The 58,408-nt window shown below is 42.2% G+C and overlaps 2 protein-coding genes and 1 long non-coding RNA gene across 4 annotated transcripts; 2 read left to right on the top strand and 1 right to left on the bottom strand.

The window, feature by feature from the left end:
- Window positions 1-289: 289 nt before the first annotated feature.
- On the bottom strand, window positions 290-3,261 carry LOC139658290 (uncharacterized). The gene is made up of 3 exons (XR_011696210.1): window positions 3,134-3,261; window positions 538-636; window positions 290-358 (listed from the first exon to the last, which is right to left on the bottom strand). It is a non-coding gene; the product is annotated as an uncharacterized lncRNA (long non-coding RNA).
- A 14,182-nt stretch (window positions 3,262-17,443) lies between these two features.
- On the top strand, window positions 17,444-28,239 carry LOC139658292 (sortilin). The gene is made up of 21 exons (XM_071536380.1): window positions 17,444-17,707; window positions 18,354-18,416; window positions 18,815-18,891; window positions 19,131-19,233; window positions 19,919-20,086; window positions 20,337-20,410; window positions 20,823-20,869; window positions 21,132-21,268; window positions 21,547-21,630; window positions 22,303-22,363; window positions 23,881-24,033; window positions 24,294-24,391; window positions 24,509-24,608; window positions 24,775-24,949; window positions 25,922-26,115; window positions 26,365-26,557; window positions 26,817-26,933; window positions 27,062-27,206; window positions 27,339-27,445; window positions 27,631-27,748; window positions 27,884-28,239. Exons 1-21 carry the CDS (start codon window positions 17,444-17,446, stop codon window positions 27,896-27,898), a joined length of 2,493 nt encoding a protein of 830 aa, XP_071392481.1. The 3' UTR covers window positions 27,899-28,239.
- A 632-nt stretch (window positions 28,240-28,871) lies between these two features.
- On the top strand, window positions 28,872-35,685 carry fam3c (FAM3 metabolism regulating signaling molecule C). Of its 2 annotated transcripts, none has more exons than XM_071536379.1 (10): window positions 28,872-28,941; window positions 29,432-29,485; window positions 29,708-29,812; window positions 30,268-30,291; window positions 30,702-30,825; window positions 31,501-31,559; window positions 31,864-31,914; window positions 32,029-32,113; window positions 32,286-32,412; window positions 33,484-35,685. In XM_071536379.1, the coding sequence occupies exons 2-10, from the start codon at window positions 29,470-29,472 to the stop codon at window positions 33,571-33,573; spliced, it is 681 nt and encodes a 226-aa protein (XP_071392480.1). In that variant the 5' UTR covers window positions 28,872-28,941; window positions 29,432-29,469; the 3' UTR covers window positions 33,574-35,685. The 2 variants fall into 2 exon arrangements, with proteins under 2 accessions (XP_071392480.1, XP_071392479.1); XM_071536378.1 differs by having other exon boundaries at window positions 30,265-30,291.
- Window positions 35,686-58,408: the final 22,723 nt, after the last annotated feature.

Below are 58,408 nucleotides of genomic sequence, written 5' to 3'. Positions count from 1 at the left end.
ATCACCACTGGAAGCAAATATCATCCCCATGACCAAGATTAGGTTTAGCAGTCAAACATGCCCTCACTTTACCTTCATCATTCATACATATTCATGAAACCACCATATTCAGGTTAAGATTTTGGCATGGCTCATAAATGTTGTCTTTTGTCAAATTCAAGCAGCTTTAGTGGGACAAACATTTGCTTCCCCTTCCCCTGTATGAACTCATCATTTGGAAAGACAGAGGATTTTTAACAGCACAGTTTCAAAATTGTTAGAAGACGACCGTGTTACTCACTTGTAAGTCAACCCATCTCCTTTAGAGCATAGCTCTTCAGCCGTTTGACCATCGGAGACAACACACTGTTGGTCAGATCTGCTGGTTCAAAACGTGTTGGCCGTTACAAAGCGCCGGGGCGCACACTTCACCCACCACTGCGCGCAGGTGAGGTTTTTGAAATCAGGAGACCTTACTTTGAATGATTTTGATTTCTTTAGTGAGATTGTCTGAACAAAAAACAAAGTCCATGGCATTTGTAATGCAGGTTAACTTACTTGTAAGTGAGGCCATCTCCAACAGAGAAGAGCTGCTGAGCTGAGAGTCCATCCTCAGGAACGTAGCCTGTACCACCACTGATCAAGTAATCCGCCATGCTGTCAAATGATAAGGAGGATCAAATTAAAGAAACTGCACAGCCCAAGGCTGGAATGAAGACGTTTAGCTACAGCCGGCCAAATGATGCCTTGCAAGAAAACCAGACAGCCTGTTTTACAGGCAGAGCTTTGGTGACCTTCTCAGAGGAAGACATAACCATGGCAACATCAACATCCCCCCAGTCAGCCTCAGGTCAGTGCGCCTGCGTAGCAGCTGCAAGATGCAACTGCTTCTTCCCCTTACCAAAAAAGAGCCATACTAATCCTATAATAACATTTAGAATACTGTACAAATATCACAGCAAATGAGTTCATATAGGGATATTATAGCGATATAATGGCAGAGAAAATGATACAATTAATTACACAAACGTCACTCTAAATTCATTACCTAGTACCACAGACACTACGTCTCTGTGGGAACACTGCCGTGATTTTTCGTTAGGGCGAGAGATGGAAAGAGTGATTTTTGTATCGGCGTCGAAAACAAAAGGTTAATTTCTTCAAATCGTACACATCAAGACATTACCACAGCACACAAACGGAAACGGTTAACGTCAAAAGCGCGTACTTACCAGGCCGCGCGTGAATAAAATATAGGTGACCCACTAACATTTAACTTAAACAGTGTGTATAGAGACACACTTTCTATTTTAAGGGCAGGGGACTCAGGTTAAAGATAAAAGGTTCGCAAAATAAACAGCCATTATCATTTAAAATAAAAACACGGGTGAAAGAACAGCACACGATTCTTGAAAATGTCGCATTTGTCTCGGCTTGATAACGTCTACTGGCCTGGTGACCTACATTGTCTCAGCAGTAACGTTAGCTATCTGCTTTCACTGCGCGCACACAGATAAAAAAAGGAACTACTCACTATTTCATGGCTGTCATACAACGGAGAAAATAACATCCGCAACACATTCTCAGCAGCGGCTCCTATCATGTTACAGAATCACTCATTCTAGACTTGTGCTACTATCCCTTCAAAAGGAACACAATTTAATATAGCCTTGCTTATCTGAAAAAGTTAATGCATGGTTAAACATGTCTTAGCACATTTTACTAACTAATAGGGTGTTTTGGGAAATTCGGCACGTAGTTTATCCACCAAGCAGCACTTTATTTCAATCAAATCTCATTTTAAGAATTGGTTTACATTGCACGCCACCGCCCACCACGGTGTATTTTGGTGGAAGAATATTGTGGGTATAACAGGCGAACCAATAGTAAAAGTTGCAATTGTATTAAGTAAGCGGTGCTTGGTGTGTTGAATGCATGCCGAAATGAAGAGTGGCTCCTAATGATTAGCAAATGGTCTTAAGTCATGTTATACCTGGTAAGTACCTTTGCCGAGAAACGAAGGCAACATTAAATTACGAGAGTTTTGAATGGAGTTTGGTGTCCAGTCCTCTCCATAAAAGACAGCGCGACATGTGTCGGGGCTACATCTATGCCACAACAGCCTGGGTGTGATCTACTATAAAACCTCTTTGGTGTGCATGCGGATTAATAACGTTACATCTGGCATTTGCGGAGAAGTAGGCTACAAGCTGCCACGATGAGCAGATACTCTCAGCTAACGTTAGCCAGCAATCGGTAAATGGAATAATGCCTCGGCAAGCAAATCACGAGGCGTGAAACGTTATCATCCATGAGAAAAAAAGACATAAATGTCTGCTCACATAATAGCAACCACAAATACTAACTTATCCATTATGTTGATATTAACAGTAACCGTTAGCCAGCCAGAGGGATGAATCACCTCTGGCAATATAACGTTAGGCATGTTACGTTACCTACAACCAGTGATGTCTAGTGCTACATAACGTTAGAAAGTGAGTAAACTATGACCTCGTGTAATCATGAGGCAAACACCTACTTACACAATGAATTATATTTTCAGAAAAAGTGTGCTTTGTACCCCACCCAACAGATCATGTTCATAACTTACCTACGTCAGTCAGATAGTACTCAGATGTACACTATAACTTTAACGTTAACGCTACCTCAATCAAACGCATGTCAGCCAGGTTGGTAAACTATTTGACAAATAATAAGCTGTGTGAGTTGGGTTTAGATGGGTTTACCATCCACTACATCCAAGTGAAATGCTTCATTCACTGCCTTGCATTGCAGCAGATAAACCCGACATGAATTGTGTCTAGGCTAACGTTACACTTGCAGACATGTGGTAGCTAACGTTAGCATATAGCATTAGCGGCTAGATTAACCGCTAGCTCGACCAACTAAAAAACATTTATGATACTTTTTAGGCAAGCAGTTCCACTTTTAAACAAGATACTTCCCATATCGTAAGTGTTTAAAACTAGGTAGCTTTCTGGCTATAGTCCAACATCTTTTCCTAGACTGGCTAGCTAGCTACCTCTTGAAGCAGATGCCCACGTTGACCACGTTCACAGGAAAAGCAACTTTCCAGCTGTGAATGTGGAGAAGTCAGTCTAAAGATGAACGATGGGCACAAATATCCATTTACCTTGAAGAACAAACCAGACCGAAAGACTGATCGCTAGTTGCTCCAAGATGTAAAAGTGATGGTCGGTCGTAAAGTGAAGCGAAATTGATTGCCTGTCGCTGTCTGCAGACAGTGTGTGTTGGTGTTATGTACTGGCAGCAGCGTCACATCCCCTCGCTCCCCCGTTCACACAGAGAGGCGTGTTTAACCCGCTGCATCCCGCTACTGCGAAATCAGAACCACAGTACAAAAAAACAGGGTTCAACGAAATGCCATCACCCTGTGAAAGTGCAGAGACATTCTTCACTTTTGATAGGCCTAGCTACCAGCGGCAAGGCCAGGGAAGGGCTATTATGGTTTGGGATTATAGTATGTTTGTCTTATTTCAATTTCAGTTTAGTTTTAGTTGGTTTTCAATGTGGCTTTGGTAGTTTTAGTTTAGCTGTTAGTTTTTACAAGTGTTTAGTTTTAGTTTTGTCCATATTTATTTCTTACTTAGTTTCAGTTCTTGATTCAATATGAACAGGGTTGAATGACATGTATGTCCTGCTGCCTATAGAGGAATAATCATGGGTAACAGTTTAATAATCAGTAAAATATTTTTTTTTAAGATTTGAAATTTTAAATCATATGGCCAACCAACCTGGTCAGATCTATTTTCAAATGTACGTGGGTGCATTGATTGTCTACACAGAAAAATATGACCAGCCTGCATACTTCCTGTGCATTATGCTTTCATTTTGCCACAATATACTGACTTCCAGAAACCTCATACTGAAACTAGGCTGCACAATCTGACTTCTGTCACATGTAAATTATCCTGACTTGATTAGGTGGCCTGAACAGCCAGCCAAACATTTTATTTGTACAAGACAATCAATGGCCACATGTAGAGGAGACTGTGGCCCAGGATGGCTACTACTGACTGTAAGCCCTATATTTTCTCACTGATTAATGGTAAGAGCATGATATTGAGTTTTCCCCTCCACACAAAAGCCGATTTACATTGAAGTGAATCAAATGTATTGTGTTATCCTGTGGTAAGCCTACTGCAGCCTGCATACATAACAGATACTGTAATGTAAAATACATTAGTGGACATAATACTTGATAGTCCATGCAATAATACAGTACAAGCGGACACAATGAATGGTATATACAGTACAACATCATACATAGGGCACCACTGCTTTAAGTATGGTGGATTGTTTAAGAGGGTGTGTTAGAATGACCAACAGCAAGCTCAACCAGTATTAGAGACAGGGGTTCTGTATTGTGCAAGGAGTGTGTTGGGTCACTGAGGAGAATGAGATGGGTTTCAGTGAGAATACAGATTTTAAGGCTTGGGTTTCGTTAGTTCCTGTTGAATTTTCTCCGTTGACCACATGGTCCTTCTCAGGATTGGTTCTAATTACCCCTTTATGCTTCCAATAGGTGAGTGTTGGACAATGACATGCCTTACTGGCAAAGAGTAGCAACATGAACACACACACACACCCATACACACCCAACCTCCATCCAACATGCAGTGCACACACTTGCACACTCACATCCTTACTTGACAGAATGTCAGCGTGCTGCTCTTGTCACCAAGCTGTCAGCACCATAAGTGGCTGACTAGAGTCGCTGGCAGAAATCCACAGTGTCTGTCCCACAACCACAAATAGGACTGTCAACAGGTATCTATTATCACCCATTCTGCAGCACCATGAATTATAAAGCACGGATCAAAATGAAATGTTTTTCAGTCCATGAAGTATCTGGGGTTTTGTCCCTGCATGGACGGTGCTATGTGCTGTCAAAAAAGAGACACATCATTTGTTACACATATGTGATTATAACATTATCAGAAGGTTTTTTCACGTCAATCCCAGACGCCCACAATCCCAGTAGACTGTTTTCTGCCAGCGCTGCTCACCTCAAGCAATTTGGCATCTGTACAATCTCAACCACTGGCAATTTGGCATAGATGCTCCATGCAACAAGGGTCAACCAATGATGATATTAAATGGGATTAAGGCTGCCAAAGACAATGTTAAAAAAACAAGCATTTAACTGTGTCAAATGTTGGGGATTATGATTTAGTGTTGGGATTGTGGAGTCAGTGCTGGGGTGTGTTCCTTTGTACTGCGCTCACTAACACCTTTATTTAGAGTTTCTAAAGCTTTGGGATGAAATACATTGTTGGTCAGCCATGTTTGTGTGACATAACAGAATTAGGTAACACATACCACCCAGAATAAACAAATTTCTGGAGTAAGTGTGGAAACGTGTGGGTGTTGCCTAGATGCTACAGATACACAAAATATCTCCAAATCCAAGGTGCTGACTGCTCTGTCATATTACATAATGAGTAGCACCATGATCATTTCCTCTAGAGAGGATTTTACTGGCATTACATCTCAAGCATGAAATATCCTTCCCCCTTGCTCCATATTAATCTTAAGAGAGGGTCACCGGATATGCTTCCCAAGGTGACTGAGGAGGATCTTATTTCCACTCTGTGTTTGTGTCAAATTAAATGTAGGTCATCGCAAATATGGGTCACTGGATCCTTTATTCATCGTAGCTATTTTGAGCAGTTGATTCAGCCTTGTTTGCCCTCCCCGTAGCATGTTGCTCACTGCCTTGATAGAGCATCACAAGTGTGTTAGTGTGTATGGGTGACAGAAGAGGCAAGCTAATAATAGCACCTGACGACTTAAGATAAACCATTTCTGTTGTTTTAGCATCCGACCATAAGCCATCAGTATTTGCTGTGGGGCCTTTAAACAACTTACAAATGAAGCATGTGGACCCAAACAGGGGATTTACCTCTAAGGGGATTTGCAAACTGGTCAAAATACAAGTGTGTCTGTGGACATGTAAACTGATCCAACTCCATGAGTGCACATTTACATGTGCAGCCTTTTGAAGGCAGGAAAATAAGAGAAACAAGCTTGCATCAGTGTTTCATTTTGCCTGGATATTGCTACTGGTTTGAAGTTATGGCATTCTTCTCTTTGTTTACAAAGACAGTGTTGCTTTCTAACATGGACATGTATTTTTTTTGTCCCATGGTTGACCTCTTATCTGGAATTTCTGGAATTTCTGGAAGCAGTTTGATCTCTTATCCCATCTGCTTTGCAGAACCTCATGACACTTGCTGGCATCATACAGTCAGCTATTAATTCTGGCTGAACAAATAGTTACTCAAATCTTTGTCTAGCACATTCTGTCAAGAGGATCAAATACATGGATCTATTTGCTCCCAAGTTAACTCATCCTAGTATTGCTTCAGTTATACCCTGGTACACTAATGGCAGCTCATCCGTCCTTTTAGCAGTAACTCACCTCTCTGGGCCGAGGCCGGCCTGGATGCGTGTGGCGCTGTATCGCTGGGCTGCAGTCTCATGCCCATGGCCGTGTCCATGTGGGCATTGCCAGACACAGTGTTCTCCTTCCCGGGGTGAAAGGTTGGTACGTGGGGGCTGAGTATCCCCCACAATCCTCCGATAGTCCACCTGGTGGCTCTCATACCCATATCCCTCCATCGCTGGTCCAAGGTAAATCTCTGAACCCGGCGGTCTCACTGTTGCCCTTTAACCTCCTTTTTAGTCACCAAGTAACTGGAGATATCAGCAAGATGAATGCTGCATGTAGGTCAAAACAGAAAAGATAGATTCTTCAAACCCTGTACACCAACGGATTTAAATGAAATTCATAACCCGAGGGTGAGTCAAATAAGTTAAGGAGATTGCAAAACGTAAAGTAAACTTGGAGGCGCGACACAAACTATCCTCCTGTTTCAAAACATTCTTATCTGTAATCCAGTATCTGCTCTGTTGTTGACTTTCCTGCTGCCTTCCAGACCAGATATGAAGCATAGGTGTTCCCACAGAGAGAAAGAGGAGAAAACAGAAGGCGGTCGTGTTAGGCTACTCCGTCTGTCCCTGCACAGGGTGCACCTGCCTACAAAAAGGCACCAGCCACCTCTAGGCGTGTCAGCAGAGGGCGTCACCTAGGAGATTCTCCCACTGAGAGGGTGTCACCGTGGAAATCATGCCAGCAGCAGAGGGTTGTCGTTGTTGTGGAGAGGTTGTTGTCCTGATGGCTTCCCAACCTTTGAGGAGGTTTTTTGCCATGAAGGCAAAAGGTAATGGAAATGGGAGGAGAGAGGCCACATAGAAAGGGAGAGAAAGGGCCCTAGACTTATATACGGATAAAAGGAGTCAGTGCCTTGAGCGCTTCTCTAGAAGTTGAATGGAGTGAGTGCTATTGTCCTGCTGAGTGCTCCATGAAGCTCCCTCTCTCTCTATTTCTCTTTCTCTCTCTGCACCTCTCTCTATGTACGGCTTAATCCTGCTTTCTACCAGTGGCACCACGTCACTTTCACAAAGAGGATTTCAGAATTAGAATGAAGAGGACTGGAGACAGGCTCTGGGAGAGAGCAACACATTTACACAGTGTAAACAGCAAGATCATCATCACTGTGGTGTGTGTATGTGTTATTTTTGTTTGTCTCTATGTACCATACTAAAACCAAATAAATATCGGGAAATGTGGCATAGTAAGGTGTATTTGGCATAGAGCAGTGTTTTTTTTTTTTTTTTTTTACATTGGACTCAAATGATAAATTTAGCCCCTCACACTGGGACACATATTGCTTCTCATCCTATGTGGACGCCTGTCAGATATAGGACCATTTTTGGTTCTAATCTAGAAACCTGGGATTAGACATGGTGTGACCAGGCCACTTCCTGAAGAAAGTCTGGGGTCTAGGTTAGATCCACACACTGACACAACATGTACTTGTACCCTGACACAGCAGAGTGAAGCTTGCACCAAAGTGTGAGGCTGTTACATAATCAGCCTCAGTGGTTTCAAAAGAATTTTGTTTTCAAAAGGAATACTTATGTACAGTATGTACAAGCGTTTCCAATACCAAACGCCAAGATGGGTTTCATTTTGACAAGGGAGTAGGGGCAGAAAAGACAACGCCTGAGGTTGTAGGCTCTCACCCCACATGGGCTGAGAAATGTTTGTGGCATATAGGCCTTGGGAAGGATTCCACTTGTGCTCCTAGACACACACACACACACGCACACACGTATATGTATACTGTCACTCTTCTCTCCGGGATCACCTCCAGGTGACTGTTTGTGACAGTTGCTCAGACGTTAAGATGGAAAATCCTCTTAGCCTGTCGTTGGAGGCTCTAGTAACTTCCCCACTTACAACTGTATCCAACCCTAACACATGGCAGCCCCCTTGGCCACACAACACAGGTACCACATGAGAAAAGTGACTCTTAGTATCACAGGCGTATGCTGAATATATGATTTGTAATCTGCAAAAAAGGAATTGGCACAATTTGGTGATGCTGCTATCTGCGCTCAGTGTGGACCAGTGGTTTTGTTGCACCTTTGCATTGTGCTAGTTGTGGGACTAAAAGGTTAGTGTCACATGGAGGAGGGAGGGGAAGACTCCCATTCATCATCTCACATGTGCTTGTGCATGTCCACATGTACTGTCTCATTCAATTACATTTACCGTAATGACTCTCATGTGCACAGTGTGTGGTCACTCATTGACTGACTGAGACAAACGTGAGTCATAAGATTCAACACAAGGGTAACCATTCTCAACAAAAGAGCCCTCTGTGTGTGTGTGTGTGTCAATGAGGACATCATCTATCAGATGATGTGAATCTTGAGTTGCCTAATTCACCTCACACTGGACCACTTTGATAGAGCACAGGCCTCTTTTCATTGATTACCCCTGGAATACATTTGTTACCTCATGTTCATCGGTCAGTGTTTTAAAAAGGCAGGTAATTACGTCCTTTAAAATTTACATTCTGTAATAGGCTTAAGATCAATTAGATCCTCAGTCATTTTCACTGGTGGATATTATTTTCATTACAGCAGTGATTTTCACTGCAAACATCTCCATCTTAATAAGTCATTTAGTCTATTATTGAGTCCTAAAATCATAATTTTCTTAAAATAAGTGAAAAAATCTGGGTTAGATCATTTCACTTGTTTACATTGCAAATCAACTTTTGTTATTATTACAACTACTGTGCCTATTATTACCATTATTCTGTTTATTTTATTATTATTATTATTATTTTATGCCAATAAAGCTCATTGAATTGAATTGAATTGAATTGAATTGAATTGAGAGAGAGGGAGAAAGAGAGGAAGAGAGAGAGGGAGAGCGAGAGGGGAAGATGATATGTTGCACCCTACCTGAACAACTTCCCCCTATCATATGATTCAGGTTTGACAGTCATTACAGTGAAGACAGTGGCTACTGTATCCAGTGCCAAGAAAAAAACTGAGCTGGCATGACCGGAGTCTAAATCCAACTATTGTTAAAGAACATTTGACAAGCAAGGCAGTACAGCAGGCACATAACACATAACCAACCACTGTTATTATGCTACAAGCAAGAGGGTCCTAATATTATTTATGTATTATTGATGACAAATGTACATCAACAATAATGAATTTATATACACATTCTAACCACAGTACATTAGATCTTCAGCGTTACAGTACAGCTCGTATGATGATATGATATGATATGATATGATATGATATGATATGATACATTGCTCTGTAGCCCTGGTTTTGTGGTGTCAGATATTGAATTTTACTCTCCAGAGCCATGTGGGATCTTCCACTGTATTCTGCCTTCTTCACTATCAAGCACTGCCATCTAGTGGATGCAATGTTTCACTGCCCCAAACAACCCAATGATCTTGTCCTGTCCTAGTCTGCCTTAGCCAGCCCGTTCTCCACACGTGGTTTGGTCATTTGTATAGGTGCAACATCATCGTATCCTTCATCACAAGCTGTTAGTATCGTCATGTTTTGTCTCTTCCTTGCAGGAAAGGAAAGTAGAATCTGTTTTCAGTCTCTGGACAATATCTGTGAAGTCCTCTTCTAAGAATATCAAAGTGATTACTCCATTACTTTTACTGTGTTATTTATTCATGCCGAATCAATCATGGTAATCATCTCAATCTTATGTATTTTTTTTGCCTATTTTAGTGTTCACTTGGCAGTGATTAGACAAAATGACACTGCCTCCAGATATCCAACATCAGTCTCTTGGAGTCTTGCACCTCTCTGTCTCATTTCCTGTTTGCCTGTGTCTGCTGACTGTCAGCCAACCTTTCAATGTATATGGTGTTGTCAAGTTTGGTTAAGTGACCGGAAGCTCGGTTCCTCCTCGGGAGTCGGCTGTTTCAAGATCATGCAGTGAAAAGAAAAAAAATGTTTTGATTCCCTTTGTGTGTTTGAGTATTTTGAATTGGTGGTTTTGAAAGGCATTGGCTCTCCTTCAGTTGCTGCTGGGGTTATGTGGGAAGGATAGGGGATCGTTTGCAAGTCACAGACTCACCAAGGGCAGGTTGCATAACTTGCATGCGTCTGTGTGAGGAAAAAAAAAATCAACCTCAAGCAAATTATCATCACGCTAAACTCTTAAAATGAAATTCCTTCATGAATCAGACAAACATTAGCAGTCTGTTTCTTTTCCTTTTTTGTGATGAAATGTGATGCCATGTATAATAACTAGCGTGTCCTTTGTGTCATTGTTTGGATTTAATATGTGAATAGTGGTTCTGATAATTTGTAATGATTAAATGTTACGATATCCTCAATAGTTTAGTCTGTTTGCGTCTTTTATTGACTCATTTACTTACAGTAACATTGCCTAATCTCATGTTTTTCTGTTTTTGAGAAAGTATAAATCATACAGTACCTGAGGACAGTAGGCAATCTTTATTCGCCTAATTTGCCCACTGGAGAATAAAATAACATTGATTTTGCACCATTCCTGTTTTCTAGGGTTTAGGCACCACCTCTACACTGATCCAAGACCAGTTTCAAATACTCCTGCTACTCTCATGTTTGGTGTTGATTTAAGAGCTAGTCACAGTGTCTTCTCAATGAACAGCACTAGTGTCCACTCATTGAATTAGTAGCTCTTCTGTGTATTTCCAAACCAGACCAACCAGTAGACTGTGCCAAGTCCTTCAAGGGGAAGTGAGAGCATGAATGTGACTCAGGAAGATACCCAGAAACAACAAAGCAGCCAATTGCTTTGCCTAATCCACAGAAAGGGGAAATTTCCAGTGTGAAAGTTCAGAATGTCCCTTCGGGCGATGCTAGGCAAATGAATGAAAGTGGAAATCCCTGGGTTTTTGTCTGGTGAAAGGCTGCAGGCATTTGTGAAAGTCTATAAACAACTTCACCTTCATGGTGTGTGTGTGTGTGTGTGTGTGTGTGTGATGAAAGTCTTCGGGAAAGCTGACCAAGTTGAATTCCTCCTATATGCTCAAGCATGCCAGCATGAGTCAGTGAGACCAGACTCCTTGAGAATGACAAGGATGTTGCCCAATACCTTTTTTCTATCCAATCGCTAATGACTCTCACACAAACATGTTGATACGAAAACAAAGAGTTCACTATCTTACGGCCCAAGCCAAGCATCAGATCCGAACGAGGAAGTGCGTTTCGTATGAGGAACAATGCCCCAGTTAGGCGGTGATATGTGTGAGTATAGCCTGACCTTTCCTTGGCCAATTACTGGGAAGAAGTGACTGTGTGTCTTCAACCCACGCGCAAATATCAGTGATCAAATCCACCTTGTTTAACCTCTTTCTGACTTTGATCTTCTCTCTCACACACTTCTCAGCTGGCACCCTCATCCTTATAACATCTGTATCTCTGTAGCAGGGCGGTCAAGTGTTGAGAAAGACTGGAGGGAGGACAAGTGAAAAGAGAATTTCCCTATAGGGGATGAATTAGCTATCTTCTTATTAATATTAGAACAAATCCCTATGCTCCAACACGGGAACAGCTGCACATGTGCAGGTTGATGGCAAAGTGTTGTAATCACCCAATTCTCCACGGGGATCATTTGACTTCTTATGCAATCTAAGCAGAACTTGTCTAAAGACTTGGCACATTGTCTGGGAAAAGTTCTGAACCAGTAAACCATCTGTGACAAATGTCAGCCACAGAAGCATAAAGAGGAATAAATTGGAGGGACAATGAATGATTTTTACTCTGTATACGTCAATAACTTTCCCATATAAGACAAGATGCTGAGCCGGATCTGTTGAGGTCAACGTGTCCTCACTTGTCTGACATGGCAGCTTACACACATACACACAGACATATAGGCCCAGAATAAAACATCAATATTCTACTCACTGAATTCATTAGTTACTTCAAACAATTATTTCATGGTGTGCCTTTTAAAGTTAATGAAAGAGATGCGGCTGATAATCACTCATTATTTTTGTTTTTCAAAGGCACAATATACATTTTCCTTGGGAATGTGTTTCTTCTGAGCTTATTTTAGTTTACCAAGTCTAAGACTAAAACTAAGCATGAGAAAAACATTTTATTAGACTGGAAATCTGGAGATGAGTAAGAGCCACATTTACGAGCATTGCATTGGCACATACTGTGAAACAAAGGTAATTCTCCAACTATGTTTTTGAATAGTCACTGAGGGACACATTTTCCTTATCCATGCCAGTCAAAAAAAACTGAAATACTGAAACTCCATTTATAAATAAAAAAAAAAACCATACAATAAACAGTGCAAATATAAACTAGTATAACCCTGGTTTCCTCGGATGCCTTGAAGTCAGCTGCGGAGTGTCAGGAAATTCCCATCACTGGATTCAACGTGATGTCATCATTACGCACGGCTGGCGTTTCAGCTGAGGTCTTATTGGAGCGGAGACACAGGCAGGCAGACGGTCCGTGATTTCAACCGAGCAGGTCTAGCATTTCAAAGACGTTCACGAAGATACAGAGAGAATCGCGTCTAATATACAACAAGGACAAAAACCAGCGGCATCTCTTCCTGAAGCTGTCCTGTTTGCTGCCGGGAACTGAACAATAAAGACAGCAGAACCGCCGAGCCTCTGCCTGGTAGGCTTCCATAGCAATTAAAGTTGTGACTGACTTTTTTAGTAGGCCTATTGGTAAAGTGTGAAAATACTATGCTTAACGCGTAGGCCTATTCTTAATAGACTGTACTACCCAGTGCTGTCTTTTATCATTTTCAAAACCATGCGGTCTGTTTTCTTCTGTGCGCTCTCTCTCATGTTGCCTTCATGTTCTCCTCGTAAGCTCATAATTCCGATTTTTCAAAAGTCGTAAATAGGACTTACCGGCGCAATCAATTGTTTTTGGTCGTAGATAATACCAACATTGATCCTATAACGAAAGTAGTGTTGTAGTGGCTATTGTTAAACTTAAATCAAGAGTCACAGAGCTACGTTGTGCTGCAGTGTCAGAATCAAGAGGAAAAACACGCACAATGCATGGACTTTATGGTTGAATTAATGTGTTATTCAGAAGCTGTTGTATAGCCTACATCAATTTTGCTAAATAATATTGACACGACTTCGATACTCCTTACCCCCTAAACGCCACGTCGCGGGCCCAGGGGGTATCATAGAAAATCCCATATGAAGTGCTACTCCTAATTCAGATATTTACAACAGCACTTGAATGCACCACTAGAGACCGTCTTAAGACGCCGTTCTTCCGGTTAATTCATGTCTGTTATGTCAAACTACCTTGCTGACCTATAAAGTGCTTCATTCAAATGTAGGTTATAGTAAAGTAAAAGTAATCCCATACCGCAGAAATGCATTTCACTTATAGTCTACGTTGTAATGTCATAGGCTTGATAAGTTTAAAATTATACAAACATGTATTGGAGTTAAAAACGTGCCTATAACATTCCCTAAAATCGAAAATAATCAATTAAAATATAATTAACCTTGCTGTGTGAAGCTAATTTGTTACTATCCCCTTCTGAAACTGGCCATGTTGTTTTCCCCCTACAGGACACAGCTTGCTCTCATCTCCTGGAGCCATGGTGTCAGCCATTCTGAAGATGTATTTCATTGGAACAGCGATGACTGTCTTTGCGGTCATTTTTGGAATAGTGGACTCCTTTGGCGGTCTGATGTACGTCCAAGAGGAGCACTACACAACAGATCTGGGCCGCCACACTCAGCGGCAGCTCTCCTCCGGCAGCCAGCACAGAAGATCAACTATGACTAAGCGCATTGGCTCATGAGGGAGACGTGTGGACATGTCGAGGGACAAGTCAGACGAATATTTAACGTGCTGGATGGACATTTTGCCTGGGCAAAGCACAGTTGACTGCTACTGTGGCAGTGAATCAAAAGACATTCCAGACCTCTTGATCATTGTAGGTGCTGTGTCTGTACTGGTTGTGCTGGTCCTATTGTTGAACATCTAGGTCACTGTAATGGCCAATGTGTTGAACATGTTGTGCATATTCCACAAGCAAAACACTGTACAGTTTGTTTACTTTATGTTTATGCAGTCTCTAGTCTGGGCTGTCTAATACTGTAGCAGCTAGTTTGCACAAATGATGACTACAAATCTGAAGTCAACCATGATTTGAGCGTTACTGACCACTTATTTGCACTAAGGAAGAGAATGCTTTGGGTCTTTTGGGTTTTCAATATGCATATTTAGTTTAATAAAATGAATTAAGGCCGATCATGTGCCTTTTTCTCTTTTTAATTTGAAGCTTTGTACACTGTAGCCTTCTGTTACGTAAGACACCGCAGCACTGGAAGGCTTGTGGTTTCACTCCTGGCACTGACTCAGTAGTATACACTTTAGACCTAAAATGCATTCTCTTTTCTAAGTAATTTTTCCATCATGGATTATTCCAGGAATTCATTAAGGATGTTGTTGTTTTTTTATTGTGTTTGTTCCCATATATTTCCTATGGAATTCAATGCATTGCACTAGTCAAGTGGGGGGTGTACAGGGAGTGTGTGGGATGGTGGTGAAGGGGTTGGGGTCAACTTTACTGTAGACAACTTTTCATCACTGGAATGTAAAATGCATGTAAAATCTTAACACGCTGTTCTGTACAGATTTTTACCATTTTGTTCAGTATTTTTTGTTATATGTTATCAGTGATTTTTTTATTAAATCGTGTAAAAGTGATTAAAAACATATTTCAAACATCAAAGACTTCTTGAAGGGTCCCAATCACTGCTGAAAATAATTGTTTCGACAAAATGAATAGGATGATTTGCCTTTTCTTGCTGAGATATATTCCAATGGGATGTAAAGGACCAGTCTGAATGAAAATTACTTATAGGTTCAAAGGTTACAGCCATTTTTGGGGATGTTGTGTGTCTGTTTTCATCATAGGGAATTCCCTAAATGGACACTGTCACATATATTTTATAAGTGCAACCTTGAAGGATAAACTTACCCCAGGGTACCAATTTGGGGCAGTGGATGCAGGCCTATGATGGGTGCTGAAGGGTGCTCCTCACCTCCTCTTGGCACCTCAGTCCTCATTTCCTTCTACAGGTGTGTGGTGGAGAGCATCCTCACTTTCCTGCATCACCGTGTGGTACGGCAACTGCTCTGCTGCAGACAGACGGGCACTGCAGCGGGTGCTTAAGACCCACCATCAGTGATATTTACAACAGCAGGTGCAGGAAAAAGGTAGTAGGTGCAGGTAGGAGGTTACGCAACATCAAGGCCAGAACCACCAGGCTGAGGAACAGCTTCTCCCCTGATGCTGTGAGATTGATAAATGCATCACACTGAATAACTGCTGCATCACACTGAATAATTGCTGCTATTATTACTATTTCTGCATCACACCGATCTGAATAATTGCTGCTATTATTACTATTACTCCATATCAGGGCATTGCTGCAATTTGAGACCGAGAAATTCTGCACTTTAAGACTGAAAATCCTGCAAATCACAATGAACAATTGCTGCTTCTCACTGAACAATTTGCTGCTATTATTACTATTGTTTCATATCAGGGCATGTTGCAATTTGGGCCCACTTGGCACCTTTGTTTCCTATCCTCACACTTTGCTCACTTTATATTTATATTTATAGGCTATATTTATTTACTTATTTTTATAATGGTGTTTTTATTGTGTCTTTCTTCTTGATTTTATTATTGCTATTACCTGAACCGGGACCTGAGTACCTCATTTCGTTCCCTTTCATGTACATGTTCTGGAATGTCAATAAACATCCTTATCCTTATCCTTATCTTCATATTTCAAGTGGGTGCTCTTTTATAGTGTAACAAGGCTACTTAGGCTATTTAACTGTTTCACACCAAGCCTGTCAAATAAACAATACGAAGGTACTTGTACCATGAGGGCAATTGTTTCCAAAGACTGCAAATTGAGACTTTCCAAATGCCATGAAAATGGAAAACCCCTTCAGAAATTTGGTGTTTGTCTTCGAGAAATGCCTCCCAAATAGCCTCCATTTCAAAATTGCCTGAGCCAATTGTCAGCAGCTGTACCAAAACCTCTATACTAGATTTGAAAGTGTCTCCAATCCGTTTATTTAGTTTCAGCCTCATTTTGATAGACTTTGATAGGCTCTTCACAAAACTCTCTACCACCGGATGCCATTCTTTTCTGGGAAATTGCTCTGTTTCAGATTATTGCACCTCAGAGTCTGGGCATGTCACCCAGCTGCAACTATTGTAGGCTGCCAAATGAGCAAACGGCGTCCTCTTCCGTTCAGATATGCGCACTACAAATCAAATCCACTAGAATTACTACTAAGCAGCCTCTAATATTGCTACATTCAAGCCTCCTCGCAAACTCCTAAAAACAACTTATTGCTCATTTATTGGTCACTAACAATAACGGAATGAACCTTGTTAAATTGTTTTTTAGACTCATACAACATTTATTATTCACACAGCATGCCAAACAACAACAATATCACATTTACTATCCGTTGTTGACCTGGTTTATGCTCTCCGACCCCAAACCTCACATGTCGGCAAGTCGGGTAGATTACAGAAAACTCCCACTTTCTAGGTCATATTTACGACTGTGCCTCTTCATGTACGGACATCTCGTAATTCCAACTTTTTTGACAGCACATGAACGCAGCATAAATTAAGTAGCCTACTTAGAGAATAAACTTTGTTAAAACGGTCACACTCCCAGCGCGTTAAATCGTCTTTACTGCCATTGGCGGCTTTGATAGCAAATAGCCATGAAGTGCACAGACTTGAAATGCAAATCTGCCATCAGCTCAGGTCACCTGGATGCGGGCAGAAACACCTGTTAGCGGGAGACACACCGCTTCACACAGCACTTTTTATGTTAATGACCCGTCCAGGCACGTCCCACCCCCCACTGCCTTTAGAGCGAGACACCAGCTGTAGGCTACTCTGTGTCAGGAACGGTATAGGCATCACGGTCACTGGTACTCGTATTTTTTTGGGGCCCCCCTCACTGTTATCGCACCGGACATGATCTGGAGACTTATGGTCCTCGGCGGGGCGTGCGTCCTTTTTCTGGGCGCCGGGGCTCAGGATGGCAGAAGCCTCCGGAGGACGGTGACTTTCCACCGGACTCAGCAGGATGAGAGCCAGCGCCAAGTGCGCACACGCCCCAGGAGGGACAGCAGCAGCTCTAGCAGCTCCAGGGATTCTTCTCACGGTCCTCCCTTCACCTCCTGCCGGATCCCCCTGACCTCGGCCGAGCACAAGGTTCTGGATGACAATACGCACGAGGTGAGATGGGGTTCAATTATGTCTGGGCGTGGAAAGGTTTGGTGCGTGCACTTCAAAACAATATCCATCTTAGCAAGTCATTTAATTTGTTGTTGAATGTTAAAATCTTATTTTTTTTCTGCCAAAGGTGTTGAGATGATTTCACATTGATTTCCCAACACAAATGAACTTCAAGTGTCCTTTTTCTTGATACTAGTGTCATGATCTGCCTTATAGGCTACTGCCTTGTTTCAAGATATTGTCACTTATTTCTAGCAAAAAGTCTGAAACACGATTAACTGCATTGGAAACAAATGAAATTATTTCACCAAATAGAAAAATAGGATTATCAGCATGATCAATATGAGACTAGATGACTTGTTAAGATGGACATTTTTGCAAAATAATGGACAAATAACCGCTGTGGTGATCAACCAAAGTGAAAGTTCTTGATTATTTTTATAGGCCAGTAAACTTAATTTAATAAAGAATGTTATCTGATGATAATTAAGTTTCTTATTCATCAGCCGATATGGACAGTTTAATACTGGTGCTTTATTCCTCTAAACCTGAGAGGTGATGTGGTCATATGTGTGAGTCTCTCTCTCTCTCTCTCTCTCTCTCTCTCTCTCTCTCTCTCTCTCTCTCTCTCTCTCTCTCTCTCTAGACAGGGTTTAATGGTGATGATGGCTCCAGTTTTACTCTGACATGGGTGGGCGATGGAACAGGGGTGAGTATGCTAGTGCTACCCTCATCATCATCATCATCATCATCATTATCCTTGTCATCATCATAAACACGACACGGCTTGTTTACTTGGAGACACACTCATACACTGACTCTGAAAATATATATTAATGTACCATTATTGGCCTATTTAAGGACAAGTAGTTCACTATATGAACTTCCATTTTGTGGCATCTTATATTCACAACATTTAAACCTCTAATACATTACAACATAACATATCTGACCTCACTACATTAAATCTCTGAGAGAGAGAGAGAGAGAGAGGCAACTGCTGATGAATTTAGATGAGTTCCTCAATCCAAATTACACTCCACCATAACTGAATTCAGGCACCACAGGGTGATGGTGAAGGTTTAACCATATTACTGCATTACCTAGGTAATCCTGGTGTTGTCAACAATCAGCGCTCCAATTGATTCTTTCCTAGAAGGAGGCTCCTCACGACTTTACCGGAGGTGAGTTAGCATCTGATATAAAACATCTGATATAAAACATAAGCAGTATATCAATCCCACCCTCTGTAGAACTGATACACTCAGAGCTTGATTTGGCTAAATAGCTGTGTGAGTTTTTATCCACGAGAGTGAACACGGGTTATGGGAATGTGTATGAGAGAGAGTGTGTGTGTGTGTGTGTGTGTGTGTGTGTGTCTATTTGGATGTAACTGGTCAGACTTTATGTCCTCTCTCATCAGTACGGACTATGGCAAGTCCTTCCATGACATCTCCTACCGCATCAACAACACCTTCATAAGGAAGGAGTTTGGAGTCACCGGTGGACCTGGGAACTCTCTGCATGTGAGTTATCAGTAGCTGCGCTCCCCCAGTCCGTGTGTGTGTGTGTGTGTATGCGTGCACACTGCTAGCAATTGAGTTTGGGCTGGGGAACGGTGTTGTGGCCTTCCCATGCACGTGGGGAGGAGTGTGTGATGTTTCCTCACAAACCAAGTGTGAAGACATGTTGCACATCTCCAGGCCGTCCAATCTCTTTATGCCACGTCTTCGCTGTCAAACCACTGTCTTTTCCTCACTCTGCTGCGGTTGACAAGCTCAAAAAACATAAAACACACACAGACTCACAAGTAACAGCAACATGAAACAACCATTAAAGTTAAGCAGAGTCGAAATTCCAAGTTAGTATTTTCCATTTTGAAGCAGGATGCCAGCCTTCAAATGTGCATGACCAGAATGGCAGCATGATATTGATTATTGTGATTATGATATGAGTTGCAATACTTGTGGATACAGCATTTTCCTCATCATTTATTTTGGAGTGTTTATAAAATGTATGCATATGTGTGTTTGTGTAATGAAAGATTTTCTCATGCAGGTTGATTTAAAATCCAGAATACCTTATTAATAAAGCCTCAAACACCTTCTCCCAGATAAAAAATGGCGATCCTCTTGCAATAGTCAACTTTGCGATTTCAATATTTTTTATCTCCCACTCGCCCATCTCAATTCTGATCGTTTCGATTGACAGGTGATACTGACAGCCGACACACCGGTGGTGGACAACCCGGGCGGAGTCATCTTCACCTCCACGGATGCCGGTGTGACCTTTAATTCCGTCCAGCTGCCCTTCCACCTGGCTCAGCCAATCACATTCCACTTCCTCAACCCCGACTACCTCGTGGTCATCAGCATCGATGTGAGTCACGCCGCTGACCGCTCGCCTTCTGCCTTTTAGTTTCTCTTTCTCTGCCTGTTTCTCCTTCTCTCTTTCTTTATTCCAATTTTGAAGGTGTCTCGATGTTGCTCTGTGTTATATTCTGGGCTTGCAGGTGGCACACACAAACACACACACATACACACACACACACATACACGCCCACACACACACCAAGCACACACCTTAAAGTTAAAGGGTAAACATTCCTCTGTGGCTTTTTGCCTTGCAGGCCGGTCTCTGGCTCTCTCTGGACTTTGGCGCCAAGTGGACAAAAGTTCACGATGGAGCACATTCTTTCATGTGGTGAGAATAAACAGGAAGCAGAGACACACACCCACACACCCACACACACACACACACACACACACACACACACACACAAGCACAGTGTGTCTGAAGGAAAGCACATGTTTGATGAGCCATACACTAATGTAATAGCTGCGCCAGTGCTATTGCAGAAATTAGAAACACACCATGACACACACTGTCTTCTCAGCATCAATATGTAGGACATTTTCCTTGAATGTTTGGCAAATTGCTTTGAATGAATGAATGAATATGATATGATTCAATACAGTATTATGCTGTTATCTACAGAGTTTTGGAAGACACAATAAATGTCATCTACGAGACAGACCTCAAACTCAGTTTGTCTGTGTGGACATAGTTGTGGTGTGTTTGTGAAATGTTTTTGTCTCCTTCCTCTTTCCATCAGGGGGGCTGGTGTTACTCTGTTCTTCAGCTACAGTCCCATAGGAACAGGTGAGAAGCTGCATGAGATGCACACTTTCAACGTACCAAAGAGGGTTAAAAAGTTGACACCTGTCACTCCTGTATATCCTTAAATTATGGGTATTTGTATGCAGATTTGTTCCTTTTTCATGAGAGCGCACCCCACAACACGCATTTATCTTGAGTGTCATATTAGCGCATTCTCACTTTCTCGTCATCCTAGACAGGTTCAGACAATCCCGGTGCGTACTGTAATACTCTTGTCACCAAGTCTTGTTTCTTGTCACTGCAGTGGAGGCAGACAGGAGGGGAGAGCTGCTGCTGAAGAGGACGGAGGATCTGGGGAAGACCTTCACCACGATCGCTGAGAACATCTTCTCTTTTGGCTACATAGGGGGCTTTCTCTTCACCTCTGTAATGGAGGAAATGGTGAGATGCATGGACACACACACACACATACATGTATCAGTGTATCTGAGCATGTCCTTTTTAGACAAAATTGCACCTGTAATATTTTGATGTGAAACTACCCGATGTGACACCAATACACAAATAATGGAATTGTAAGGACTGAGAAGACAATTGCTCATTCTGTTGCATACTTATGTACACATTGCCACAAGTAACTGCTAATAAATATAAACGTATTAACTACATACTAAACAATAATTATGCAATGATGTTAAGAGTATTATTTCTGCCTCCAGAGATCTCCTCGTGTCATCTATGTATCATCAGACCAAGGAAACAACTTCAATCGAGCACAGCTGCCCTCTGCCTCCACTGAACAGGTGAGAGAGACACTGAGAAACTGTCACACACACAAAACCACATCACAAAAAAAGTGGTTCACCATTATTAAACTTTGCAGACTGCTCCATTTTACTAATTCGAAGGTCCCATATCATTTTAAACTTGCCTCACTCTCCTCTTAAGATACAAGTCCTTAAAGTCTCTTACACCGAAAATCAGAACGAAACTTTCAGACGTTACCCTCTGTTAATTATCTCTTTCGTCACATGGTGAATTCACACTTTCAGACGTAGGGTATGGTAAGTTTCAAACTTTCCTGCAGTAGTTGGGGTACACACACACAGACATATACACACACACAAACATATGCAAACACAGACACACACACATGCATTCAGATGTGGTTGGGGGGTTGGAGCGGACCGTTTTGCAACATTTTGTTTTTTAAAAACCAACTGAACACACATCTGGTCTTGCCAAACGCACACACACACACACACACACACACACAACACACACACACCATCTTGCTGACAACACAGAAACACACATTCTCTCTCACGACGATTAGACAAGGCTTATGGCAAAGAAGCCGGTTGTCACAAGGTCTTATGCCATAATTCCACATTTTCTCACCCGCATGTGTGTGTGTCTCTCTCTCTCTCTCCCCCTCTGTGTGTGTGTGTGTGTGTGTGTGTGTGTGTCTGCAGTTCTACTCTGTCCTGGACGGAGATGAGGATATGATCTTCATGCATGTGGACAATCCGGGAGGTAACACAGATTCTGTACTGTGCACCACACATACACACACAAACACACACACACAAAGGGACACGCACACACACATACGCACAGTTAATCCCACTCCTTTTGTCCACATTTTCCATTCAGAACCTAAAAACAGACGTGTACACTCATGTTCTCAAGCTCTCTTTCTCTCTCTTTCTCTTTTTCTCTCTTTCTCTTTCTCTCTCTCGCGCCTCATGAAAGCCGTTTTAAAAACACGCTTGACACATATTCACACATATCCGCATGTTGTGGACACAGTTGACACACTTTATAGCTCTCTCAGCCCCTTTTTGTTGTAATGGAAAAGCTCAACTGTATTGGCCGGACTGGTTTCACAAGTTCTTAGTGTTGCTGACAAATCATTCCATCATACTCATAGTGTGTGTTTGGCCTGCGCCTGTTTGTGCATTTAAGTCCAGTCGCTCTGTCTTTGTTCCTCTCTCTCTTTCTCTCTCTCTTTTTCTCTTTCTCTCTTCCCAGTCTCTCTCTCTCTCATTCCCTCTTTCTGTTTTTAATGTTCGCGTCCATTTCTGTTTCCTCTCGCATGTGTTTGTCTTGTGTCAGGCCGCTCCAGTTAGTCCTCTGTGGGTAGGGTGTTGGGACTTTTGTGCTGCTGCTGAGATAAATAGGGGAGAGGGATTTTTATCTTTTGCAGGCTGGAGGGAGGTAGACTTAGGTTACACTGCAAAAGCTGACACACATATCTTGGGATCAGGGTGCAGCACACACACGCACACACACACACACACACACACAATGTACACACACAGCCCTTATACTTATCGTGTCCATCGCCTTCCTTAGCTAAGCTCTTCGTCCATGGCTGAGCTGACACGTGTGTGAGCTTCACACAGTTAACATATGATTGATGATGACTTGCCTCTATCATGCAGATGAATAAAGGATTGTGTCAGCGTGGAATCACCTGTTCCCATGTGCAGTATATGTGTGTGTGTATGTGTGTGTTAAACAACCCTGATCACCTTTAAAGGTGCTATGTGTAGCGTTTTCAAGTCAATAAATCATTACCACATTCATTTTGGTGTATAAATACCATAAACAAACAAGACCATCAGTGAGAAGATTGGAAACACTGCATTTTACACTGTGTGCCACTAGGTCAGATTTCACGCTGTTCTTCCAATGCAAACAGAGCTAAAGCTTTCAGACTTTCTGGCAATAGTGGATGGTGGAAAGAGTGAATGGCTGATGGAAAAATCACTGCCATCATGTTCATCCTCTTCAGTAAAACCAAAGAGAAAACCAATAACCAAAAACCATATGAGCGTAGAGCTTTTTAATTGGATCTATTTTTTTTTATTTCCCATTGTATTTTCATATCATTGTATGTCACCACCCATAGTGAGTTACTGGCCAAATTTGACCCTTGACCCTTGACATGGCAAGAGTTATAAAGTGTTCAATTACAGACTAAAATTCTCCCTTTGGCCTAATTCCGTCTCCTCTGTTATTTTCTATTGCCTTCTATTGTACAACAGACACCTTCTTTGGGACCATGTACACATCAGACGACCGTGGGATCCTGTACTCCAAGTCACTGGAGCGCCACCTGTTTGGTGGGCAGAGGAAGAGTGATTTTACCAACATCACTTCACTGAGAGGAGCCTACCTCACTAATAAACTAGAGGAGGGTACGGGTTTCCATATATACATCTATCCATCCATATATCTGTACATACATACAGTATATATATATATGTACCTAGCCTCACTAGTGGAGGAGTGTGTGTCTATCCATCCATTCATCCATCCATAAATCCATCTATTAATCTAGGCATTGTTTAACTACCTTCCTTACATTTCACTAATTTCTGCCATCCAGCCATTCAGTCACCAATTTAATTTGATAGAATTTTGCATTATGCCCTTAATATTCTGTGTTTTATTGCAGATGGCCGTATAAGATCTGTCATCTCCTTTGACAGAGGAGGGGAGTGGAGATTACTGAACAAGCCTGAGAATGTGGAATGTGGAGAGAAAGTCACAAACGTGTGTGATACCATAACTAATCCCTATTCATATATGCATATACACACATATGGGCATGATATTCTTCAGGTTAATTGTTGCTGACTGACATGTTATTTGTGTGTGTGTTTCATCCAGTGTAACCTCCACATTCACGGAGAACACAGTCGCTACAACCGCATCATTCCCATGCTGGCTCTCTCCGAGCCCACCGCCATCGGCCTGGTCATCGCCCATGGTAACTAAACTGCCACTTACAATTTTTTTTTAGCACAGTACTTTTCGTAATGCTGAAACATAAAGTCAAAATTTAACATACATTACCCATTTACCATTTTAAACATGCTATCTTCCTCTCCTCTCCTCTCCTCTCCTCTCCTCTCCTCTCCTCTCCTCTCCTCTAGGTGGCGTGGGTGACTCTCTGTCGTCGTCGCAGCACCCAGATGTGTTTGTTTCAGCAGATGGGGGTTATAACTGGAGGGGGACTCTGCGGGGTCCGCACCACTACAGCATACTGGACTCTGGAGGTCTCATTGTAGCTGTGGAGGCCCAGCATGAAGGACAAGTCAAGACTATCAAGTACTGAGCACACTTGTTTACTTCAAGCATATGCATTGAAACTAAAGTATTAGTAGGCAAAGGGGCAATATCTACTTCATCATTATACTGGTAGTTTCTTTGGATATGTATTGCTTTGAATAATACTATTGTCACTGTCACTACTACTACTACTATACAATACAATACAATACAATGCAATACAATACAGTATACTTTATTATCCCCGTGGGGAAATTTGTCTTGGACTCAAATGCTGCACACATATAACTGCCTCCATAGTAGTAATAGTAAAAAACAACAACATATAACAAAGCAACACATACTGTAGCAAATCACAACCACAAATTACACATATTACACATTACGCATATTGCACATTACACAACCAGTGATAAGAACACCATGAAGCTATACTACCACTATTACTGCTACTACTAGTGCTATGACTATTAGCCTACTACTACTAATACTACTACCTCTAATACTACTGCTAGTACTACTACTACTACCGCTACTACCATAATTAGGCCTACTATTACTACTACCATTACCACCACCACTGCTACTACTACTACTACTACTACTGCTACTACAACTTCTACTACTACTATTTCTACAACTACTACTACTAATACACTACTACTGCTGCTATAACAGCTAACTCGGCCCACTCCTAGTTCTAAAACTACTACTGTTACTACCACTGCTAGTTCTACTACTACTATTACTACTAATACTGCTACTACTACTAATACTGCTACTACTACTACTACTGCTACTACTATTATTTTCTACTGGCACTGCTATTTCTAGAACTACTGCTATTACTAGTGGCCCTACTACTAGTACTACTACTAATAACAATAACTGTATTTGTTGCACTTTTCTTAAGAAACTTACAAAGTGCATAGTAGACAGACAGTACATGTCTGCACACAGTATTTCCCCTCTGCAAAAGCAGTTAAGACGCATACTCTTCCTCGTCTCCAGGTTCTCCACAGATGAAGGCCAGTGCTGGAAGGCGTATAACTTCACCGAGCAGCCCTTCTTCTTCGCCGGCCTGGCGTCTGAGCCGGGGACCAAGGCCATGAACATCAGCGTGTGGGGCTACCGGCCCGAAGACGACGGGCAGCCCATGTGGGTGGCCGTCACCATCGACTTCCAGAGCCTGCTCACCAGAGAGTGTGAGTCTAGACGCTGCAGTGCTAGCTCACACTGCGGTATCCAGTGTTTCTCTGGAGATCACTGTCAGCATGTCAGCCTCATAACAGCCTCTGTTACCGACAGTTAGACAGTTGCATGACAAAACTCACACTTGAAGTGGCGTATTGATTGAGACATGGCACTGAACCTTTTTTTTCTTTACTTATTCTGGGAAGATTGACTGAGCACAATGACATCATTTTCTTTTTGGTCCACATCTGATTCGCCAGGTGACGACCAGGACTATGAAGAGTGGCTGGCTCATTCCACAGGGGACGGGGACCCGGAGACCGATGGCTGTGTCCTGGGTTACAAGGAGACGTTCAGGAGGCTGAAGAAGCTGTCCATCTGCAGGAATGGGCGGGACTATGTGGTGAGCAGGAAGCAAAGCCCCTGCCTCTGCACCAGAGAAGACTACTTATGGTAAGGCCATTTGTTTACTGGCAAGTGGATATGTCACATGTATCAGTCAGTCACATGCAGCAATCTGAGGAAAATGATAAATAAGCTGTTCTTCAACTTTACCAGTCAGGGACCCACATGAAAAATTAAGTCTTTCCCTTTTGAGAAACTTGGTCTCTGAAAACCAGTTTCATGAGAACATATAAGTTTGTGTGGAAAACCATTTTGGCTCCAGCAGCTAATGTCCCCTAGTCACAATACTTACTGCCCTTCTCAACAGTGACTATGGTTACTATCGCCATGAGAACAGCTCAGAGTGTGTGAGACAACCCAACACTGCAGATCAAACCCTGGAGGTCTGTCTAAATGGAGAAGAGGAGGAGCTTCTGACATCGGGGTAATGGTCTCTCTCTCTCTCTCTCTCTCTCTCTCTCTCTCTCTCTCTCTCTCTCTCTCACACACACACACACACACACACACACACACACACACACACACACGGCTCACTGTGTACTCTGTGTGCAGGTACCGTAAGGTCCCCAGTGATCGGTGTGAGGGAGGCTTCACTCCTCAGCCTAGAGTGGAGACAGTCATCAGACCCTGTGGTGTGAAGCCCAGCCTCAGTCCGCCTGCCAGCCAGTCGTCCACAAGCGCACACTTTGACACACCGGTCAGTGGGACTGTCTTCTTATCTCTGTGTGTGTGTGTGTGTGTGTGTGTGTGTGTGTGTCTGTGTACCTTCCAATATGTTCATAGTGATGAGGTTTATAGCTCTGTGACAGCTGCTGCATGTATTTTCCAGCGAGAGAGGATGGTGTTGATATTGGTGTGTACTGGAGCGGGAATTATTGTCCTGGTGGCGATCGGTTCCGCTGTCCTTACTGTCAGGAGAGTGGTATATAGAAACAGGTAAGACAGACACACACACACACACACACACACACACACAGGACTACAGTTTCCACTTGGGGTGATTCTCTCTTCTGCAGACAAGATTAGGAGTTTGACCTCCTCAACTCAGGCACACACAGTTACACACACACCTATGCACCGTCTATGAACTGAAAATTATTGCCATGCACCGCCCCCTGCAGGACACCTGTGTATCGCTTCTCCAACCTGCGGATCCAGGATGATGACAACTGCGTGACGGCCGATCTGGAGAGCGGCACCAGCAGCAACGGCACGGCCTTCCAGCAGGACTCAGACGATGTAAGAGGCACTCACTCACTCACATCATTTTTTTTTACACTTTGTTATTGATGTTTTGAGCTCACTAAATGTCTGTCTGCCTGTTGTGAAATTTTCATAATGCACACTGATATTTTTCTTTTCTTTTTTTGACAGGATCTTATTGAATGAAACAGGCTGGAGGATGTGATCAGTATTCCAGATTGAGACCAATTCTGATGCTGTACTGAAAAAGACTGTCAATTGCATTTCATTGGACTTACCGCTGATATTTCGATGGGAACACCCTACTTGTCAAGTTTGGAGTTTTTTTTGCTTTTTTGTTTTTTTTAATGAAATGCATGAAAATGTTAAATTCTCTATTTATTGAGCTTCATATACTTCGCATACTCCACATTTCATTGCTTTGTTTTTCATGTGTACAGTATTTTTTTTATTTTAATTGTGTAATACAGTGAACACAGTGTGTTTTGATCGCTTTTGCACTGCCTTTTTACCTCTGTTCACTGTGACAAAAAAAAAAACATGTCAAATCTGAAAATGTACATTCCTAATGAATATACTGCATATTATTAAGTGTTCATTCTGTGGAGTATTTTACTGTTTGGAATATGTCATGGTCAGTTCAAATGCACAATAAACTTTAGACAATAAATTGGTGATTGGTGGTTCAGTTGTCAAGTGGTATTGCAGCCGCTAAAAACTTCTGTACCGCAGGTGGCGCCAGTCATAACCTCTTCCGTCTGTTTCCACCTGAATACAGAAGAAGAAAAAGAAGGAAGAGGGCGTGACCCAAACAAAGATGGTATATTAAGAAGATAAGTCACTCGGAAAAAGTGCCCAATTTTTCCGATCTGGAAAAGTGGACTCAATTATTATTATTATTATTTTTTATATATATTATTGTTTTTGAAAAGGCAATCGTGTACAATATAATCACTATAGTGAGGAATTGCTGGTGGAAGGTAGATGATTTGATAGGGAGTTCAGAAATTAAAAATAGTCAGGAAACGAGGAAATGTAAACCACCAATCGGCAGAGTGAAGTCTCTTCTCTCCGCTTCTTCTTCCTCCTCTGACGAGCTGCTCCGTTCTTCTTCTTCGTGGTTATTTCCTGCAGACAAATAGCTTAGTAGCTGGCTGTCATCACATCGAAACCAGTAGTTTCCGTCATCATCAGCCAGAGGACGGTCCTGTTACAGTGGCATTTGACAGGTAAGCACTGTGCCACGATGCATTCAAGGCATACCATTTACTTTTAATTCTTATTCAGTAGCTATTGTGCAACAGTTATTTTGGCGTCAGGTAAAACTGTTTGAAAGCTACGGCAGACACTGAAGTTACGGGCGAATCGGTAGCTGATTTGTTTAAACGTTACAGTAACGTTAACCGCTAGCTTTTAAAGTTAGCTTTCAAGCTAAACTGCTGTCTGAAATAATCAACTAACGCTAAATGTATCATAACGGGCTGAAAACAAAAGTAACGTTAAGGTTACAATGTCCGACAAACTGTCAGTTTTCTGTAGTAGCTGCTTAGTTCAGCTATGTAACGTTAGCCATGACATGTAGCTAAAGCCAATTTACCTTCTATTAATCACTAACGTTATAGCTAAACTGCCCCTCTCTACCTTCCAGATATAGAATGACGAGGGTGCAAATCAGTAAACTGTAAACTAGCAGATTATAATGCATTTATGTCACTGCAGGTTGTGAGTTGTGGACAACTGATTGAAGGCTCCCTAAGATGTTCAGAGCTGGAGGTAAATAGATCCCCTTGTTGCTAAACAATAGTATTATGTATGATACACCACAGTTTTGGATAAACATCTTTTCTGGTGTTTGAAATATCTTTGTTGACTAAGCAACACGTTGATATGTGCTGTGAGGTTTTTTTTGTTTTTTTTTAACAGTGTCATCTATCTATCTATCTATCTATCTATCTATCTATCTATAACTTGCTCTTCCTTCTCTAACTTTCTCAGGCATTTTGAAGTTGGCAGCGCTCATCTCTGCCTTCCTCCTAGCTGTCTTTCTGGCCTTTGAATTACTAGAGATTAATATGGATTTTAAACTGGGGAACATGTTTGGTGAGTAATTCTTGTCTGTTAGACAGAAGATGAAACTCTTGAAGACTAGATATACCCCTCAAGCAAGTTTTAGGAGGCTGGAAGGTATCAATTTGGAGGGAAACGTGACACTTTTTGTCTGGTATTAGTGAGGGAGTAATACTTTGCCTTGCCTTTTTGTGGCTTACAGGTTATGCTCAGTTTAGAAACCAAATACTCTGTTCTTGAAACGTGCAGCACCTCTCATTGTGCCACAATTCCTGAGCAACAGTATGCTCTTCCTTAAGGGAGGGGAGGTTTCCTACAGAGCAGCTTTAGGTCCTTTTTACATTCTCATGCAGAATGAGGAACCCATGAGTTGAGTCCTTGTATGTATCTAAGTAAAGTAAATATTATGTTGTATTTCAATGTATCATATTATATTTGAAGAAATACTTTAATAAAGTGATCATCCAGTTTATCTCGCTTTTCAGCAGGATCTATGCCAGTGGATGAAGGCCGTAAGTATACTCTCAAATTATTTCATCTTCTTGCTTAATTTTTTTTAGTGAATTGTCTCTTTAGATTCACATTGTTCCCATGTTTCATCTTTCTTTTCCTGTCACAACACAAGCATGCTTGAGAGCTTGTGTCACACAGCATAGTGATCATGGCTAAATCCTGCTGTATGTAACTAGATAATAGAAAGGCACTGTGTGACTTACAGTGTGTATTTAGCTAAGCGTTTCGCAACCAGTAGTATGAATAGAGCCTTGCTGATAGATTTCACATTCACCCATTGATTGTTTCTGCGTGTGCACCTGTGTGTGGATAGTCTTATGTGGCTGGTCCATGGTGTTATGCTACCTCAAACTAGGTGTGTGAGAAGTGTGTTAAAGGCAATAGTGTGATTTTGTAATTCTGTTCACAGCGACCAAGCCAGTCAGGTACAAGTGTGGGCTGTCCAAGGCGTGTCCAGCCGGACACTTCTCCTTCAAGATGGCCAGCGGAGCAGCCAGTGTGGTGGGGCCCAAAGTCTGCCTGGAAGACAACATGTAAGAGAAGTGACATCTTGATTTATTCAATATGTGAAACAAGCACATGTCTGCTCTGTGTGATTGGATGCCCTATTGTAGCTGGTAATTGATAGACCTCTCATAAACTTACCTTTTGATTTTGGGTGTTAAGTTCAATTCAGTAAAACAGACATGTCCTGGCAAACCAAGGCATTTACTGCACCAGCCCATTTTGCAGGGGTCTATATAGTCATTTTACACACTGGAAGTAATTTTTCACTTTTGTCAGAAAAGCAACCTCAGCTGGTGCAAGTTCACATGCAATTTTTTTGTGTAGTTTCTACAGTTAAAAACATACAGATGCCAAAGTTCTCCATAGAGGGAGTCTAAAACCTTGCAAAACGGTGGAAGGCTAAGTGCAATACACCACAAAAGGATTCTAGTGTCGGAAAGTATGGGAAATTTCAACATGGAAGACCTTGAACAGCCAGATTAGCTTTTAACAATGCAGCTTGACGTCATACTGTTTGGGAAAGGTGGGAAAATCATATGTATATCTCCTATACCAGGTGCTAATGTTGTCATATGATAAACATTTCAAAATTATTATGTGTCTTGATTCTAGGGTGTGTCTTTTTCCACAAATCCAAGTGCTGGATATGCCATAAAATCAATATGGCCTCTAATCTCATTGTCTTCCTTTGCTTCTTTTAGACTGATGAGTGGCGTGAAGAACAATGTGGGGAGAGGAATCAACATTGCGCTGGTTAATGGTAATGTCAACAGCTATATAATTTCACACCTTGTATTCAAATAGCTTTGCAGATGAGTAACAGCTGATAGTAAGATAATATTCTGGCAGTGCAACAATAAATAGATCAGTTTAAAAAGCCTATTTTGCAATCCAAAACAAGAATTACTCATTCCGAGTGGTAAACCTACATTACAGTGAACCACTGCCAAGACTATGTGCTATATGTAATACATTAGTATAAATTAAGTGATATAAAATTCCCTCTGTTCATAGTGAACATTAGCTTGAAGGTGGTCTAACATGGGATCTTATTGCCCCTATAGGGGCAAAGGGGGAGCTGATCAAGACCGACTACTTTGATATGTGGGCAGGAGGTGAGTTCATTTACATACCTCTTATTTCAGACATGATTAGTTGAGAAACGTGTATTGTGTTTAACCATGTGTATCCCTGTGGCATGTGTAATGGTTATCTGTGATCTCTGGCAGATGTCGTTCCCTTCATTAAGTTCCTGAAGGAAATTGAAGATGGAACAATCGTGATGATGGCCACCTTTGATGATCCTGCAACAAAGTAAGGACTTTTTCAAAAAAGTCGGAAAAAATCCTCCACTCCGCGATACAATTTAGATTTACGTGACCTAATTTAGCTTTACCTGACCTCAAATGCTTTAGTTGTCTCTAATATTGGTCAGTGTTAAACCACATTTGGGCATGAAATGACTTCTGGCTTCTTTGTTCTGTAGACTCAACGATGAAGCCAGGAAGCTGATCGCTGATCTGGGCAGCTCAAGCGTCAGCAACCTGGGCTTCAGGGATAACTGGATCTTTGTAGGAGGCAAAGGCATCAAGACCAAGAGTCCCTTTGAACAGGTAACAAGACCCCGAAAGCTCATACTTGCATCTACTCACTCAAATTAACTCTTGGACAGTTTCTACTGAATGATAGAAATAGTAAGCAGCAGTAACTACAATAGCAAACCTGCATGCACTGTGTAATATAAGGAACAGTTAATCCCAAAATGGACAGTTCTGTCATCTCCTCACCCTAATGTCAGTTGAAACTCCACTGTATGTACAACCAGCAAATACAGACCGGGTTAGCATTTGGCCTTCTCCCTAACAACTGAGTTAGGAGTTCCAGAGAGAGCATAAAATGTCCATCAATTTTCTCTGAAGAACTCTTGCAGCATAATCCAATTGTTTCCAAGAGTCTAAAAGGCCTATACTAACCTGATGACCTCCTCTGACAGTTCCATGTTTTTGAAAGCATGAACACAAGCACACCTTGCACCTCCATTACAGGAGGTTGGGGCGATGTGCACAGCGGGCGAGCGGAGCTCTCTGGCAGAACGCTGTAGGGCGCGTGCCCTTCACGCTTTTAAAAACAATGTACTGTCAGTGAGGTAAATATAGAGGTAATGAGGTAAATGTAGGCCTGTTGCATCCACAGTGCAGTCGTTTAGCTACACAACACTTGGATCCTGCTTCACAACCTCTTTAGAGAAGTTTTACGGTCATTTTATGGCCATAATGGAACTGTAAACAGCCAGACCCTGTTTACTAAAGTTGTTAAGAAGGGAGTTTAGAGTTATGGGGGTGAGCACATAATGACTCATAATTAATTTTTATTTTGGGATGAACTGTTCCTTTTTAAAATTTTTGATTTCCTTTTGTACTGGTAAATTTGAAATGACAGGTAAAACATAAGCTGTAATGTATTCTATCATATACTTTTCATCCGTTCATTTCCCAGAATATCACACTGCACTTACCTCAGCTTCTGTTTGCGTAGTAAACTTCCTGGTGTACAGGACAGGGGCTTGATAGCCCTGGCTGTGGTCATATCCACAGGCTTATCATGGCAATAAGGCCTGCTACTCAAACCGTGTGTGTGTGTGTGTGTGCGTGTGCGTGTGCGTGTGTGCGTGTTTACCTCCCCAGCACATAAAGAACAGCGCAGATACCAACAAGTACGAGGGCTGGCCCGAGGTCCTGGAGATGGAAGGCTGCATACCCCAGAGACAGGGTTGATCTCAGAGCTCTTCACCCTGCACCTCCCTCTTCTCTGCCTGCCCACCTCTCCTGTCCTTGTGAGACTATTGTGAGACCGGTTACACCTCCACGGGCTGAGAAAGTTCCTTGTTTTCCAGTCTTCAGCCCCCAAGCCTTTTATTCCTCTTTGCCTACCAGGAAATGCTTCCAGCAACAACCTCTTTTCAGAGGGGATTAGAAAGAAAGACAAACTGCTGACAGACTCTTTCTCCAGTAGGCCCTAATCAATAAGGTGAAGCTAGTGCTGCTCAGAGCTGCCTGCTCTTCTCCATTCCTTTTGGACGCTGTTCCACAGTTGCTGACTGGGGCTAGTTGATTGGCGCTAGTGGGAGACTGAACTGATTTGAAGGAAGTTATCAGTGGTTTTTGGCAAACTGTCACACATACCATCTCTAAGGCCGCCTGACTGTGCTGTGATAGTGTTGCACTATTGATGATGGAAATTACTCTCATAGCCCAGATTTATTTGGGGTTTATGCCGTCCTACATTTCTATCGCCTATACCTAGCCTTAATCTCATTGTCCTTTTTTACACTTTTTATCAACATGATTTTCTGTAATTCCTTTCAATCCTTTAAAACTTGTTTGATTTTCTGTAATTCCTTTTCAATTATGTTTTTTTCTATACCAAAATGAGACTCAAAGGCTTTTAAAATCTAACTCAGTATGTGCAGCATGAGAGGAATCCATGCTTACTGTTCAGTTTGATGTGAGAAAATGATTATTTATAGGGTCTGAAGTCACTTATTTTGGTTGATTACAACCAAGTGTACCAAATTCACTGTGAAATTTGTAAATACTTGTTTAGAGAAGGATCCAAATTTGAAAGATCCCATTTTAATGACCATTGTAATAATATTAATATAATTTCTTAAAATAAATGATTGTCAGTGATGTCTTTGTGAATTAAAAGTGCTTTGTTATTGGTAGTAGTAAGTAGTTTCTTCTGTTATGTATGCTAATGAGCGTTTGTACTGGTATGCAGTATAAAGACCTAATACTCAGAACCATTAAGGCCTGTGGATGGGCTGAACTTTATTTTGTTTACTGAAGAATCAATACAACCCAACAGCTATGGCAATTTCATGGCATTTTATAACCACATTCAAAGCAGTTGAAAGCTTTTCTATGTAATTGAAATGGAGATGTTCAGTTGTAATGCATTTCAATCAGACCTGTTAGAGTATATCCTGATATAGATGTTTGGTTGATTGTCAAAAACTACTAATGTACACACATAACTCTCTATATCATGTTATCTACTCATCTACTTTTGCTGGGATAGGTGAATTTACCTATGTTCATCTTTTTGTGTGTGTGTGTGTGTGTTAAACATTTTGAACTATAGCTTAATGTATCAGCCTTTTGCAGTATGCTCCTACTAACTATGGTAACACACAGGTAAAAATGGTACAAACCATAATTTCAAGTGATGCAGTCTGTTGTTGCCTTACCCATCCTTCACTGGTTAAAAGCACAATACACAACACACCTCCTGCTAAGTCAGTGTGAAATTCAAGCTTGAGAACTCGGGCAAAGTTGTGCATTTTCAGTGTGGATCCATTTACTCATACAGTATCTAAGCAACATGTATTCTCCCTCTACGTACGTCCTTCAGTAGAGGATCCACTGTTTTATTTTGAAAACTGTGACTGCACATTTCTCTTTCCATTGGAGTAAGACAGGATGCCATTCTGAAAACATCCACCCTGCTCTCCTCTCTTGATGCCTCCCGCTTGTGCAGATTTGAAATGGTGTCATGGTACTGTTCAGAAAAAAGGATACATGAGCTGAAATTCACTGATATGCCGAACGGACACTGGGCTTCTTCCCTTTCTATTCAGTTGAGGGTGTGATGTCAAGGAGAGATTAAAGAGAGCACGTCTTCCTGTTGGAATGCGGCCCACTGCTGTGCCTTAACTAAATCTGTCTGAATTTGGGTCCCTGTGCTTTTCCTTTGAGCAATGAACCCCCCAACAAGCCTGCAACTGCCAAACACTGATAAAGAGATTATTAAAAAGATTAATTTGTGTCTGTCATGTAATGTTGTCTATGTGAAAACAAATGATTCAATTGTTGAATAAAGCAGATACTGACTGAAAGTTATTGCACCTTCATTTTCTGCAGGGGGAAGAAGTGTAGGAGTGTCATACAATGTTTTCACTTGAACTTAAGACTTAATTTTTATTTTTATTTTTTTTGTATTTTCTTTGCTTTTATTTGATGAGTAACTGTAGAGAGAGACAGGAACTATTGGAGAGAGAGGGGGGATGACAATGATCTCAGTATGTAAGTAATTTCAATTTAGAGATATTGCAGGCAGGCAGAAATGTCAAGTGCAGTTTAATAGAATTGTGTATTAAAAAGTATAAATATAAATCTATGTTCTGGATCCCTGTCTGAAGTAGACAGCTGGTTTCAATAGAAACTATGTGGGGTATGTGGTCAATGTTTATGTCTGGCATTTGCAATTTTGACAGCGCTGTTTGCAAAAGTAAATGTTTTCTAATTGCAAAATGGTCATTAAAGCTCCCAGTGGAAGTAGTGAGCCATGATTTATGACAAACATGCACTCAGTGACTGAGGATTTGGCAAGGATTTATGATTAGGATTTATCCGGCAGCTAAGAAAAAGTGAGTTTAGTTTACAATGTCCTCATAAAGTGAAACTGAATGTGCCATCTTTCATCTATTACGAAACAAATGGCTTCTAAATCTGAATACCGTGCTGGTTAGAGAGAGCATGAATTTTAGTTTGATTTCACGTGTATGTAAATTACAAATTGTTCATATAATGTGTTAATTTTGCTGGAAGAAGGCTTACTTAACATATTTATTTACTTTTCTTTTTTTTTTTCATTGCAGCCATTTAGCTGACACTCTTATCCAGTGACTTACAATGAGTGCAGCAGATGAATGAGCTAGAATTCCTACATCAGCAACATTTCAAACAGCCTAGATGAATTTTCAATAAGTACCTGACATCACCCTCACCCACATATTCTTCCTCTACTCCCTTTAAACGCATCACATTTTGCTATTTTGTTGTACATGAAGTGACGTTTACATCATGGCATCAGCTGCTGTTAAAGAAATTGCTGTTTGAATAGACAGACAGAGGGAGCCGTCGCCTCATGTAAGGCAGCTTGTGTGCTGTGGTTTGCATTATCTATATGCTGCGTTTTCAGTGGAGCTTCAGCATTACACTGGATTGAGCTTCCAGAGGCCAAAGTTTTGCCGTTGCCTTTTTATCATAATCATCTGGGTGTGCATTGTGGCATTATTTGTTGCTGCCGCTCCATTTCTCATAATAACTGCAGCCTGATCTATTTTGAATAAAGATAGATTCAGTTAAATTTGACCTAATACGTTTTATTTCTCCCCTGAGGATAATTTACATTCCGCACATAAGAACAGCTATTAAAGGCGCATCCTGTGTGTGTGTGTGTGTGTGTGTGTGTGTGTGTGTGTGTTTGTGAGATTACTGGCAGCTGGGTCCTTAAATTCAAATTGTATTTTGCAGATTTTGACTGTGAATTTTGTGTGACGGTGTCTATTTTTTTTTTTTCCAATAAATGTGTGTCCGTGTGTGTGTGTGTGTGTGTGTGTGCGTGCACGTTTGACTGTTTTGTGCAACTCGACCTACGCGTGACCTCACACAACACTATGGAAAAACTTCTCCCTCCTCCTACTCAAAGCATATTGACTTTGTAATATCTCACCATCCATCTATCCGTCTATCTGGTCCCTCACACACTGCACACTCACACACAGTAATTCAATGATTGTGACATATACTCTCACTATCATTTACTTTATCTCTCAGCCACTCATGAACTCTCCCTCTCTCTCTTTCTGTCTCCAACACACTCATACATACACATGCGCTCACTCAAGCTTGCATGATACACACCATTCCTCTCGAGTGCCGTCCCTCTGCCAGTGGAGTGACCTTTTGAGTTCCCCTCAACACACAGCGCTTCCTTGTTCCCAGTAAATGAAAACCACCCTGGTGCTCTCCCTTTGATCTCGCTTGAGCTCCACGCACGACATCCCACCGACCTTTTGTATCCCAGCGTGTGTGTGTGTGAGTGAGACACAGAGGCTATTTGTTTGGCAGCTGTTTCAGGGTAATAGACAGTATGTGCGTCACACTACAGGTGCGTGCATGTGGCATGTTATGCGGGCTTTTCGCCTTCGTGCCATCAGAGGTGCATTGCGCCTGTGTGTGCCTTCAAAGGTGCGTGTTTCTGTGTGCTGGTGTGGGCTGAACCTCCTCTCAGCTCCCATGTTGCTGTGCCGAGAGCTGAGGCGTGGGAGTGAACCGCTTCCAACTCGTCTTATATAAGGCATGCTATACAAATGCATTATGTATGAGGCTGGAAAAGCTCCCCTCTCATAACCTTCCGACGCTAAGACGTCTCGCAGAGGCCTGGGGGGGGGGGGGGGGGGGGCGGGGGGGGGGGGGTTGGGAGCATAATTGCGTAAACACAGACGGACTATGAGGATGAGATGCTCTCACGAAACAGGAGAGCTGGGTGATTTGTTTCGTGGAGCGACACCCAAAGTGTCTGTTTTCAATTTTTTTTTCTTCTCGCCCTCCACTCGCTTCCCAAAATAAATCTGCCTACCGAACAAAGGTGGCTGCTTCTAAAAGCACCTCCGCAGAGCTCGACTTTCCTCCTTCCCTGCCCCCTGACCTTTGACCTCTGCCCTGTCACCCCTCCGGACCGAATCACTCGGGGCTTTTCTTTTCTCCAAAACACAAGCTCCTATCTCTCCGCATGTACCTTGTCATCAAAATACATTCCCTGTCAACTTTGCTGCCCCAACTAACACACACTGTCCTGGCCTTAATTACGCAGCACAAACAACCATATCTCTCATGTTGACTGTAAAACACACACCTTTATCCTCACTGACCACAGACCCATATTCACCCGGCACCTGCCTGCATCTCCCCCACCTCCTCCTGACCTCCATGTCCCATGTGTCAGCTGACCAAAATACCCCTTGTGACTCTAAACTTCAACCCCTGAGCCCTGACCTTTCCAGAACACACTTTCCACACACACACACACACACACTCACCTGCCTGCTCAGCCTCAGCACTTCATCTGCATCCTGACCCAAAGAAATTCACACAATCACTCGATCCAAAAAACCGTTGACTTTGCAACTCCCCCATCTGCAAAACATTTATCTCCTTTGCCTTTGAAAACCATGCAACTCCAATTTCGGTGATTTTCATGTTTTCACTTCAGTTGAAGGATTACATGCTCCTCGGGGAAAATCCACAGGATAAAGTCAAAAATGCATTGTGGTCAAGCTAAAACAAGGCAGTTTTTCTTGGTTCCTGAAAAGTTGACATTTTGGAGATACAGGGTTTTCACCTGACCGCAACGCTATAGTGAACTGAATCCACTCCCTTAATCTGTCTTATTTTAACCCAGAACAGTGTACAGCCTTTTGTTTACTTCCAGCTTGACATAGTAACCCACCGACTCCCTCAGACTTTTCCCAAAACAGCTGCTTTTGGTTTCCCCAACCCCCACATTCGACCCCTTCCCCCTCAATCTTCCCCGGTGACCTTGCTGCCCTTGCCTAGCGCCCCACCTCCAGTTCATGGAGCCATGCACACACACACACACACACACACACACACACACACACACACACACACACACACACACTCACTCACAATGATCCAGACAGCTGTGTTTACACTCTGAGGGTCTGTGGGAACTTCCTGCTGACCTCAGCACAGACAGACAAACACAGCGCAGGCCAAAGCCGCTCAACCGATCGATGGCTAATCACATGGATCTTTTCACACATCCATATATTCATGCACATTGGTCGAATGCACACACACACACACACACACACACAGCTACAATGGCATATTTACGTGCATGTGTGATTTAACCATATGCAAAGATTCAAACAGAAGACCGAAAAGTGTTGTGCGCCACTAAAAATCTCAAGATGTACTTTTGTTGTTGTTATTCCAGTGGGTGTGTATTTTTTTTCTCGTGGTTCTGCATGATCCCATCAAAATCACTGGAGGGGCTTTTTCAGAGAAAAAACAGGATCTTAACCAAGTTTTAACACTAATGTCACGCTAAACACTGCGAGAGCCCTGCCCTTTTCACCCACGCTAATGGCTAACATGGCTTGAACACAAATACACATACGGTCCCTCCGGTTTTGTCTGAGAAACAAAGCTCTCATTCACAGTGGCCGCTCTGGCTCTGTGTTGCTTCTAGCTCAGGTTTAAGCTGCAGGGTCAGGAAGCTGAAGTGGTTCAAAGCGTTGCTGGCAAAAAATAGACACATCCCCTTTTCCTCACAGCGGCAACTGGACCAGTGGAAACCACAAACCAGTCTGAAGACTCCCCCAGCGCTATAACACCTACAGAAGCTGGTTTGTTGTTGGTTGAGACTATTTATTGTTGTTGTCTTTTTCAGGCACAAAAAGCTGTCCTTTGCTAAGCTTTGTTGTGTGTACTGAGAGGTTCTTATTGTTCCAAATGGACATCATGGCATTGTAATAGGAGTAGTATTGCCCTATTCTGTAGAAGAATGCTAAACAAAGCTGTGTATAATATCTTTCTCAAAAGCTGTACAGTGTTTATGTGTGCGTGTGTGCATTCAGGCTGCACAATATTGTGGTTACAATATGAATTGTATACAATATGAATGAATACATGCGGTGACAGCTTTTTCTACTTCATTTGTTTTCCAGTGCTTAAGAAATGGTGGTGGGGTGTTAATGCTTAGCAGCTGAATAAAATAAGATTTTTTCTAACATGCAACTCCAGAATAACTTGGAAGAAATTCCTCGGATGCTACATGAAACACTTCACAGCCTCTTGCAATTTGGAAATTGCAGTGGTTAATACTGAAATTTCAAACTTTTTTTTAATTTGTCATGCAACCCTTGTTTTCGAGTGAGTGCATGGACTCAGGACAACACATAAAGGTCCATTGAAACATATTCGTGGCCCATTGACCTCCACTCTTATGACCACAAAGTCTAGCTCATTCATTATGCAACAGTGTGGCTACGGTCCAGACAGCACTCATCAGTTACTTACTTTCCTTGCATCTCTCCTTTCCCTTATTGAGCACTATCATTCAAAAAGATGTGATAGATTTTCACAATATTGCACAGTGGTTTTGGGCAAGTTCCAGTGCTACTGAATCAGATCGTATCCATTTATTGTCTCTATGGACAAGTAGTTGAACCAACAATATGCAGTCAGTTTTGATAAGTTCTACTAGTGGCTATAAGGTAAAGCAGGTGAGAGAAGGACTTTGTAAAACCTGTTGGAAGTGCTGGATGACTTTCTTCAGCTGTCATCAACCCCATTCCATTTGATTTGTGCAGAGTCAGACTTGTAGGAGAGTTACTGTGCTTCCAGCCTGACCAAATCAATGACTTTGACAAGAGTTATTACACTCATATACATATGTGGCATAACAAGTATCCAGATGATTACACGCTTACTCACAGAGCCATAACTGCGCCAGCCGGTATTGAGAGAGCGGCGAGAGCAGAAAATCACACTATATTTTCTGGCGAGCCGGTGCAGCCTTTTCCCATAAATACAACCACCTCATAAATTCCACTGCATCGATTTGCATCGCACATGCACTTCGCTTCCCAAGACATGGTACACTATAAAAACTGATGCAGAATTATAAACAGTGCTACTCAGGGCTTCTTGAATGTCAGCCTGTGTTATCAGAGTGTACTCAGGGCCTTCTTACTCATTTCTATAACATTGTGGTATCACTATAAAGCGCCTGTGTTAGGCGTCTGTTTGCCTAGATCTGATGTCCACATGAAGGGAGCGAGGTCCCACTTGTTCCACTGCATCAATCATTCCATTATTGTCATTTCTGCAGCAGAGCGCCAAAATTGTCAGCATATTGAATCGTGTACCACATTACTGATTACACTGGTAACGTTTTTGGTTTCGATAAAAAAAACCCCAAAAAAAACAAACTCATCTCTGAGCACATTCCCTAAAGAGTCTTCTTACTTCGTTCTACATGAATAAAATATTCTAAAATTTTACAAATTACAAGTGCAGTGCCCGTTCAAAATAGGCGTAGGCTATCAGTCGCTTGCTTTGAGCCCCGCTGCTTCACAGAGCGCTGTTCGCTTGTTCATTCAAAGTTTATTAATACTGAACGTGTCGCGTGTCCAATCCGACACTGCACATCCTTGGGTCCCCAGCAATACACCCGCCAAGTGTGAAGTAGATCGGATGAACGGTTCTCGAGATATGCGAAGGACACACATACAGACAGAGATTCCTTGCTTTATGATGATGTTGCACCGCTTGCTACTTTTCAGTAACTCTGGCTTCTGTGTGTGAGGGATATGATGAAGTATGTGCCTCAAGCAGCCTGTGGTCATGCAATGTTTGTATTACTTTGTATTGCTATGCTTGTGATATTTGGTTTAGTTTGGGGGGGCAGGGGGTTCACAAATCCTTTGAGCTTCTCAAGAAAATGCTGAATCCTAAAATAGTCAGGTGCTCATATAAAGGCCCAGGATAACCCGCTTGACCAATAAACAACAGATTAGTTATTTTCTAGTATCATAAATGACCTGTTTATATTTGTATCAAGAGCATGGAAAGCCACTTTAGCTGTGAATACCAAGGCCTGTAAAGTTGTGAAATCATATTGTACCGCGACACTTTGGACACAGTGTTCTGAGACAGTGAATTTACAGTAACTCTTGGAACAAAGTGTATTGTGTGACACCTCATGACTATCTGTATCAGTTCCATGTCCCAGCAGGAAACCCGCCGTGTCCCGTGACGTGGTAACTTTTATTCTGACTTCAGAATCATAAACACAATGTCCATTTACGTAACAGGAGAACATGAGAAAGGTTAGATGAACCGGCGATTTAGATCCTTGAGCCGAGGGAACATGACTCACGCTGATCAGTAAGCTTGGGGGATTTCCTCTTGTTTGTACCACTGTCTGTCTTCTTAGAGTGACATAGTGTCTGTCATTGTCTCTTAATCCCTTACTGTATTTCACAGGGGTCAGGGAAATGGAGCAGATTTTCACACCAGGTGTTACAACAAGCGTATGTGGCTATTTGAGAAGCTGTGATTCTCTCTTTGTTGTCGTCACATGCTGGAGATGTGTTCATGTGTAATCTATCTGCTGCATTATAATCATTATTTTTCTCATTCTGTGTGCTTTTCTGTGATGTGGTATATGTTTTGTGTGGTGTTGACCGGCTTAAAAATGCAAAAAAAAGATTTTTCTATTATTACTTCCATACAAAGACACTATTCCTACTGGATAGACCTTAAAGCTGAGAGCAGATTGAACAAATAAATCCCAGTAATGCCAGTAATGTTGCTTTACCATTTGTGCATACATAGTTTGAGACCCTGCCAAGCCAACAGTATAAGGCTTAGGTGATGGTATTTCACAGTTCCCCTGCTGTACAAACGCAGCCCTGTCTGCCCTGTGTTTTTGCTTCCATAAAAAGACTGCAGGTGTGTAGGTTTAACCTGCACCTACACCCTTTGGAATGCCCCGACACACACACACACACACACACTCTCACACACACACACACAGATCTTATGAAGGTCTATTGCCTACCAGTAGAGGTAGGGCTCTTGATAAAAAATAACCTGAGGCAGTTCCCAGCCTTTGGGGCTCTCAAATGTCAACAGAGCCCCACACCTCCATCGTTAAGAGTTGATTTTATCTAAGAGGGTGGTGTTAGTGTCACATACACACACACACTCATACACAAACAAACACACTCATCCACACACACCAATGATCTTTACGTGACATGGCCTACCTAACTGAAACTCAAACATCAATGTGTTTGCAATAAAGACACGATCAGTGCAAACAACAAGGATAAGCTGCCTGCCTATAGTATGTATGGAAACAACACCTACACAATATTTATATCCACCTACACCCCAGATGGAGCCATACTGGAGAAATACCTTACAGAAAAACATTATTAGTCACGCCCGCTGTCTCTCCTCTGAGTCATCCAGCAGATGTTGATGTTTAGTAGTTATACAGAGAGTGGAGGTCACTGAACCTCCAGAGGGTGTTGCAATCGCTCTCCTCAGGTGACCAATGAGAATGCAGAAACACCTGGTGATAGTGGAGTAGGGGAGGGGCCACAGCGCTCTGTCAAAACAAGAACTGTGTGTGTATATGTGTGTGGGGGTGTGTGTGTGTTAGAGGGTGTGGTAGTGGTGGCTAGCAGGATTGATAAGGTGATTGAGAAAAACATGCTGTGAAGGCTATTGGCCAGGTGGTGGGGGAGTTGCCGCTTCAAACTGGTTCCAAATGTTGTTTGTTTTTTTACTGTACATGTGTGCTCACATGCAGCCATGTTTATGTTTTCAATATGTGGGGGTGTGTGTCTGTATGTGTGTATGTGTGTGTGCCGTATGCATGATTACGTGTGTATGCCCACCATCATAAAGCCACATGTGTTTCATTTCAGAACCAACACAATCCTTTCCAGGTCGTTTTTCACAACATCTCTGATCTGTGCCTCCAGCAGCAAATGGCCTCCCATGTTACACGAGCCGCATGGAAACACAACACCATTTGGCCTGAAGCTGTCCAAATATGGCCCGCGGCCCATTTGGTCACGCCTGCCCACGCCTTGAAGGGTATAGCACAAGAAATCGTTCATCATGTTCCTAATTCAATCAACAGCAATTTCATTACTAGAGCACAACAGAGACAGATAACGATGGTTCTCATTTTCTCCGGTCTATCTTTTCAAACCATTCAAGTGTTTTTGAATGGCAAATGTAATTGCCAGCAGCACATCTTGTGCAAAATGCTAATAGCAGCCAAGGACAAAAACCCCTCTGTCTCTATTGGCTAGGCATAGGGAGTGTTTTGTGAGCCAAAGAATCAACTCATTTAGACTCTATTTGCCTTTATTGTGTGACCTCAATATCAAGCCTATCATTTTCTCAGCCATTGTTCAAACCCCTCACCACTGTTTCTTTCTCTCTCTCTCTCTCTCTCTCTCTCTCTCTCTCTCTCTCCCTCCCTCTCTCTCGCCCCCTCCTCCAGTAATCTGCGGCAGTTTGGTGATAATTATAGCTTACTGGAAAAGATGTGGCTGACTGTGAGCACTGCCTCTTGGGCAGGAAAAACAGCCCGCTGTGTTTGTGAGGAGGAGATTTCCATTCTCCCCTCTCCCTCTCCCATGGGAGACAGAATGCAGAGTCGTGTGTGGGTGACTTTGGGAGGCAAACAGGATCGCTGCCTTTCTTCTCTCCACTGATTCACTCCCCTTTCCCGTCTCTGTTTCTCTTCCTGTCAAAGCGGGTTGGAGGGGACGGGCAGATGTAGGCTGCTATGATGATTTGATCCCCCATCGTCTTTCTCACCCCAACACACACACACACACACACACACACAGAATAACTAACTGCACACTTAAGTGCTGCGAAGGGAGCGGTGGTAATGGTTTACAGTATGTGCGTGTGCCTGTGCATGCCTGCGCTCATGATATTGAGTGGAAATGTCTGCAGCACATGTGTGCATTGTATGTGTGTGGGTGTGTGTGCGCGTGTGTGTGGTGGGGGGGGCAACAGTCTCTTAGGTTCTCAATGGTCCGATCTTGTTACACTAATGGCTACAGTCTTGCCATCCTTTAATGGCATACAGAGTTCACAAGGGACGGATGGATGACAAAGGGAAGAATCACGCGCACACACACACACACACACACATGCACACACCTATACACTAGCAATTCATGCGTATAGACACATGAATTGTGTTAACCAACAAAGAGTGCATCTCCATTACTAGAGACTGTTCCTCAGAAAGCCATTTAATCATAGAGATAACACGTCTTTCCCCTAACAAGGTCTGGCAGATTAAAGTCACATACATTCCCTATTCCTGTGTATATCTCTCTGCCCCCTTCCCCTCCACTTAGAAGATTACTTTGTCAATTTACACAAGGCAATTGGTATTCGTCTTTCCACATATCCCTACTAGTGTATGTGGTATATACTGGGTGTACAAAACATTAGGAATCTACTTTTTCCCATGAAATAGTAATTACAGGATAAAACTATGAGCTCTTACTAATTTCAACTAGAAAATGGTCATAAAGGGAAGATGAAGGAGACAGAGGGATTTCTGAGCTTTGAGACAAATGAGAGATGGATTGTGCAAAGGAGGTTGCAGCTCAGTATGAACGTGTTCCTTGTATAGGAATGCGTTCCTAATGTTTTGTATGCTCAGTTGCTTGAAGACGCATACTTCCCCTATCCCTATTTATAGCTCTAACTCCCCTCCTCCCCTCTTCGAGGAGGAAGATTACTTTAATATCTGTTTACACAACACAATTGAAATTTGTCTTTCCACATGAAGCATCTCTTCTTCATATGGGAGTGGTGACAGTGGCTGGAGAGCAGGCATGTTCAGTTAACTTTCCCCTCATAAGGTTGGAATAAGAACACACATAGCATCGTCATCATAAGAGCATAAAGGGTTGCCTATTTTGCAGAAGTAAGCAATCAGAGCCACCTTTTCCTAGCTCAAAGCTGGAACACATCTTCCTGCTGGTACCAAGGATCTAAGCAGCAACATTTCCCTCTCTACCTCTAGGCTGTCCTGCCACCGCTCTGCTGTCTTATTTGGTTGTTAGACAGTCCCGACCTACAGCGCCCACATCCTCGTGCCCCTGTGGCGTTAGACAGTAGGATGCTCCTCCCTTGGTGATAGGGAGTTTACTTGTGTTTTGCAGACGCCGACATAGTTAACAGCTTTACCACCGACCCTGCAGAGTGGGGAAAAGCTCCACTGTGCTCATAAAACTCAGCTTAGATTGAGGAGGTGCCTACCAGCGCCCGCTCTAATGAACTGGGGTGTTAGGTTGTGGTTTTGTGTGTGTGTGTGTGTGTGTGTGTGTGTGTGAGTGTGTGTTTTTACATATACTTATGTGTATACATGCTTATTTTTGCCATACTGTTATGCCTTAGAGTGTGTACGTTTCTGAGTGTGTGTTCGGTCCTCTTCAAAGCACATACACACGTGCACATACACACACACATGCAGCCCGGTTGGGCCTGGTCCACCATGGGAGCAGCTCCATGCCGGTATCGAGTCCAGGCCCTGGTCTCCTGAGGAGTCCGGTTTATCAGGTGTCACTGAGCCAGAACTGCACCGTTAAGGGCCAAATAAAAAAAACCAGGCTCGGCCTCATCAGCAGGAGCTCATTATTATTACCCCACACCCTGGAGCACAGCATCACACACACCACACAGCCACAGCTCTGGGTTACACAACAGAATAGAATAGAATAGAATAGAATAGACTAGAATAGAATAGAATAGAATAGAATAGCATACAATACAATATAAGATACAAATTGATGCAATATGGTACAATACGATATGGCACAATATAGATAGATATGAGTAGAAAATATATAAAATGCAGTAGAATTGGGAGACAAATACATTTTTGTGCATCAACTGACTTTAATCTGCTTTCATCCGTAGTAATTTTTACTTTGTATGCTCCCCGGAAGGCTACCTCATGGTGTTGTCTTCTCTTTTGTCTTTTCTTTCAATCCTCTTTTCCTCTTTTCTTTCTTTCCTCTTTTCCTCCTTCCTCTTTTCCTCTTTCCTCTTTTTGACAGTCACTAAGTAAAGTACTATGTAAAGTAGACTGTGTCAAACTATTACAGCCTCCTTGGAAAGATGGAACATCAGCATGGGGAACATACAAAACAGCCAGTTATTTCATTTGAATTATCATCCAGAGGAAGTTAATTCTCTAATCTTCATAGAATGGACCAATGAAAATCCCCATCGACAGCCATCGCACTGATGGAAAATCCATAATTACAGCCAATGAGCAATCATGGCGCTCACTTCAGTGATAATTGCCTCTGGCCAGTGTCTAGTTTCTAATTTTATCCTCCTGATGGCCTGTCAGTGTGCATGACCACAAAAGGCTGCGTCTGTTTATCAGCTCCGTCCGGTCCATGTCTCCAGCTCAGGAGAGACACTCTGCTACTATCAGGCTACTTAGGCTCATCCAGGATCCTCAACCACTGATCCTCTGTCTGTCAGTCAGTAGACACACACACATGCACACACACACATTTTGGACCCCTGTTGCTATCACAGCTGTGACTAGTGTGTGTCTACGTCAGGATTGGTCGACCCCCTGGTAAGGCCTCCTGCTAATCCAGCTCCAGTGCTGATTGTCTCCCTTTATCCCTGCAGCACTTTCCAAAACACAACACCACACACCTCTTTCCACTGCCCTCAACCCTCGACTCTCTCTCTGTCTCCCTCTCACACACACACACACACACACACACACACAGCCTTGACTCAAAGTCATATGATTAATGAGAATTCATAATTCATGTGTATGTCCTTGCAGGAGATGACAAAGGTCCTCATTTATCACACACAGAGTCCTCATTTATTACCTTTTATGAAATCTAGGGGTCGGTTGTTGGTTTTGGAACCAGTTGCTCCATATCAAACAAGGAAGTGCAAAGTTCTACACATCATTTTTACCTTTTTTTTCACCACCTCTCCCCTTTATACATTGTATAACAGGTGGGGTTGGTTCCCAGTGATTACCTTAGTCGAACAAACAATGTATCTAATTTGCCTAGGGAAAATTGCCTGGGCTTCTGAATAGCCGATAATGTTTGTATTGTGCGGGATGTGTTCGTTTCAGTGGAAAGCAACTCCAGGTGGCTTCTTCTCACTGTTTGATCTGAGTCTAGACAAGATCAGTCACACTTCAAACAGACAAGCACAGGCTTACGTGAGGGACAATATAAAATATGCAATACACCGACAGCAACCTGTTTCTGCAGCGCTTTGTGTAGAAGTCGCCGCATATAAGCTTCAAGCAGCATATTGCCATGTTGAGCTCATTGAAACATATAATAACAATAGTAACGCTATGGAAGGGAGCAGTAGTGACATTTTTGCATGTTAAACCAGTGTGTGGGAGGAGGAACTCTCAGCTTGGAATAATAGCTTTTGGTTGTTGTTTTTACAATGCATTTTATCTTCCTCTGTACTTCCCCAGTCTCATCCTCTTCCCATTCCCATTCGCTCTCCCTAATGAAATTGTTCTCATCCCCTTTCATTCATCAATGCAAGAGTCATTAAGAGTAATGGTAACGAGGTAATGGGTGATGCCTGCTTCTCCTGCCGCTGCCTTTCCCAACAATCTCCCTCTCTCTCTCTATCCATCTCCCTCAACCCAGGGTTCTATTACACAGCAGTCGCCGTGTCTTTAATGGAGTGAATCTCAATATTGTTAATTACCAATTTCTTCTTGTCTCCACTCCCATGCTTCGCAGACTTGAATGGATAATGCCGGTGTTATTGAGTTTTGTGCTTCTCTTCAGTGGCGACCAATGACTTCCTATCAAGCCCTGACAAATTCAGTTCTGTACATTCCCTTGTCAGAAACTTTGGATTGAAAATGACTTACCAAACCTCTTTCTATTCCTCCAAAGTACATCAGAAACACTCCACAGACTAGATTTTTGTTGTAAAAATTGCATATTGTAGTGACGCTGATGTTTTCAGAATATGTAAATATGAGTAAAGCGAGACAGACATGATTAGATTAGGAAAAAACGTAATAACGCTGGGTTTCTCTTGTCCTCCATATCGCTCTCAGTATCACTGTCACGTGTCTGTAGATCTGTATGAATGAGAGGAAATGAAGAAAAGAATCATTGTTAGACTTCTGGATTGTGTCCTCCCTAGCTCTTTCTGTCTGTACCCAGTTAACCGCCGTAACATTTAAATGTTGGAATCGGTAGCGTGGCATTCGTTTTTACGAAGCAGTGTAAAGTGCGGCCTGGATGTTTTCCTTGGCCTGGACGAGACAGAGAACAATCGCTGTTGGCTGCAAAAGGCCACCCAGCGCTCCAACTCTTCACACCCTGTGCAACGATGGCCACCGTTGCTAGGCCAAACCCATGGCTTCATGGGAAACGTCTGGCTCTGGACACAATAAAGGTCTCAGAGAGTTTTAATGTCATCTACTTATGCTCAATATATTGCATTTTACACTCCCAAAGAAAGCAGAAAAGCACAAAAGGCTATTTGAGATGTTTCACGTTCATGCTGCAGTGGCAATGAGGATTTTTGGTTGGCTGACGTACATTTCTATGGACCAATGGATTTCTATGGACCAACTGGTTATAAAACATAAAAATATATATAAAAATTATATATTATATAATTTGTTTTTCCTTTTCTGTGTGTGTCAGCATAAGAACCTGCAGCTGTTCAAACCATAGGTCTTTATTTATTGTAATATGTAAAAAAAAAAAAATATATATATATATATATATATATACTTGAAAAACTGTCCTTATATAAATGCATAAACAGTTAAAAATGTCTTATGTATGCAACACATTTCTCAAAAGATGTTTCCTATCCTCCGGAATAAATGCCTTTTGGATATTTTTGACAATGAATAGTATCTTTAGGGACAAATGCAAATATAATCCATAAGGTATTGAGAAAGAAAGACACAGCAGGCCCAATCATAGACAATTGACTGACACACTGTTCTCCCAGGATCACATTTCCGCTGCTTTCACAGCCGCAGATGTTAAGCTATGAGGCTTTCTATATTCTAATGTATGTAAAACCTTCCAGGGTGGCTAGAGAGAGCGTCCTTGCAGCAAGGTGACGATGTGTAAATTGGTTTATGGTGCGTCTGTATGAAATCAAGTTATTATTGAGATCGGAGTGGGGGTTTCAATCGCGGAGCTGATTGCGAGTGCAACTGAAGAGGAAAGAAGATTGATCACAAATGTAATTTTCATCATATGTGAAGAGATCTGAGAGGGCTGATTTGAATATCACAAATCAAGTTATGATGACCCGCTGGCACTCATTGCTGTATTTGTGTATGTGTGTTTGTAGTATGTGTGCTTGTGTGTGTGTGTGTATTCAGATATTTCTAGATGTGTCAATTCAATTTCCTGTTTCAACATTGCATAAAAAAAATAAAAAGTGGTATAAAGGTTGTGTTCAACGGTCTTTCCTGTTTCTCTGTTGCAAGCGACTTCATGACATACGATCACGCACACCATCTCATGCACACTCAGCATCAAAGAACCACCGAAAAGAAGATTTTTCTGTTTGTTTCAGAGTAAAGTAAGAAGTGTATAAAAAAAAAAAAGCTGTATTCAATGAATGATTTCCATTTTAGCTCATTCTTACACTTTCCTCTCATTATGGACAAGTGCTGGTTTCCCTTGCATGACCCAAAATAAATGTTTTTCAACAGATGAGTGGGCTATTAATATCATAGCACATGGTCTGTTTTTACTGTAAGTAACTGATCCCACTGCCAGGCTCTCTGGACTAATCTAGGAGGATTAGTTTATAGGTAGATTATTAGATTATAGGTAGAAGAGGCCTCACATCACAAAACCACACCCCCTCCTGGCTGCACCTGGGAAAAGGTTTGGACTGTATGTATTGACTTGAATGAAGAACTAGGAATTTTCCTCAGTAATTCCTGCTAAATTATGTTTTCGTTTCATTTTATTTCATCTTTTTTCAATCAGGCCCCATTGAGATCCACAATCTCTTTTTCAATAGAGAGATGGCCAAGAGAGCAACACTTAAAAGTTGCAAATACACAACATACAATACAAAGTCACATAAAAGAGAGAGTAAAGTAAATTAGATGTAGACTGGCTACAGCACCTTTTCTGCTGCAAAACAATCTCAGATCACAATATCAAACCTTAGATTGCATAGTAGACATTTTACACTAGCTCCTGATATTCAGGTCTGATGGGTCATCCTACTATAAAATCAGGAAAACTCTGTCCGTCTGTCTGTCTGTCTGCATCCATTTTGCTCCTCAATGGGGTTGGCCAATCAATCTGAAACTGCACATGGGCATTGAGCATTGGCATAGGCAGGGACTGACGAAGCTGATTTTTCCATTTTACAAAATTTACGCTGTTTATGCACATTTTTGGCAAGTCTGCGTGTAGTAGTGGCGCGCGCATCCCCGGGTATGGACTAATGTAGATATTAATTAATAGGCAAAAATGTTCCTGTCAGCTTTGTTGGGCTGTTTGTCTATCAAGTCTGACAATGGTTAACAGGTTAAGGTCTTACATGTTCTGTTTTCAGTCCATTGTCGTACCTTAAAGCTCTTCTGTTTCCGTCTTTTTTGTCCACTCCGGCTCCCTCTACCTCTCTATACATCACCCCTACTCTCCCAGGTTTTGTCTAATTAGCACTCTTGCCGTCAGATGGATAGTGGGGGTGACTGTAGTTGCACGGTCCCATATAAGGAGCCTATTAACCAAATGGCCGCCCCTATACACAAGGGTGGCTAGGAGGCAAATACCAAAGACCCCCATGTTGTCATTTCTCACTCTAAGTGGCCCTTAAAGAGCCAATAAGGGCCTAGCTGAAGTATGAGGATGGTCGCATACATTGTGAAAGCATGCACTTTCCCCCTCGTAAGCATTTTTACCAAACTGTCTTAGCCCAGTTGTTTTCATCTCCAGGGAAATTGTAGTTTCCCTTGTCGGGCCGCAGTGAGGCAATCATAACAGCTAGTTTCCTCTTTCAGAGAAGTGTGGGGGATTTTATTTTTCAGTGATTCAGCTATGGTTTGTGGTGTAAATACATTCAGGAGAAAAAAGATGGAAGTTAGAAAAAGAGAGAGGGGGAGTTGTAAGAGCAGAGAGTTCATGTCATATTGCTCTGATGAGGACTAAATAAAGCTTTTATATAAATATTAGATTTGACCAATATTGTCATACAACTGAAATTTCTCATCAGTAATTTTGGTTGATACTTGGATGACTATGAATTACACTGAGTTACACACAATTTTTTTAGTTTCACATACACATAGTAATTATCTGCTAGTAAGATGTTTTCTCCAGGACTCTAAACCAGACTGCCATGTAATGGAAATGGGGTTCTGGCAACCAGAAGCATAGACCGACAGCAAGGCCCAGTCTGCAGATCTCTCTTCGCAGGTCATTTGGTCTGCAACAGATGTTAAAAGGTCAAGTCACAGGCTGCTGTGAGCGTCCCGGCAGTGAATGAGGCCCTGTGTTCCTCCTATATGTCTGACCTCTGTAATCAGCTGAATGTGGATCAGCTGACATACAGACCGAGACTGTCGTAAGTCACGGAGGATGGATGGAACAACGTAAAACATCAGGTAAACATACAAGTCCTACAAGTACAAAAGTCTCCAAAATGTCTTGTGATGCCTTCTGTGTTTCGAATGAATACAGTCCATCTAGTCAAATATCAAGCTTACAGCAGCTAACACTGACAGAGAGAGAGAGAGAGACAGAGAGAGAGACAGAGAGAGAGAGAGAAGCAAGTGAAACAGAGAAGTATACAGGAAAACAAAAACACTGGGGTTCCAGATTGAAACAAGATACAGCGATAAAGCAAGACAAAAGACTGAGAAAGCACCAGTTCCCCTTTATTTGGGAAGACTGCATGACTTCAGCTTTGTGTGTTTGCTCTGGTGAGACATTTATGGCTCCCAGGGGGCGAAGGTCAGATGGCCAGAGAGGTGTGTATGAAGGGAGAACTAGCTCAGGACAACATGGCTTCCAGGCTAACAGCTGCTCCGGGCCAGATGCTTGGCTGCCGCAGATCTAGACTTAGTCACTCTTTCAGTCACGTTTTAAGGTTCATCAACAATGATTTCAACACGTGGGGCGGAGAAAAGAGGAAGCAGTTTTGTTTGGCATATTCAGCATGAAATCTGGCAGAGACACAGCTATTCACACTGCAGAGCAAACTAACATGATAAACTTAACAACATGTTTCTGAACTTGGAGTGCTTCACTTGTTCTTGGATGCCGGGTGGCCAGGCAACATCTGTTGGTTTGCAGTGAGTCAGCCAACATCACATTTCCTTAGGACTGATAAAGGACTGATTTAAAAGAAAGTTAAGGTTTTAAGAAGCCTGTCCTATTGAACAGTAATCTAGACCCATCTTAGGACATTGAGGACGTTCACAACAAAGTTTACCTGAGTACCTACTTCTCATAAAGTTTCATCTTGTTTGCAATTGTTAGCAATGCTAGCGAAAGACATTGAGGTTTAGAACCATTAGTCTCAAATTTATTTGCAAGCCACGTAATCTGCCTCCATATATATATATATATATATTCATGGTGTGAACTGACTATTTGAAGATACTTTTTTAACAGTAATGGTGCCAGTTTCTTAGAAGCATAAACTCTGGTGTGAAAATCTTTAGAGAGTAATGAACTATCCTATTGATTGCTGACAACACATGTGTTGTTAGTGATCAGTAACATAGGCCCTAACTATCCTGTATCTTCCCATTATGAACTGATACATGTAAAGACATACTGTATAGTTTTTCTGCCGACAAACTAGCTAACGCGGTCCACAGAACAAAGAAGGCTCCAGGTTGTTGTGTGTGGTGTTTTCAAGCTGTAACCAATGCAGGAAACTGTATCTCATCGCTCCCACATCAAACATGATCCCTGCCTCTCTGAGACAGTTGGAGAATGTGAACGGACTTGATAATGCACAAATAAGACACACAAGCATCTCCACACATTCTACTCTGACAGAAACAGACACAGACACACACACATACTCGTACACACACACACGCTGATTCAGGATCCACAGGAGGCATTTAGCCTGTAGCTCTCCAGTCATTGGACCTACCAGGCTGCACGGCTCATTACAGCTCCTTAGCCCTCCTCCGCAGCCCTGTAATTATAAATCCCCTGACAACCCATCCACATAAAGCCTTTCATTAGCATACAGGGGCACAGGAAAGTATGAGTTCATCACTGTCCGAGATTTCCATCTAGTTACCTCTGGGGTTTTGCATTTGCATGGGCAAAACAGCCTGTTTGTTGACAATGCAGCCGAAAGGGGAAGTTTGGAGTGGTTCAGCTCTCCTGTGTTTGAAGTGTTTACATATCACATGCCTCTGCAGGGGCTGCTTGAGCTCGTGTTTAATCAGTGGTGTGTGTGTGTGTGTGTGTGTGTGTGTGTGGGTCTTACAACAAGAAGGGGCAAGACTGATTTGGTTGGAGAAGGCAGAGGAGATGTAATCAGCGTAGGCAAATGCTACAGTCTGAGAAGACTGTTTATGCCTATCAGCCACACACACACACACACACACACACACACACACACACACGCAAACTGCCTTGTACGCACCCATTCAGATACACACACACTGACTCTCTTTCTTGCTCTCTACTCTTGCTCTCCTCCTCTCTTGTACACACCCACATTTAGACACACACATGGTCTTAGTGGTTTTATTGGAATCAGCAGATAACACCAGGGGCTTGTTTTGGTACAGACGGTGGTTTAACGGATAAGAAACTGAAAGTTCTGCTACAGAAAACTAAACGTCACCCACTGTCGATAGTCTGCCTTTGTTGATTTAGAGACAACTCCTTGGTGGTACCAGTGGCCCGGCGTGTTTTTCCAACAGACTGGTTGTCCCGGGGCTGTCCTGCTCCCCAGCATGCCCTCCAGGACATGCAAACACAGCAGATACCATCTCCCACTGACAGCGTCTCTATAGACCCTCATGGGACCCGCTCATTTGCATCCCAAACAGTCACTGTGAATGGTGGCCATTTTGTGAAGCCAGTATGGATTACAGTTTTAAACAAATTCAAGACCTCTCCTTTTTTTAGTTCTGTTTCTATCATTGCCATCTTTTACTTTCACTGATCTGTTTTTGAATGTTTTGCTCTGTGGTTTTGGAAGGTGGTTTTGAAAAGGTGGTTTTGAAAAGGCGTTAAAGGAACTGAGAGCGCCCGAGTTCTTTACGAGGCGTCTATGCCGGGAGAACACCTGCGATTCAGTCGAGTGCAACACTTAGATATGAGTCTTGTTTTTGTTTTCCGCCAGCTCGCCCGTTTATTACCGATTGTGTTGGATCACGGGACGAGCTGCGGAGCGCCCATGCTTTTCTCACGTGCCCACGCCGGCCCCTCTCTGTGCCAGTGTTGTTTGGGCGCTGGCTGTTTCTCTGCGGGTATAAGAGGCCCATTGAAGCGGCGAGGCCTCTGCAGACAGTTCGGCGGGGGACGGGAGAGCCGGCTAACAACAAGCTGCCTATTATGACCCCGAGACAGATGCAGGTTGTGGAGTAGCAGGGAAGTGATAGTAGGCCTGTGTGTGTGTGTGTGTGTGTGTGTGTGTGTGTGTGCGTGCAGGAGTTGTTATGGAGACTCATCAAATGGCCATTGTTGATGATGTCTGTGATGTAGGTCAATGGAGTTCTCCGCCCGCCCCTGCCCACTGGACTTTTTGACCCCATGCTTTGTGAGAGGCTCCTTTTAGAGCCATTGGCCTGCGGAGAGGGCGGCCCAAGAGGGTTTTGCATGTGTGTGTGTGTGTGTGTGTCGCTCTGCTGAGGGAGTGCATGATGTCACCGATCCCTGTAGTACAATCGGCCCTGTTGATGTCTCCTGCCAGACTGAAAAGAAAGGCAGCGTTCATTGTCCCTCTCTGTGGCTACGCTGCACTGTTATTGACCACAGCAGCCAGCGCCTAGGGTTAAAATACGCTACCAACTGTAGTTAACTCTGTATAGCAGCAGACAGTGGTGAATTAAATTCCATGACATATCATGCCTTAAACCATAATGGGGTGTTAGAGCAGGACATAAACTCACTGGCTTGCATAGATAAAATACTGCTACCCAGAAATGGAAAGTAACTAGTTACTAGTTACTCTAATTACTGTGCTTGTGAAGATTTTTTAGAGTAATGTTAATTTGATTGCTGAAAACTATTTATGCTTCTACTTGAGGAATTACTTACTATCTACTCCTTCTTTTACTTAAGTGAGTTACAGTAAGAGTAGTAAACACAATGACATGTGGCATTTACAGAAAAGTCATTCGGGTTTTTTACTTCCCATAACTGATGCTATACTTTTTTATTATGAGCTAAAAAAGAATCCTCCCAAAACCTTAGAGGGAAGTTTTTGAAATAATAATAAAAAAAATCTTGATCAAAATGTTGTGTTGATGTTGATGTTGTGTGATGTTCTCCCAAAAATAAGTAAGTTACTTGATTATATTTTTTAATGAGCAACATTTGAGTAACATTCTAATCAAATACTCCTATTCTGATTGGAGTAATATTTAACTCAAGTAGTAGTACTTCTATTTAAGTAAAACATGTCTGTACTCTTTGCACCTCTGCTACTACCAATACAAACAGAAATCACAAGATAGTGACTGTATATGTGCCAGTTGTCTGGCTGACTGACCTGTTGGTTATCAAAATCCAATAATTATGCAAGACATCTCTGAGTGATGAAACATGAGCATGTATCAAAGCTCATAGCCAGTGATGTGGTGGTAAATAAAAAGGTGGATGAACTTTGACCTCCAGTCGGGGCTCATCATAGGGCAAACAGCCACCAATAGAAAAAACGTCAATTATTAGAAATTAGAAAAGGAATAATTTAGACACACAAGACATTCTGACTTTAAATACTCTACCCTCATGAAACTTACATGTGGTTTGATGCTACCTTCAGTGATGTATATTCTGAATTTCTGCCCTCAAACTTTTATGTCAAAAAGATTTATGCCAGCCGGAAAAGGTTGTTAAACTCTATTCTGCAAATAAAGAAAGTGTGTGAACCAAGCTGACATCGCCGCTCATAGCCATTGGCTGCTATCATCTGCGTCATGTGATACCTGAAACATAGAGCCGGATGAGAGTTCATCAGCTTGGAGATGGCCTGAAGGTTTGTCCCCAAGTACTTTTGTTTTTCCCCTGTCCAAATCTAACCTTTTACCACCGAGATCTACTGCATGGCACTAAACTGATTTATGAACTGTAACATAGTAGCCACTTGTGTGCACACAGCAGCACGCATAAATCAGGTGTGTGTGTGTGTGTGTGTGTGTGTGTGTCTGTGTGTGTCTGCATGCACGTATGCGAGTGTGTGGTCAAGGAGGCTGCAACTTGTTACTTGCCATGAAGGTCGTGTTTGCCTCTGGACTTCTCTACCGCGTGTAATTAGGTCTGACGAAGTGTGACACATTCTATATGATGCTGTGAAAGGTCATCAGTGCTGAGGTAAAGCAACATGAACACAAACTCGGCGACCTTGCTGCACTGGGAAAAACAACACACACAGGGGATACACATGTGTGCAGGTGCACATACACACACACACACACACAAGTCCTCAGCTAGCTTTCTTTTGAGAGAAGGGTCAACATGTAGGGAGAGATCAACCTCTCTCTCTCTCTCTCTCTCTCTCTCTCTCTTGTCTTCTTGATTTGTTCCAATCAAAGCTCTGTGTCAACACTGGATCAAGCAAACGTTTGCCTAATAATAATCTCTCAATTCAATTCAATTCAATTCAAATGAAGCTTGAAGAAGCTTTATTGGCAGTTTTAATAAAAACATGTTGCCAAAGCAGAAGGTCGCTAACATGAACAATAAAACAATAGAAAAATGAATAAAAAACAGTATTCAAAATAAAAAATGAATAATATTATATAACAGTATAATGAGTAAAATTGACAAATACATAACACATGTAAACATGTAACACAGGTAAGTAAAAGGTAAGAAAATGCCAATACATATATACAGTTCTATGCAGTGTATGAGTCAAATAAATGCTGATCTTACACATGTAGTGACATGTAGTTACATATTTTCCAGCCAGTTCTACAGTATTACTGTGGGGTTTTAATTAGTCT

This window comes from Centroberyx affinis, unplaced genomic scaffold (genome assembly GCF_046629955.1).
Source record: "Centroberyx affinis isolate AG114_WGS23_722 - 3 ecotype Tasmania unplaced genomic scaffold, CSIRO-AGI_Caff_v1 ptg002867l_1, whole genome shotgun sequence".
Taxonomy (NCBI): Eukaryota; Metazoa; Chordata; class Actinopteri; order Beryciformes; family Berycidae; genus Centroberyx; species Centroberyx affinis.
This window is presented reverse-complemented; position numbering and strand designations above follow the sequence as displayed.

Bases quoted from the DNA above. Each gene is read 5' to 3' on its own strand.
- LOC139658292 (XM_071536380.1), top strand. From the start codon at position 17,444: ATGATCTGGAGACTTATGGTCCTCGGCGGGGCGTGCGTCCTTTTTCTG. The intron at 20,870-21,131 runs GTGAGAAGCTGC...TTGTCACTGCAG, and splicing joins CTACAGTCCCATAGGAACAG to TGGAGGCAGACAGGAGGGGA. The intron at 26,558-26,816 runs GTAAGGCCATTT...CCTTCTCAACAG, and splicing joins ACCAGAGAAGACTACTTATG to TGACTATGGTTACTATCGCC.
- fam3c (XM_071536378.1), top strand. The intron at 30,292-30,701 runs GTAAGTATACTC...TTCTGTTCACAG, and splicing joins TATGCCAGTGGATGAAGGCC to CGACCAAGCCAGTCAGGTAC. The intron at 32,114-32,285 runs GTAAGGACTTTT...TTTGTTCTGTAG, and splicing joins TTTGATGATCCTGCAACAAA to ACTCAACGATGAAGCCAGGA.